Genomic DNA, 72,089 nt, shown 5'->3' on the forward strand with positions numbered 1-72,089 from the left:
AGATCACTAAAAGGCTCTGAAATTGAGGCAATAATTAACAGCCTATCAAGCAATAAAACTCCAGGACCAGACGGATTCACAGCCGAATTCTACCAGAAGGACAAGGAGGAGCTGGTACCATGCCTTCTGAAACTATTCCAATCAACAGAAAAAGAGGGAATCCTCCCTCACTCATTTCATGAGGCCGGCATCATCCTGATCCCAAAGCCTGAGAGAGACACAACCCAAAAGGAGAATTTTAGGCCTATGTCCCTGAGGAACATCGATGGGAAAATCCTCCATAAAATACTGGAAAACCGAATCCAGCAGCACATCAAAGAGCTTATCCATCATGATGCAGTGGGCTTCATCCCTGACATGCAAGGCTGGTCCAACATATGCAAAACAATAAACATAATCCAGCATATAATCAGAACCAAAGACAGAAACCGCGTGATTATCTCAACAGATGCAGAAAAGGCCTTCGACAAAATTCAACAGCCCTTCATGCCAAAAACTCTCAATAAATTAGGTATTGATGGGACATCTCCCAAAATAATACGGGCTATTTAGGGCAAACCCACAGCCAATATCATACTGAATGGGCAAAAAGTGGAAGCATTCCCTTTGCAAACTGCCACAAGACAGGGATGCCCTCTCTCACCACTCCTATTCAACATAGTGTTGGAACTTCTGCCCAGGGCAATCAGGCAGGAGAAAGAAATAAAGAGAAATCAATTAGGAAAAGAGGAAGTCAAATTGTCCCTGTTTGCAGATGACATGATTGAATATTTAGAAAACCCCATCGTCTCAGTCCAAAATCTCCTTAAGCTGATAAGCAACTTCAGCAAAGTCTCAGGATACAAAATCGAGGTGCAAAAATCACAAGCATTCTTATACACCAATAAGAGGCAAACAGAGAGCCAAATCATGAGTGAGCTCCCATTCACAATTGCTTCAAAGAGAATAAAATGCCTAGGAATCCAACTAACAAGGGATGTGAAGGACCTCTTCAAGGAGAACTACAAAGCATTGCTCCACGAACTAAAAGAGGAGACAAACAAATGGAAGAATATTCCACCATCACGGATTGGAAGAATCAATATCGTGAAAATGGCCATACTGCCCAAGGTAAATTATAGATTCAATGCCATCCCCATCAAACTACCAATGACTTTCTTCACAGAACTGGAAAAAACTGCTTTAAAGCTCATCTGGAACCACAAAACGGCCCCCACTGCCAACATAATCCTAAGCCAAAAGAACAAAGATGGAGGCATCAAGCTGTCCGACTTCAAGCTACAGTAGAAGGCTACAGTAACCAAAGAGCATGCTATCGGTTGCCGTTTTGGTTACCGTAGACCAATGGAACAGAATAGAGCCCTCAGAAATAATACGACACATCTACAACCATCTGATCTTTGACAAACCTGACAAAAACAAGAAATGGGGAAAGGATTCCCTATTTAAAAAAATGGTGCTGGGAAAACAGGCTAGCCATATGTCGAAAGCTGAAATCGGATCCCTTCCTTACACCTTGTACAAAAATTAATTCAAGACAGATGAAAGACTTAAATGTTAGATCTTAAACCATACAAACCCTAGGAGAAAACCCAGCCAATACCATTGAGGACAAAGGCATGGGCAAGGACCTCATGTCTAAAACGCCAAAAGCAATGGCAACGAAAGCCAACATTGACAAACAGCATCTAATTACACTAAAGACGTTCTGCATAGCTAAAGAAACTCCCATGAGAGTGAACAGGCATCCTGCAGAAAGGGAGAAAATTTTTGCAATCTACTCATCTGACAAAAGGCTAATATCCAGAATCTACTAAGACCTCAAACAGAGTTACAAGAAAAACCAAACAAGCCCATCAACAAGTGGGGGAAGGATATGAAGAGACACTTCTCAAAAGAAGACATTTATGCAGCCAACAGACACATGAAAAAATGCTCATCAAAACTGGCCATCAGAGAAATGCAAATCAAATCCGCAATGAGATATCATCTCACACCAGTTAGAATAGCGATCATTAAAAAGTCAGGAAACAACAGGTGCTGGAGAGGTAGTGGACAAATAGGAACACTTTTACACTGTTGGTGGGACTGTAAACTAGTTCAACGGTAGTGGAAGATAGTGTGGCAAATCCTCAAGGATCTCGAAATAGAAATACCGTTTGACCCAGCCATCCCATTGCTGGGTATATATACCCATAGGATTAGAAATCATGCTGCTAAAAGGACACACGCAGACGTATGTTTATTGCGGCACCATTCACAGTAGCAAAGACTTGGAACCAACCCAGATGTCCATCAATGATAGACTGGATTAAGAAAATGTGGCACAAATACACCATGGAATACTATGCAGCCATGAAAAAGCATGAGTTCATCCCCTTTGGAGGGACACGGATGAAGCTGGAAACCATCATTCTTAGCAAACTATCGCAAGGACAAAAAAAGCAAACACCGCATGTTCTCATTCATAGGTGGGAATTGAAGTATGAGAACGCTTGGACACAGAAAGGGGAACATCACACACCGGGGCCTGTCATGGGCGGGGGGAGGGGGAGGGATAGCATTAAGAGATATACCTAATGTAAATGACTAGTGAATGGGTGCAACACACCAACCAGGTGAATCTTGGAAGGCAAAAGCTACTGAATTTAGCGAATTTGTGGAGGCATTCCCAGAAATCAGCCAGGTGAAGTATCACACAACCGAAGACTGCACAACTCCTGTAAGGCAGCACGATGCGGCAAACCCAGACGGCCACTCTTCTCACCCCTCCTCCGTTGGCTGTTCTGGGTAACGAGGTTCAAAAGTCACCTAGGCAACTGCCAAAATAGCTGAAATGGAGTAAGGGCTTCAGGCTGGTGACTAGCAGAGGTCCACCTGACCCCCGTAAGCTGCTGAACAAGAAGGGCTGCCAGAAATGTCCCCCTAGGGAATTTGGTGGAGACGAAGACCCGCTCACTGGACAAGGGTTCCTCCCAGGAGACGCCCGAGCGGAAGAAACGGGCTGTGAGCCACGCCCTTTCACCCTCCGCTACCCCGCCCTGGGCTGGTGAAGGTGCGCGTAAGGATGAGGACTACTGAGCCCTGAAGAAATAAATCCTTCCCCTTTGACCCCAAGGAGGATTGCCTGTGAGGATCTTCAACGAGTCTACCCGTGTCTAGACACGGGAGCAGGTCTGTCCGGCACAGCACCTCCCTCAAGGAGGAGAAGAGTGAGGAGAAAGGAAACTCAAGTCTGACCATTCTGTCCTGGGAGAGAAGAGGAGGATCTCATCTCTCATCTGTCCAAGCAAGGCAAGGAGACTTTCTCTCATCTTTCCAAGCAAGGCAAGGAGACTTTGTATAATTAGGAAACAAAAAGAATTTAGAAGGAATGAAAGCAGCCCGTAAGGTGCATTCCTAAGGACTGCCCATTGAAACTGACACAATTGCCCTTGTTTGATGAGAGGAATGAGCAGAGCACTGAGGTGGTGAACAGGGATCTAGTGAGACTTTCCCAGCATGTTTCTACCAAAGCTTTCTCTAAGCTTCTCGGAACACTCTCCTAATAAGCAGATGTTTGGCCCTTCAGAAAGTCAACAAGCAAAATGCCTTGAGTGTCCCAAAACACTGATGCCATGATGTTGGCTCCTGACTGGCCTCCTTTTCCTTTGACTGGACCACTGCCACCTCTCGGTAGCCGTCGCTTTGATGATGCTTTCCCTTCGAGGTCATATTGGTAAAGCCATGTTCCAACTTCCGGTTACAATTTGTCAGAGGGATGCGTCAGGATCGTGATCCCTCCTGTTTAAAATTTCCACTGATAGCTCTCGTCGTAACTGCAGCTGATCTGGGCACAGTGGTTTTCACAGCCACTGCAGGATTCATCTCCCACATCTTCTCACCTCTTCTTGAAACAAGCTATACATTCGTAAAGAGTTCATTTCTTTGGGGTAGTGTCCTTAGAAGCTTTTGTGGAAACATCTATGATTTCTTCATTCTTCCACCCAAGCTTCACCAGAAATTTGATGTTTGCTCTTGCTGCAATTTTCGTGGAATTCATGTTGCTCTGATAGGAGTCCTTTTCAGTGGATGTCTCATCCTTCTCAGTGCCTCAAACTCGATCTAGTTCAGAGAGGTTATAAGAAGTTCGGACAAGTTTATTTGAGTGCAAACCAGTGGAAACCCATGCATAGTTTCTTCACCATGTGCATTTTCTATGAACCTTTTGAAGAACCCCTGTGTTGAACATTGCCCAAGTCGTGGGAGAGAAGTGGGTGCGGTCCACTTCCTGTCCTCAATTTGCCCGCAGCGGAGGAGTGCACAGAACAGGGAAACGCAACCCCAGAGAGACCCTGCCCTGCAGCATGCAGCAGACTGCTGGCCCAGTCCTGGCTCCATGGGGTGCTGTGTGGGCCCAAGCAAGTTGACCAAACTCCCTGACGCTGAAATGAATCCTAGGTGGCCCAATTCCAGTAGCCATTATAGGACTGCCCTGCAGGGACAGTTAATTAACTCAGGAAAAGCAACCTAGCTCCAAGGTTAGCAACCAGGAGTTCCAGTTGATTCCATTAGTGCACCCCTTGAGGCATTCCCAAGCTGGAGTCTGGTGGAAGATGAGGCTCAGTGTGATTGGATGGAAGCACCAACCAATCAAGGAGAAGTCCCACCCACTCTGCCCTGTGCGTCTATAAAGGCGACGGGTGGCGGCCGCGGCACTCATTGAAGCCGCCAGTTGGGAGAGGAGCAGAGCCAGGCCGGTGCTCCCGAAGGCAGCAAGATGTTGCGAGCCACAGCTCCCTGCTGGTTCCCACCTGGATACCCAGAAGCTAAGAAGGTGGCCGAGGAGGCGGCCCTGGAGGCAAGAAGCCGCCAGTTGGGAGCGGAGCAGAGCCAGGCCGGTGCTCCCGAAGGCAGCAAGATGTTGCGAGCCACAGCTCCCTGCTGGTTCCCACCTGGATACCCAGAAGCTAAGAAGGTGGCCGAGGAGGCGGCCCTGGAGGCAAGAAGCCGCCAGTTGGGAGCGGAGCAGAGCCAGGCCGGTGCTCCCGAAGGCAGCAAGATGTTGCGAGCCACAGCTCCCTGCTGGTTCCCACCTGGATACCCAGAAGCTAAGAAGGTGGCCGAGGAGGCGGCCCTCGAGGCTCCAGAATTCCCCCTGCCCTCTCATCAGCCTGCCCAGAGCTTCGGGCTCCGGGTGCCCCAGATGCACAACCAGGCCTCCGCATTTGTGGACATCCAGGCGGAGCCCCAGAACAGGGGTCCGGCGGTGCCCCCAGCGTGTCCCAAGGTGGTGACGGAGGCGTGCTACTTCCCTGCACAGAGGGGATCGGCCTGCTGCTTGCCAGCCGCCCCAAGGCTGACAGAGAGGCCCTCGGGAGTCCGCATCTCAGCCCCCAGGAAGAGGAAGACGATCGCCCAGTCTTCCAGCCCTTGCTTGGTCACAGGTTGCACAGATGCCAAGAGAACCCGCGTGGCCAGCAGCAGCCAACGCTCCAGTGGCTCCAAGGTCGGCAGACAGCCAGGGAAGACGCGCAACAGGTCAGGGATGGCATGCAAGACCACCACCACCATCAGCTCTAAGCGAATCGTCCGTCGTCCATCCTTACCGAGTTTGAAGAAACCTATTGTCCTCCGAAGGTCTGGGTGCCAAGTCCCCACCGTCCTCCGCCGAGGCTATCTCCAACTGTTCACCGAAGAGTGTCTCAAGTTCTGCGCCTCCAAGCAGGAGGCCGAGGAGAAGGCGCTGAACGAGGAGAAGGTGGCCTACGACTGCAGCCCCAACAAGAACAGGTACGTGAACGTGGTCCTGAACACCCTCAAGAGACTGAAGGGCCTGACCCCCAGCTCCATGCCGGGCCTCAGCAGGGCCGCCCTGTACAGCCGCCTCCAGGAGTTCCTGCTCAGCCAGGACCAGCTCGAGGAGAACGGCTACCCCTTCCCGCACCCCGAGCGGCCCGGAGGCGCCGTCCTCTTCACTGGCCAGGGGAAGGGGCCCGGCGACTCCTCCTGCAGGGTCTGCTGCCGTTGTGGCACCGAGTACCTGGTGTCCTCCTCGGGCCGCTGTGTACGCGACCAGTTGTGTTATTATCACTGGGGGCGGGTCCGCTCGAGCCAGGTGGCTGGAGGCCGGGTTAGCCAGTACACCTGCTGTGCAGCTGCTCCTGGCTCTGTGGGCTGCCAGGTGGCAAAGCAGCACGTGCGGGACGGCCGCAAGGACAGCCTCGATGGCTTCGTGGAGACCTTCAAGAAAGAGTTGTCCAGAGACGCTTATCCAGGAATCTACGCCTTGGACTGTGAGATGTGCTACACCACGCATGGCCTAGAGCTGACCCGCGTCACCGTGGTGGACGCCGACATGCGAGTGGTGTACGACACCTTCGTCAAGCCCGACAACGAGATCGTGGACTACAACACCAGGTTTTCCGGAGTCACCGAGGCCGACGTCGCCAAGACGAGCATCACCTTGCCCCAAGTGCAAGCCATCCTGCTGAGCTTTTTCAGCGCCCAAACCATCCTCATCGGGCACAGCCTGGAGAGCGATCTGCTGGCCCTGAAGCTCATCCACAGCACCGTGGTGGACACGGCCGTGCTCTTCCCGCACTACCTGGGTTTCCCCTACAAGCGTTCCCTCAGGAATCTCGCGGCCGACTACCTGGGACAGATCATCCAGGACAGCCAGGACGGCCACAACTCCAGCGAGGACGCAAACGCCTGCCTGCAGCTGGTGATGTGGAAGGTCCGACAGCGCGCCCAGATCCAGCCACGCCACCGGTCCGCCTCTCCCGCCGCCCTGGCCTGTCCTTGGCCCCAGGCCCCTTCCACAACCGCCATCAGTCCCGAGAGCTCACCCTGTCCACCTCGCCGCAAGGCCAAAGAAACCGGAGCAGTCGACGGCAGGAGAGGGCAAAAAGCCAAGAGTAACCCCAACCGGCCACTCCCAGTCCCCCGGAATCCCTGCCGCGGACCCTCGGGCCTGTCCCCATCCCTCTGCCCTTCCCAGACCTCTGTCCTTCCACTAATCGCCTCCCGCAGCCCCGAGCCGCCACTCCCAGTCCCCCGAGTCCCTGCCGCGCCCCCTCGCGCCTGTCCACATCCCTCTGCCCATCCGAGACCTCTGTCCTTACACCACTAGCCACCCCACGTGGGACTTCCATGGCCTCTGAGTACAAGGCCAGCCCCCCGGCCCACCAGCTTTCTGAATGTGTGCTTACCTGTTTTTCTCGAGAGGCACCACAGTGAGGTGGGTGAAGCACTTAGGCTCTGGAGTTAGATATCTGGGTTCAAGGCCAAATTCCACCACTTACTAGGTTTCTAATATTGCACAGATAATGTCTTTGCGCTTCTACCTTTTGATCTTTAAAGTGTGATCAAAAGAGACTTAGACTCCCACATCATAATCATGGGAAACTTTAACAGCCCTCTGTAAACATTAGACAGACCAACGAGACAGAAATCTAAAAAGGATATCCAGGAATTGAACTCAGCTCTGCACCAAGCGGACCTAGGAGACATCTACAGAACGCTCCACCCCAAATCCACAGAATATACATGCTTCTCAGCACCACATCACACTTATTTCCACATTGACCACATAGTTGGAAGTAAAGCACTCCTCAGTAAATGTAAAATAACAGAAATTACTACAAACGGTCTCTCAGACCACATTGCAATCAAAGTAGACCTGAGGATAAAGAAACTCACTCAAAACCGCTCAACTGCATGGAATCCGGACAACCTGCACCTGAATGAGTACTGGGTACATAACGAAATGAAGGCAGAAAGAAAGATATTCTCTGAAACCAATGAAAACAAAGGCACAACATACCAGAATCTCTGCGTCACATTTAAAGCAGTGTGTAGAGGGAAATTTATAGCACTAATTGCCCACGAGAGAAAGCAGGAAAAATCAAAAATGCATACCCTAACATCACCATTAAAAGAATGAGAGAAGCAAGAGCAAACACATTCAAAAACTAGCAGAAGGCAAGAAATAACTAAGATCCGAGCAGAACTGATGGAGATAGAGACACAATAAACCCTTCAACAAATCAATGAATCCAGGAGCGGGTTTTTTGCAGTGATCAACAAAATTGATAGAGCACTAGCAAGACTAAGAAAGAAGAAAAGAAAGAAGAATCAAACAGATGCAGTAAAAAATGATAAAGGGGATATCACCACCGATCCCACAGAAATACAAACTACCATCAGACAATACTATCAGCACCTCTAAGCTAATGAACTAGAAAATCTAGAAGAAATGGATAAATTCCTGGACGCATACAACCTCCCCAGAGTAAACCAGGAAGAAGTTGAATGCCTGAGTAGATCACTAAAAGGCTCTGAAATTGAGGCAATAATTAACAGCCTATCAAGCAATAAAACTCCAGGACCAGACGGATTCACAGCCGAATTCTACCAGAAGGACAAGGAGGAGCTGGTACCATGCCTTCTGAAACTATTCCAATCAACAGAAAAAGAGGGAATCCTCCCTCACTCATTTCATGAGGCCGGCATCATCCTGATCCCAAAGCCTGAGAGAGACACAACCCAAAAGGAGAATTTTAGGCCTATGTCCCTGAGGAACATCGATGGGAAAATCCTCCATAAAATACTGGAAAACCGAATCCAGCAGCACATCAAAGAGCTTATCCATCATGATGCAGTGGGCTTCATCCCTGACATGCAAGGCTGGTCCAACATATGCAAAACAATAAACATAATCCAGCATATAATCAGAACCAAAGACAGAAACCGCGTGATTATCTCAACAGATGCAGAAAAGGCCTTCGACAAAATTCAACAGCCCTTCATGCCAAAAACTCTCAATAAATTAGGTATTGATGGGACATCTCCCAAAATAATACGGGCTATTTAGGGCAAACCCACAGCCAATATCATACTGAATGGGCAAAAAGTGGAAGCATTCCCTTTGCAAACTGCCACAAGACAGGGATGCCCTCTCTCACCACTCCTATTCAACATAGTGTTGGAACTTCTGCCCAGGGCAATCAGGCAGGAGAAAGAAATAAAGAGAAATCAATTAGGAAAAGAGGAAGTCAAATTGTCCCTGTTTGCAGATGACATGATTGAATATTTAGAAAACCCCATCGTCTCAGTCCAAAATCTCCTTAAGCTGATAAGCAACTTCAGCAAAGTCTCAGGATACAAAATCGAGGTGCAAAAATCACAAGCATTCTTATACACCAATAAGAGGCAAACAGAGAGCCAAATCATGAGTGAGCTCCCATTCACAATTGCTTCAAAGAGAATAAAATGCCTAGGAATCCAACTAACAAGGGATGTGAAGGACCTCTTCAAGGAGAACTACAAAGCATTGCTCCACGAACTAAAAGAGGAGACAAACAAATGGAAGAATATTCCACCATCACGGATTGGAAGAATCAATATCGTGAAAATGGCCATACTGCCCAAGGTAAATTATAGATTCAATGCCATCCCCATCAAACTACCAATGACTTTCTTCACAGAACTGGAAAAAACTGCTTTAAAGCTCATCTGGAACCACAAAACGGCCCCCACTGCCAACATAATCCTAAGCCAAAAGAACAAAGATGGAGGCATCAAGCTGTCCGACTTCAAGCTACAGTAGAAGGCTACAGTAACCAAAGAGCATGCTATCGGTTGCCGTTTTGGTTACCGTAGACCAATGGAACAGAATAGAGCCCTCAGAAATAATACGACACATCTACAACCATCTGATCTTTGACAAACCTGACAAAAACAAGAAATGGGGAAAGGATTCCCTATTTAAAAAAATGGTGCTGGGAAAACAGGCTAGCCATATGTCGAAAGCTGAAATCGGATCCCTTCCTTACACCTTGTACAAAAATTAATTCAAGACAGATGAAAGACTTAAATGTTAGATCTTAAACCATACAAACCCTAGGAGAAAACCCAGCCAATACCATTGAGGACAAAGGCATGGGCAAGGACCTCATGTCTAAAACGCCAAAAGCAATGGCAACGAAAGCCAACATTGACAAACAGCATCTAATTACACTAAAGACGTTCTGCATAGCTAAAGAAACTCCCATGAGAGTGAACAGGCATCCTGCAGAAAGGGAGAAAATTTTTGCAATCTACTCATCTGACAAAAGGCTAATATCCAGAATCTACTAAGACCTCAAACAGAGTTACAAGAAAAACCAAACAAGCCCATCAACAAGTGGGGGAAGGATATGAAGAGACACTTCTCAAAAGAAGACATTTATGCAGCCAACAGACACATGAAAAAATGCTCATCAAAACTGGCCATCAGAGAAATGCAAATCAAATCCGCAATGAGATATCATCTCACACCAGTTAGAATAGCGATCATTAAAAAGTCAGGAAACAACTGGTGCTGGAGAGGTAGTGGACAAATAGGAACACTTTTACACTGTTGGTGGGACTGTAAACTAGTTCAACGGTAGTGGAAGATAGTGTGGCGAATCCTCAAGGATCTCGAAATAGAAATACCGTTTGACCCAGCCATCCCATTGCTGGGTATATATACCCATAGGATTAGAAATCATGCTGCTAAAAGGACACACGCAGACGTATGTTTATTGCGGCACCATTCACAGTAGCAAAGACTTGGAACCAACCCAGATGTCCATCAATGATAGACTGGATTAAGAAAATGTGGCACAAATACACCATGGAATACTATGCAGCCATGAAAAAGCATGAGTTCATCCCCTTTGGAGGGACACGGATGAAGATGGAAACCATCATTCTTAGCAAACTATCGCAAGGACAAAAAAAGCAAACACCGCATGTTCTCATTCATAGGTGGGAATTGAAGTATGAGAACGCTTGGACACAGAAAGGGGAACATCACACACCGGGGCCTGTCATGGGCGGGGGGAGGGGGAGGGATAGCATTAAGAGATATACCTAATGTAAATGACTAGTGAATGGGTGCAACACACCAACCAGGTGAATCTTGGAAGGCAAAAGCTACTGAATTTAGCGAATTTGTGGAGGCATTCCCAGAAATCAGCCAGGTGAAGTATCACACAACCGAAGACTGCACAACTCCTGTAAGGCAGCACGATGCGGCAAACCCAGACGGCCACTCTTCTCACCCCTCCTCCGTTGGCTGTTCTGGGTAACGAGGTTCAAAAGTCACCTAGGCAACTGCCAAAATAGCTGAAATGGAGTAAGGGCTTCAGGCTGGTGACTAGCAGAGGTCCACCTGACCCCCGTAAGCTGCTGAACAAGAAGGGCTGCCAGAAATGTCCCCCTAGGGAATTTGGTGGAGACGAAGACCCGCTCACTGGACAAGGGTTCCTCCCAGGAGACGCCCGAGCGGAAGAAACGGGCTGTGAGCCACGCCCTTTCACCCTCCGCTACCCCGCCCTGGGCTGGTGAAGGTGCGCGTAAGGATGAGGACTACTGAGCCCTGAAGAAATAAATCCTTCCCCTTTGACCCCAAGGAGGATTGCCTGTGAGGATCTTCAACGAGTCTACCCGTGTCTAGACACGGGAGCAGGTCTGTCCGGCACAGCACCTCCCTCAAGGAGGAGAAGAGTGAGGAGAAAGGAAACTCAAGTCTGACCATTCTGTCCTGGGAGAGAAGAGGAGGATCTCATCTCTCATCTGTCCAAGCAAGGCAAGGAGACTTTCTCTCATCTTTCCAAGCAAGGCAAGGAGACTTTGTATAATTAGGAAACAAAAAGAATTTAGAAGGAATGAAAGCAGCCCGTAAGGTGCATTCCTAAGGACTGCCCATTGAAACTGACACAATTGCCCTTGTTTGATGAGAGGAATGAGCAGAGCACTGAGGTGGTGAACAGGGATCTAGTGAGACTTTCCCAGCATGTTTCTACCAAAGCTTTCTCTAAGCTTCTCGGAACACTCTCCTAATAAGCAGATGTTTGGCCCTTCAGAAAGTCAACAAGCAAAATGCCTTGAGTGTCCCAAAACACTGATGCCATGATGTTGGCTCCTGACTGGCCTCCTTTTCCTTTGACTGGACCACTGCCACCTCTCGGTAGCCGTCGCGTTGATGATGCTTTGCCTTCGAGGTCATATTGGTAAAGCCATGTTCCAACTTCCGGTTACAATTTGTCAGAGGGATGCGTCAGGATCGTGATCCCTCCTGTTTAAAATTTCCACTGATAGCTCTCGTCGTAACTGCAGCTGATCTGGGCACAGTGGTTTTCACAGCCACTGCAGGATTCATCTCCCACATCTTCTCACCTCTTCTTGAAACAAGCTATACATTCGTAAAGAGTTCATTTCTTTGGGGTAGTGTCCTTAGAAGCTTTTGTGAAAACATCAATGATTTCTTCATTCTTCCACCCAAGCTTCACCAGAAATTTGATGTTTGCTCTTGCTGCAATTTTCGTGGAATTCATGTTGCTCTGATAGGAGTCCTTTTCAGTGGATGTCTCATCCTTCTCAGTGCCTCAAACTCGATCTAGTTCAGAAAGGTTATAAGAAGTTCGGACAAGTTTATTTGAGTGCAAACCAGTGGAAACCCATGCATAGTTTCTTCACCATGTGCATTTTCTATGAACCTTTTGAAGAACCCCTGTGTTGAACATTGCCCAAGTCGTGGGAGAGAAGTGGGTGCGGTCCACTTCCTGTCCTCAATTTGCCCGCAGCGGAGGAGTGCAGAGAGCAGGGAAACGCAACCCCAGAGAGATCCTGCCCTGCAGCATGCAGCAGACTGCTGGCCCAGTCCTGGCTCCATGGGGTGCTGTGTGGGCCCAAGCAAGTTGACCAAACTCCCTGACGCTGAAATGAATCCTAGGTGGCCCAATTCCAGTAGCCATTATAGGACTGCCCTGCAGGGACAGTTAATTAACTCAGGAAAAGCAACCTAGCTCCAAGGTTAGCAACCAGGAGTTCCAGTTGATTCCATTAGTGCACCCCTTGAGGCATTCCCAAGCTGGAGTCTGGTGGAAGATGAGGCTCAGTGTGATTGGATGGAAGCACCAACCAATCAAGGAGAAGTCCCACCCACTCTGCCCTGTGCGTCTATAAAGGCGACGGGTGGCGGCCGCGGCACTCATTGAAGCCGCCAGTTGGGAGAGGAGCAGAGCCAGGCCGGTGCTCCCGAAGGCAGCAAGATGTTGCGAGCCACAGCTCCCTGCTGGTTCCCACCTGGATACCCAGAAGCTAAGAAGGTGGCCGAGGAGGCGGCCCTGGAGGCAAGAAGCCGCCAGTTGGGAGCGGAGCAGAGCCAGGCCGGCGCTCCCGAAGGCAGCAAGATGTTGCGAGCCACAGCTCCCTGCTGGTTCCCACCTGGATACCCAGAAGCTAAGAAGGTGGCCGAGGAGGCGGCCCTGGAGTCAAGAAGCCGCCAGTTGGGAGCGGAGCAGAGCCAGGCCGGTGCTCCCGAAGGCAGCAAGATGTTGCGAGCCACAGCTCCCTGCTGGTTCCCACCTGGATACCCAGAAGCTAAGAAGGTGGCCGAGGAGGCGGCCCTCGAGGCTCCAGAATTCCCCCTGCCCTCTCATCAGCCTGCCCAGAGCTTCGGGCTCCGGGTGCCCCAGATGCACAACCAGGCCTCCGCATTTGTGGACATCCAGGCGGAGCCCCAGAACAGGGGTCCGGCGGTGCCCCCAGCGTGTCCCAAGGTGGTGACGGAGGCGTGCTACTTCCCTGCACAGAGGGGATCGGCCTGCTGCTTGCCAGCCGCCCCAAGGCTGACAGAGAGGCCCTCGGGAGTCCGCATCTCAGCCCCCAGGAAGAGGAAGACGATCGCCCAGTCTTCCAGCCCTTGCTTGGTCACAGGTTGCACAGATGCCAAGAGAACCCGCGTGGCCAGCAGCAGCCAACGCTCCAGTGGCTCCAAGGTCGGCAGACAGCCAGGGAAGACGCGCAACAGGTCAGGGATGGCATGCAAGACCACCACCACCATCAGCTCTAAGCGAATCGTCCGTCGTCCATCCTTACCGAGTTTGAAGAAACCTATTGTCCTCCGAAGGTCTGGGTGCCAAGTCCCCACCGTCCTCCGCCGAGGCTATCTCCAACTGTTCACCGAAGAGTGTCTCAAGTTCTGCGCCTCCAAGCAGGAGGCCGAGGAGAAGGCGCTGAACGAGGAGAAGGTGGCCTACGACTGCAGCCCCAACAAGAACAGGTACCTGAACGTGGTCCTGAACACCCTCAAGAGACTGAAGGGCCTGACCCCCAGCTCCATGCCGGGCCTCAGCAGGGCCGCCCTGTACAGCCGCCTCCAGGAGTTCCTGCTCAGCCAGGACCAGCTCGAGGAGAACGGCTACCCCTTCCCGCACCCCGAGCGGCCCGGAGGCGCCGTCCTCTTCACTGGCCAGGGGAAGGGGCCCGGCGACTCCTCCTGCAGGGTCTGCTGCCGTTGTGGCACCGAGTACCTGGTGTCCTCCTCGGGCCGCTGTGTACGCGACCAGTTGTGTTATTATCACTGGGGGCGGGTCCGCTCGAGCCAGGTGGCTGGAGGCCGGGTTAGCCAGTACACCTGCTGTGCAGCTGCTCCTGGCTCTGTGGGCTGCCAGGTGGCAAAGCAGCACGTGCGGGACGGCCGCAAGGACAGCCTCGATGGCTTCGTGGAGACCTTCAAGAAAGAGTTGTCCAGAGACGCTTATCCAGGAATCTACGCCTTGGACTGTGAGATGTGCTACACCACGCATGGCCTAGAGCTGACCCGCGTCACCGTGGTGGACGCCGACATGCGAGTGGTGTACGACACCTTCGTCAAGCCCGACAACGAGATCGTGGACTACAACACCAGGTTTTCCGGAGTCACCGAGGCCGACGTCGCCAAGACGAGCATCACCTTGCCCCAAGTGCAAGCCATCCTGCTGAGCTTTTTCAGCGCCCAAACCATCCTCATCGGGCACAGCCTGGAGAGCGATCTGCTGGCCCTGAAGCTCATCCACAGCACCGTGGTGGACACGGCCGTGCTCTTCCCGCACTACCTGGGTTTCCCCTACAAGCGTTCCCTCAGGAATCTCGCGGCCGACTACCTGGGACAGATCATCCAGGACAGCCAGGACGGCCACAACTCCAGCGAGGACGCAAACGCCTGCCTGCAGCTGGTGATGTGGAAGGTCCGACAGCGCGCCCAGATCCAGCCACGCCACCGGTCCGCCTCTCCCGCCGCCCTGGCCTGTCCTTGGCCCCAGGCCCCTTCCACAACCGCCATCAGTCCCGAGAGCTCACCCTGTCCACCTCGCCGCAAGGCCAAAGAAACCGGAGCAGTCGACGGCAGGAGAGGGCAAAAAGCCAAGAGTAACCCCAACCGGCCACTCCCAGTCCCCCGGAATCCCTGCCGCGGACCCTCGGGCCTGTCCCCATCCCTCTGCCCTTCCCAGACCTCTGTCCTTCCACTAATCGCCTCCCGCAGCACCGAGCCGCCACTCCCAGTCCCCCGAGTCCCTGCCGCGCCCCCTCGCGCCTGTCCACATCCCTCTGCCCATCCGAGACCTCTGTCCTTACACCACTAGCCACCCCACGTGGGACTTCCATGGCCTCTGAGTACAAGGCCAGCCCCCCGGCCCACCAGCTTTCTGAATGTGTGCTTACCTGTTTTTCTCGAGAGGCACCACAGTGAGGTGGGTGAAGCACTTAGGCTCTGGAGTTAGATATCTGGGTTCAAGGCCAAATTCCACCACTTACTAGGTTTCTAATATTGCACAGATAATGTCTTTGCGCTTCTACCTTTTGATCTTTAAAGTGTGATCAAAAGAGACTTAGACTCCCACATCATAATCATGGGAAACTTTAACAGCCCTCTGTAAACATTAGACAGACCAACGAGACAGAAATCTAAAAAGGATATCCAGGAATTGAACTCAGCTCTGCACCAAGCGGACCTAGGAGACATCTACAGAACGCTCCACCCCAAATCCACAGAATATACATGCTTCTCAGCACCACATCACACTTATTTCCACATTGACCACATAGTTGGAAGTAAAGCACTCCTCAGTAAATGTAAAATAACAGAAATTACTACAAACGGTCTCTCAGACCACATTGCAATCAAAGTAGACCTGAGGATAAAGAAACTCACTCAAAACCGCTCAACTGCATGGAATCCGGACAACCTGCACCTGAATGAGTACTGGGTACATAACGAAATGAAGGCAGAAAGAAAGATATTCTCTGAAACCAATGAAAACAAAGGCACAACATACCAGAATCTCTGCGTCACATTTAAAGCAGTGTGTAGAGGGAAATTTATAGCACTAATTGCCCACGAGAGAAAGCAGGAAAAATCAAAAATGCATACCCTAACATCACCATTAAAAGAATGAGAGAAGCAAGAGCAAACACATTCAAAAACTAGCAGAAGGCAAGAAATAACTAAGATCCGAGCAGAACTGATGGAGATAGAGACACAATAAACCCTTCAACAAATCAATGAATCCAGGAGCGGGTTTTTTGCAGTGATCAACAAAATTGATAGAGCACTAGCAAGACTAAGAAAGAAGAAAAGAAAGAAGAATCAAACAGATGCAGTAAAAAATGATAAAGGGGATATCACCACCGATCCCACAGAAATACAAACTACCATCAGACAATACTATCAGCACCTCTAAGCTAATGAACTAGAAAATCTAGAAGAAATGGATAAATTCCTGGACGCATACAACCTCCCCAGAGTAAACCAGGAAGAAGTTGAATGCCTGAGTAGATCACTAAAAGGCTCTGAAATTGAGGCAATAATTAACAGCCTATCAAGCAATAAAACTCCAGGACCAGACGGATTCACAGCCGAATTCTACCAGAAGGACAAGGAGGAGCTGGTACCATGCCTTCTGAAACTATTCCAATCAACAGAAAAAGAGGGAATCCTCCCTCACTCATTTCATGAGGCCGGCATCATCCTGATCCCAAAGCCTGAGAGAGACACAACCCAAAAGGAGAATTTTAGGCCTATGTCCCTGAGGAACATCGATGGGAAAATCCTCCATAAAATACTGGAAAACCGAATCCAGCAGCACATCAAAGAGCTTATCCATCATGATGCAGTGGGCTTCATCCCTGACATGCAAGGCTGGTCCAACATATGCAAAACAATAAACATAATCCAGCATATAATCAGAACCAAAGACAGAAACCGCGTGATTATCTCAACAGATGCAGAAAAGGCCTTCGACAAAATTCAACAGCCCTTCATGCCAAAAACTCTCAATAAATTAGGTATTGATGGGACATCTCCCAAAATAATACGGGCTATTTAGGGCAAACCCACAGCCAATATCATACTGAATGGGCAAAAAGTGGAAGCATTCCCTTTGCAAACTGCCACAAGACAGGGATGCCCTCTCTCACCACTCCTATTCAACATAGTGTTGGAACTTCTGCCCAGGGCAATCAGGCAGGAGAAAGAAATAAAGAGAAATCAATTAGGAAAAGAGGAAGTCAAATTGTCCCTGTTTGCAGATGACATGATTGAATATTTAGAAAACCCCATCGTCTCAGTCCAAAATCTCCTTAAGCTGATAAGCAACTTCAGCAAAGTCTCAGGATACAAAATCGAGGTGCAAAAATCACAAGCATTCTTATACACCAATAAGAGGCAAACAGAGAGCCAAATCATGAGTGAGCTCCCATTCACAATTGCTTCAAAGAGAATAAAATGCCTAGGAATCCAACTAACAAGGGATGTGAAGGACCTCTTCAAGGAGAACTACAAAGCATTGCTCCACGAACTAAAAGAGGAGACAAACAAATGGAAGAATATTCCACCATCACGGATTGGAAGAATCAATATCGTGAAAATGGCCATACTGCCCAAGGTAAATTATAGATTCAATGCCATCCCCATCAAACTACCAATGACTTTCTTCACAGAACTGGAAAAAACTGCTTTAAAGCTCATCTGGAACCACAAAACGGCCCCCACTGCCAACATAATCCTAAGCCAAAAGAACAAAGATGGAGGCATCAAGCTGTCCGACTTCAAGCTACAGTAGAAGGCTACAGTAACCAAAGAGCATGCTATCGGTTGCCGTTTTGGTTACCGTAGACCAATGGAACAGAATAGAGCCCTCAGAAATAATACGACACATCTACAACCATCTGATCTTTGACAAACCTGACAAAAACAAGAAATGGGGAAAGGATTCCCTATTTAAAAAAATGGTGCTGGGAAAACAGGCTAGCCATATGTCGAAAGCTGAAATCGGATCCCTTCCTTACACCTTGTACAAAAATTAATTCAAGACAGATGAAAGACTTAAATGTTAGATCTTAAACCATACAAACCCTAGGAGAAAACCCAGCCAATACCATTGAGGACAAAGGCATGGGCAAGGACCTCATGTCTAAAACGCCAAAAGCAATGGCAACGAAAGCCAACATTGACAAACAGCATCTAATTACACTAAAGACGTTCTGCATAGCTAAAGAAACTCCCATGAGAGTGAACAGGCATCCTGCAGAAAGGGAGAAAATTTTTGCAATCTACTCATCTGAAAAAAGGCTAATATCCAGAATCTACTAAGACCTCAAACAGAGTTACAAGAAAAACCAAACAAGCCCATCAACAAGTGGGGGAAGGATATGAAGAGACACTTCTCAAAAGAAGACATTTATGCAGCCAACAGACACATGAAAAAATGCTCATCAAAACTGGCCATCAGAGAAATGCAAATCAAATCCGCAATGAGATATCATCTCACACCAGTTAGAATAGCGATCATTAAAAAGTCAGGAAACAACAGGTGCTGGAGAGGTAGTGGACAAATAGGAACACTTTTACACTGTTGGTGGGACTGTAAACTAGTTCAACGGTAGTGGAAGATAGTGTGGCAAATCCTCAAGGATCTCGAAATAGAAATACCGTTTGACCCAGCCATCCCATTGCTGGGTATATATACCCATAGGATTAGAAATCATGCTGCTAAAAGGACACACGCAGACGTATGTTTATTGCGGCACCATTCACAGTAGCAAAGACTTGGAACCAACCCAGATGTCCATCAATGATAGACTGGATTAAGAAAATGTGGCACAAATACACCATGGAATACTATGCAGCCATGAAAAAGCATGAGTTCATCCCCTTTGGAGGGACACGGATGAAGCTGGAAACCATCATTCTTAGCAAACTATCGCAAGGACAAAAAAAGCAAACACCGCATGTTCTCATTCATAGGTGGGAATTGAAGTATGAGAACGCTTGGACACAGAAAGGGGAACATCACACACCGGGGCCTGTCATGGGCGGGGGGAGGGGGAGGGATAGCATTAAGAGATATACCTAATGTAAATGACTAGTGAATGGGTGCAACACACCAACCAGGTGAATCTTGGAAGGCAAAAGCTACTGAATTTAGCGAATTTGTGGAGGCATTCCCAGAAATCAGCCAGGTGAAGTATCACACAACCGAAGACTGCACAACTCCTGTAAGGCAGCACGATGCGGCAAACCCAGACGGCCACTCTTCTCACCCCTCCTCCGTTGGCTGTTCTGGGTAACGAGGTTCAAAAGTCACCTAGGCAACTGCCAAAATAGCTGAAATGGAGTAAGGGCTTCAGGCTGGTGACTAGCAGAGGTCCACCTGACCCCCGTAAGCTGCTGAACAAGAAGGGCTGCCAGAAATGTCCCCCTAGGGAATTTGGTGGAGACGAAGACCCGCTCACTGGACAAGGGTTCCTCCCAGGAGACGCCCGAGCGGAAGAAACGGGCTGTGAGCCACGCCCTTTCACCCTCCGCTACCCCGCCCTGGGCTGGTGAAGGTGCGCGTAAGGATGAGGACTACTGAGCCCTGAAGAAATAAATCCTTCCCCTTTGACCCCAAGGAGGATTGCCTGTGAGGATCTTCAACGAGTCTACCCGTGTCTAGACACGGGAGCAGGTCTGTCCGGCACAGCACCTCCCTCAAGGAGGAGAAGAGTGAGGAGAAAGGAAACTCAAGTCTGACCATTCTGTCCTGGGAGAGAAGAGGAGGATCTCATCTCTCATCTGTCCAAGCAAGGCAAGGAGACTTTCTCTCATCTTTCCAAGCAAGGCAAGGAGACTTTGTATAATTAGGAAACAAAAAGAATTTAGAAGGAATGAAAGCAGCCCGTAAGGTGCATTCCTAAGGACTGCCCATTGAAACTGACACAATTGCCCTTGTTTGATGAGAGGAATGAGCAGAGCACTGAGGTGGTGAACAGGGATCTAGTGAGACTTTCCCAGCATGTTTCTACCAAAGCTTTCTCTAAGCTTCTCGGAACACTCTCCTAATAAGCAGATGTTTGGCCCTTCAGAAAGTCAACAAGCAAAATGCCTTGAGTGTCCCAAAACACTGATGCCATGATGTTGGCTCCTGACTGGCCTCCTTTTCCTTTGACTGGACCACTGCCACCTCTCGGTAGCCGTCGCTTTGATGATGCTTTGCCTTCGAGGTCATATTGGTAAAGCCATGTTCCAACTTCCGGTTACAATTTGTCAGAGGGATGCGTCAGGATCGTGATCCCTCCTGTTTAAAATTTCCACTGATAGCTCTCGTCGTAACTGCAGCTGATCTGGGCACAGTGGTTTTCACAGCCACTGCAGGATTCATCTCCCACATCTTCTCACCTCTTCTTGAAACAAGCTATACATTCGTAAAGAGTTCATTTCTTTGGGGTAGTGTCCTTAGAAGCTTTTGTGGAAACATCTATGATTTCTTCATTCTTCCACCCAAGCTTCACCAGAAATTTGATGTTTGCTCTTGCTGCAATTTTCGTGGAATTCATGTTGCTCTGATAGGAGTCCTTTTCAGTGGATGTCTCATCCTTCTCAGTGCCTCAAACTCGATCTAGTTCAGAGAGGTTATAAGAAGTTCGGACAAGTTTATTTGAGTGCAAACCAGTGGAAACCCATGCATAGTTTCTTCACCATGTGCATTTTCTATGAACCTTTTGAAGAACCCCTGTGTTGAACATTGCCCAAGTCGTGGGAGAGAAGTGGGTGCGGTCCACTTCCTGTCCTCAATTTGCCCGCAGCGGAGGAGTGCACAGAACAGGGAAACGCAACCCCAGAGAGACCATGCCCTGCAGCATGCAGCAGACTGCTGGCCCAGTCCTGGCTCCATGGGGTGCTGTGTGGGCCCAAGCAAGTTGACCAAACTCCCTGACGCTGAAATGAATCCTAGGTGGCCCAATTCCAGTAGCCATTATAGGACTGCCCTGCAGGGACAGTTAATTAACTCAGGAAAAGCAACCTAGCTCCAAGGTTAGCAACCAGGAGTTCCAGTTGATTCCATTAGTGCACCCCTTGAGGCATTCCCAAGCTGGAGTCTGGTGGAAGATGAGGCTCAGTGTGATTGGATGGAAGCACCAACCAATCAAGGAGAAGTCCCACCCACTCTGCCCTGTGCGTCTATAAAGGCGACGGGTGGCGGCCGCGGCACTCATTGAAGCCGCCAGTTGGGAGAGGAGCAGAGCCAGGCCGGTGCTCCCGAAGGCAGCAAGATGTTGCGAGCCACAGCTCCCTGCTGGTTCCCACCTGGATACCCAGAAGCTAAGAAGGTGGCCGAGGAGGCGGCCCTGGAGGCAAGAAGCCGCCAGTTGGGAGCGGAGCAGAGCCAGGCCGGTGCTCCCGAAGGCAGCAAGATGTTGCGAGCCACAGCTCCCTGCTGGTTCCCACCTGGATACCCAGAAGCTAAGAAGGTGGCCGAGGAGGCGGCCCTGGAGGCAAGAAGCCGCCAGTTGGGAGCGGAGCAGAGCCAGGCCGGTGCTCCCGAAGGCAGCAAGATGTTGCGAGCCACAGCTCCCTGCTGGTTCCCACCTGGATACCCAGAAGCTAAGAAGGTGGCCGAGGAGGCGGCCCTCGAGGCTCCAGAATTCCCCCTGCCCTCTCATCAGCCTGCCCAGAGCTTCGGGCTCCGGGTGCCCCAGATGCACAACCAGGCCTCCGCATTTGTGGACATCCAGGCGGAGCCCCAGAACAGGGGTCCGGCGGTGCCCCCAGCGTGTCCCAAGGTGGTGACGGAGGCGTGCTACTTCCCTGCACAGAGGGGATCGGCCTGCTGCTTGCCAGCCGCCCCAAGGCTGACAGAGAGGCCCTCGGGAGTCCGCATCTCAGCCCCCAGGAAGAGGAAGACGATCGCCCAGTCTTCCAGCCCTTGCTTGGTCACAGGTTGCACAGATGCCAAGAGAACCCGCGTGGCCAGCAGCAGCCAACGCTCCAGTGGCTCCAAGGTCGGCAGACAGCCAGGGAAGACGCGCAACAGGTCAGGGATGGCATGCAAGACCACCACCACCATCAGCTCTAAGCGAATCGTCCGTCGTCCATCCTTACCGAGTTTGAAGAAACCTATTGTCCTCCGAAGGTCTGGGTGCCAAGTCCCCACCGTCCTCCGCCGAGGCTATCTCCAACTGTTCACCGAAGAGTGTCTCAAGTTCTGCGCCTCCAAGCAGGAGGCCGAGGAGAAGGCGCTGAACGAGGAGAAGGTGGCCTACGACTGCAGCCCCAACAAGAACAGGTACCTGAACGTGGTCCTGAACACCCTCAAGAGACTGAAGGGCCTGACCCCCAGCTCCATGCCGGGCCTCAGCAGGGCCGCCCTGTACAGCCGCCTCCAGGAGTTCCTGCTCAGCCAGGACCAGCTCGAGGAGAACGGCTACCCCTTCCCGCACCCCGAGCGGCCCGGAGGCGCCGTCCTCTTCACTGGCCAGGGGAAGGGGCCCGGCGACTCCTCCTGCAGGGTCTGCTGCCGTTGTGGCACCGAGTACCTGGTGTCCTCCTCGGGCCGCTGTGTACGCGACCAGTTGTGTTATTATCACTGGGGGCGGGTCCGCTCGAGCCAGGTGGCTGGAGGCCGGGTTAGCCAGTACACCTGCTGTGCAGCTGCTCCTGGCTCTGTGGGCTGCCAGGTGGCAAAGCAGCACGTGCGGGACGGCCGCAAGGACAGCCTCGATGGCTTCGTGGAGACCTTCAAGAAAGAGTTGTCCAGAGACGCTTATCCAGGAATCTACGCCTTGGACTGTGAGATGTGCTACACCACGCATGGCCTAGAGCTGACCCGCGTCACCGTGGTGGACGCCGACATGCGAGTGGTGTACGACACCTTCGTCAAGCCCGACAACGAGATCGTGGACTACAACACCAGGTTTTCCGGAGTCACCGAGGCCGACGTCGCCAAGACGAGCATCACCTTGCCCCAAGTGCAAGCCATCCTGCTGAGCTTTTTCAGCGCCCAAACCATCCTCATCGGGCACAGCCTGGAGAGCGATCTGCTGGCCCTGAAGCTCATCCACAGCACCGTGGTGGACACGGCCGTGCTCTTCCCGCACTACCTGGGTTTCCCCTACAAGCGTTCCCTCAGGAATCTCGCGGCCGACTACCTGGGACAGATCATCCAGGACAGCCAGGACGGCCACAACTCCAGCGAGGACGCAAACGCCTGCCTGCAGCTGGTGATGTGGAAGGTCCGACAGCGCGCCCAGATCCAGCCACGCCACCGGTCCGCCTCTCCCGCCGCCCTGGCCTGTCCTTGGCCCCAGGCCCCTTCCACAACCGCCATCAGTCCCGAGAGCTCACCCTGTCCACCTCGCCGCAAGGCCAAAGAAACCGGAGCAGTCGACGGCAGGAGAGGGCAAAAAGCCAAGAGTAACCCCAACCGGCCACTCCCAGTCCCCCGGAATCCCTGCCGCGGACCCTCGGGCCTGTCCCCATCCCTCTGCCCTTCCCAGACCTCTGTCCTTCCACTAATCGCCTCCCGCAGCCCCGAGCCGCCACTCCCAGTCCCCCGAGTCCCTGCCGCGCCCCCTCGCGCCTGTCCACATCCCTCTGCCCATCCGAGACCTCTGTCCTTACACCACTAGCCACCCCACGTGGGACTTCCATGGCCTCTGAGTACAAGGCCAGCCCCCCGGCCCACCAGCTTTCTGAATGTGTGCTTACCTGTTTTTCTCGAGAGGCACCACAGTGAGGTGGGTGAAGCACTTAGGCTCTGGAGTTAGATATCTGGGTTCAAGGCCAAATTCCACCACTTACTAGGTTTCTAATATTGCACAGATAATGTCTTTGCGCTTCTACCTTTTGATCTTTAAAGTGTGATCAAAAGAGACTTAGACTCCCACATCATAATCATGGGAAACTTTAACAGCCCTCTGTAAACATTAGACAGACCAACGAGACAGAAATCTAAAAAGGATATCCAGGAATTGAACTCAGCTCTGCACCAAGCGGACCTAGGAGACATCTACAGAACGCTCCACCCCAAATCCACAGAATATACATGCTTCTCAGCACCACATCACACTTATTTCCACATTGACCACATAGTTGGAAGTAAAGCACTCCTCAGTAAATGTAAAATAACAGAAATTACTACAAACGGTCTCTCAGACCACATTGCAATCAAAGTAGACCTGAGGATAAAGAAACTCACTCAAAACCGCTCAACTGCATGGAATCCGGACAACCTGCACCTGAATGAGTACTGGGTACATAACGAAATGAAGGCAGAAAGAAAGATATTCTCTGAAACCAATGAAAACAAAGGCACAACATACCAGAATCTCTGCGTCACATTTAAAGCAGTGTGTAGAGGGAAATTTATAGCACTAATTGCCCACGAGAGAAAGCAGGAAAAATCAAAAATGCATACCCTAACATCACCATTAAAAGAATGAGAGAAGCAAGAGCAAACACATTCAAAAACTAGCAGAAGGCAAGAAATAACTAAGATCCGAGCAGAACTGATGGAGATAGAGACACAATAAACCCTTCAACAAATCAATGAATCCAGGAGCGGGTTTTTTGCAGTGATCAACAAAATTGATAGAGCACTAGCAAGACTAAGAAAGAAGAAAAGAAAGAAGAATCAAACAGATGCAGTAAAAAATGATAAAGGGGATATCACCACCGATCCCACAGAAATACAAACTACCATCAGACAATACTATCAGCACCTCTAAGCTAATGAACTAGAAAATCTAGAAGAAATGGATAAATTCCTGGACGCATACAACCTCCCCAGAGTAAACCAGGAAGAAGTTGAATGCCTGAGTAGATCACTAAAAGGCTCTGAAATTGAGGCAATAATTAACAGCCTATCAAGCAATAAAACTCCAGGACCAGACGGATTCACAGCCGAATTCTACCAGAAGGACAAGGAGGAGCTGGTACCATGCCTTCTGAAACTATTCCAATCAACAGAAAAAGAGGGAATCCTCCCTCACTCATTTCATGAGGCCGGCATCATCCTGATCCCAAAGCCTGAGAGAGACACAACCCAAAAGGAGAATTTTAGGCCTATGTCCCTGAGGAACATCGATGGGAAAATCCTCCATAAAATACTGGAAAACCGAATCCAGCAGCACATCAAAGAGCTTATCCATCATGATGCAGTGGGCTTCATCCCTGACATGCAAGGCTGGTCCAACATATGCAAAACAATAAACATAATCCAGCATATAATCAGAACCAAAGACAGAAACCGCGTGATTATCTCAACAGATGCAGAAAAGGCCTTCGACAAAATTCAACAGCCCTTCATGCCAAAAACTCTCAATAAATTAGGTATTGATGGGACATCTCCCAAAATAATACGGGCTATTTAGGGCAAACCCACAGCCAATATCATACTGAATGGGCAAAAAGTGGAAGCATTCCCTTTGCAAACTGCCACAAGACAGGGATGCCCTCTCTCACCACTCCTATTCAACATAGTGTTGGAACTTCTGCCCAGGGCAATCAGGCAGGAGAAAGAAATAAAGAGAAATCAATTAGGAAAAGAGGAAGTCAAATTGTCCCTGTTTGCAGATGACATGATTGAATATTTAGAAAACCCCATCGTCTCAGTCCAAAATCTCCTTAAGCTGATAAGCAACTTCAGCAAAGTCTCAGGATACAAAATCGAGGTGCAAAAATCACAAGCATTCTTATACACCAATAAGAGGCAAACAGAGAGCCAAATCATGAGTGAGCTCCCATTCACAATTGCTTCAAAGAGAATAAAATGCCTAGGAATCCAACTAACAAGGGATGTGAAGGACCTCTTCAAGGAGAACTACAAAGCATTGCTCCACGAACTAAAAGAGGAGACAAACAAATGGAAGAATATTCCACCATCACGGATTGGAAGAATCAATATCGTGAAAATGGCCATACTGCCCAAGGTAAATTATAGATTCAATGCCATCCCCATCAAACTACCAATGACTTTCTTCACAGAACTGGAAAAAACTGCTTTAAAGCTCATATGGAACCACAAAACGGCCCCCACTGCCAACATAATCCTAAGCCAAAAGAACAAAGATGGAGGCATCAAGCTGTCCGACTTCAAGCTACAGTAGAAGGCTACAGTAACCAAAGAGCATGCTATCGGTTGCCGTTTTGGTTACCGTAGACCAATGGAACAGAATAGAGCCCTCAGAAATAATACGACACATCTACAACCATCTGATCTTTGACAAACCTGACAAAAACAAGAAATGGGGAAAGGATTCCCTATTTAAAAAAAATGGTGCTGGGAAAACAGGCTAGCCATATGTCGAAAGCTGAAATCGGATCCCTTCCTTACACCTTGTACAAAAATTAATTCAAGACAGATGAAAGACTTAAATGTTAGATCTTAAACCATACAAACCCTAGGAGAAAACCCAGCCAATACCATTGAGGACAAAGGCATGGGCAAGGACCTCATGTCTAAAACGCCAAAAGCAATGGCAACGAAAGCCAACATTGACAAACAGCATCTAATTACACTAAAGACGTTCTGCATAGCTAAAGAAACTCCCATGAGAGTGAACAGGCATCCTGCAGAAAGGGAGAAAATTTTTGCAATCTACTCATCTGACAAAAGGCTAATATCCAGAATCTACTAAGACCTCAAACAGAGTTACAAGAAAAACCAAACAAGCCCATCAACAAGTGGGGGAAGGATATGAAGAGACACTTCTCAAAAGAAGACATTTATGCAGCCAACAGACACATGAAAAAATGCTCATCAAAACTGGCCATCAGAGAAATGCAAATCAAATCCGCAATGAGATATCATCTCACACCAGTTAGAATAGCGATCATTAAAAAGTCAGGAAACAACAGGTGCTGGAGAGGTAGTGGACAAATAGGAACACTTTTACACTGTTGGTGGGACTGTAAACTAGTTCAACGGTAGTGGAAGATAGTGTGGCGAATCCTCAAGGATCTCGAAATAGAAATACCGTTTGACCCAGCCATCCCATTGCTGGGTATATATACCCATAGGATTAGAAATCATGCTGCTAAAAGGACACACGCAGACGTATGTTTATTGCGGCACCATTCACAGTAGCAAAGACTTGGAACCAACCCAGATGTCCATCAATGATAGACTGGATTAAGAAAATGTGGCACAAATACACCATGGAATACTATGCAGCCATGAAAAAGCATGAGTTCATCCCCTTTGGAGGGACACGGATGAAGCTGGAAACCATCATTCTTAGCAAACTATCGCAAGGACAAAAAAAGCAAACACCGCATGTTCTCATTCATAGGTGGGAATTGAAGTATGAGAACGCTTGGACACAGAAAGGGGAACATCACACACCGGGGCCTGTCATGGGCGGGGGGAGGGGGAGGGATAGCATTAAGAGATATACCTAATGTAAATGACTAGTGAATGGGTGCAACACACCAACCAGGTGAATCTTGGAAGGCAAAAGCTACTGAATTTAGCGAATTTGTGGAGGCATTCCCAGAAATCAGCCAGGTGAAGTATCACACAACCGAAGACTGCACAACTCCTGTAAGGCAGCACGATGCGGCAAACCCAGACGGCCACTCTTCTCACCCCTCCTCCGTTGGCTGTTCTGGGTAACGAGGTTCAAAAGTCACCTAGGCAACTGCCAAAATAGCTGAAATGGAGTAAGGGCTTCAGGCTGGTGACTAGCAGAGGTCCACCTGACCCCCGTAAGCTGCTGAACAAGAAGGGCTGCCAGAAATGTCCCCCTAGGGAATTTGGTGGAGACGAAGACCCGCTCACTGGACAAGGGTTCCTCCCAGGAGACGCCCGAGCGGAAGAAACGGGCTGTGAGCCACGCCCTTTCACCCTCCGCTACCCCGCCCTGGGCTGGTGAAGGTGCGCGTAAGGATGAGGACTACTGAGCCCTGAAGAAATAAATCCTTCCCCTTTGACCCCAAGGAGGATTGCCTGTGAGGATCTTCAACGAGTCTACCCGTGTCTAGACACGGGAGCAGGTCTGTCCGGCACAGCACCTCCCTCAAGGAGGAGAAGAGTGAGGAGAAAGGAAACTCAAGTCTGACCATTCTGTCCTGGGAGAGAAGAGGAGGATCTCATCTCTCATCTGTCCAAGCAAGGCAAGGAGACTTTCTCTCATCTTTCCAAGCAAGGCAAGGAGACTTTGTATAATTAGGAAACAAAAAGAATTTAGAAGGAATGAAAGCAGCCCGTAAGGTGCATTCCTAAGGACTGCCCATTGAAACTGACACAATTGCCCTTGTTTGATGAGAGGAATGAGCAGAGCACTGAGGTGGTGAACAGGGATCTAGTGAGACTTTCCCAGCATGTTTCTACCAAAGCTTTCTCTAAGCTTCTCGGAACACTCTCCTAATAAGCAGATGTTTGGCCCTTCAGAAAGTCAACAAGCAAAATGCCTTGAGTGTCCCAAAACACTGATGCCATGATGTTGGCTCCTGACTGGCCTCCTTTTCCTTTGACTGGACCACTGCCACCTCTCGGTAGCCGTCGCGTTGATGATGCTTTGCCTTCGAGGTCATATTGGTAAAGACATGTTCCAACTTCCGGTTACAATTTGTCAGAGGGATGCGTCAGGATCGTGATCCCTCCTGTTTAAAATTTCCACTGATAGCTCTCGTCGTAACTGCAGCTGATCTGGGCACAGTGGTTTTCACAGCCACTGCAGGATTCATCTCCCACATCTTCTCACCTCTTCTTGAAACAAGCTATACATTCGTAAAGAGTTCATTTCTTTGGGGTAGTGTCCTTAGAAGCTTTTGTGAAAACATCAATGATTTCTTCATTCTTCCACCCAAGCTTCACCAGAAATTTGATGTTTGCTCTTGCTGCAATTTTCGTGGAATTCATGTTGCTCTGATAGGAGTCCTTTTCAGTGGATGTCTCATCCTTCTCAGTGCCTCAAACTCGATCTAGTTCAGAAAGGTTATAAGAAGTTCGGACAAGTTTATTTGAGTGCAAACCAGTGGAAACCCATGCATAGTTTCTTCACCATGTGCATTTTCTATGAACCTTTTGAAGAACCCCTGTGTTGAACATTGCCCAAGTCGTGGGAGAGAAGTGGGTGCGGTCCACTTCCTGTCCTCAATTTGCCCGCAGCGGAGGAGTGCAGAGAGCAGGGAAACGCAACCCCAGAGAGATCCTGCCCTGCAGCATGCAGCAGAGTGCTGGCCCAGTCCTGGCTCCATGGGGTGCTGTGTGGGCCCAAGCAAGTTGACCAAACTCCCTGACGCTGAAATGAATCCTAGGTGGCCCAATTCCAGTAGCCATTATAGGACTGCCCTGCAGGGACAGTTAATTAACTCAGGAAAAGCAACCTAGCTCCAAGGTTAGCAACCAGGAGTTCCAGTTGATTCCATTAGTGCACCCCTTGAGGCATTCCCAAGCTGGAGTCTGGTGGAAGATGAGGCTCAGTGTGATTGGATGGAAGCACCAACCAATCAAGGAGAAGTCCCACCCACTCTGCCCTGTGCGTCTATAAAGGCGACGGGTGGCGGCCGCGGCACTCATTGAAGCCGCCAGTTGGGAGAGGAGCAGAGCCAGGCCGGTGCTCCCGAAGGCAGCAAGATGTTGCGAGCCACAGCTCCCTGCTGGTTCCCACCTGGATACCCAGAAGCTAAGAAGGTGGCCGAGGAGGCGGCCCTGGAGGCAAGAAGCCGCCAGTTGGGAGCGGAGCAGAGCCAGGCCGGTGCTCCCGAAGGCAGCAAGATGTTGCGAGCCACAGCTCCCTGCTGGTTCCCACCTGGATACCCAGAAGCTAAGAAGGTGGCCGAGGAGGCGGCCCTGGAGGCAAGAAGCCGCCAGTTGGGAGCGGAGCAGAGCCAGGCCGGTGCTCCCGAAGGCAGCAAGATGTTGCGAGCCACAGCTCCCTGCTGGTTCCCACCTGGATACCCAGAAGCTAAGAAGGTGGCCGAGGAGGCGGCCCTCGAGGCTCCAGAATTCCCCCTGCCCTCTCATCAGCCTGCCCAGAGCTTCGGGCTCCGGGTGCCCCAGATGCACAACCAGGCCTCCGCATTTGTGGACATCCAGGCGGAGCCCCAGAACAGGGGTCCGGCGGTGCCCCCAGCGTGTCCCAAGGTGGTGACGGAGGCGTGCTACTTCCCTGCACAGAGGGGATCGGCCTGCTGCTTGCCAGCCGCCCCAAGGCTGACAGAGAGGCCCTCGGGAGTCCGCATCTCAGCCCCCAGGAAGAGGAAGACGATCGCCCAGTCTTCCAGCCCTTGCTTGGTCACAGGTTGCACAGATGCCAAGAGAACCCGCGTGGCCAGCAGCAGCCAACGCTCCAGTGGCTCCAAGGTCGGCAGACAGCCAGGGAAGACGCGCAACAGGTCAGGGATGGCATGCAAGACCACCACCACCATCAGCTCTAAGCGAATCGTCCGTCGTCCATCCTTACCGAGTTTGAAGAAACCTATTGTCCTCCGAAGGTCTGGGTGCCAAGTCCCCACCGTCCTCCGCCGAGGCTATCTCCAACTGTTCACCGAAGAGTGTCTCAAGTTCTGCGCCTCCAAGCAGGAGGCCGAGGAGAAGGCGCTGAACGAGGAGAAGGTGGCCTACGACTGCAGCCCCAACAAGAACAGGTACCTGAACGTGGTCCTGAACACCCTCAAGAGACTGAAGGGCCTGACCCCCAGCTCCATGCCGGGCCTCAGCAGGGCCGCCCTGTACAGCCGCCTCCAGGAGTTCCTGCTCAGCCAGGACCAGCTCGAGGAGAACGGCTACCCCTTCCCGCACCCCGAGCGGCCCGGAGGCGCCGTCCTCTTCACTGGCCAGGGGAAGGGGCCCGGCGACTCCTCCTGCAGGGTCTGCTGCCGTTGTGGCACCGAGTACCTGGTGTCCTCCTCGGGCCGCTGTGTACGCGACCAGTTGTGTTATTATCACTGGGGGCGGGTCCGCTCGAGCCAGGTGGCTGGAGGCCGGGTTAGCCAGTACACCTGCTGTGCAGCTGCTCCTGGCTCTGTGGGCTGCCAGGTGGCAAAGCAGCACGTGCGGGACGGCCGCAAGGACAGCCTCGATGGCTTCGTGGAGACCTTCAAGAAAGAGTTGTCCAGAGACGCTTATCCAGGAATCTACGCCTTGGACTGTGAGATGTGCTACACCACGCATGGCCTAGAGCTGACCCGCGTCACCGTGGTGGACGCCGACATGCGAGTGGTGTACGACACCTTCGTCAAGCCCGACAACGAGATCGTGGACTACAACACCAGGTTTTCCGGAGTCACCGAGGCCGACGTCGCCAAGACGAGCATCACCTTGCCCCAAGTGCAAGCCATCCTGCTGAGCTTTTTCAGCGCCCAAACCATCCTCATCGGGCACAGCCTGGAGAGCGATCTGCTGGCCCTGAAGCTCATCCACAGCACCGTGGTGGACACGGCCGTGCTCTTCCCGCACTACCTGGGTTTCCCCTACAAGCGTTCCCTCAGGAATCTCGCGGCCGACTACCTGGGACAGATCATCCAGGACAGCCAGGACGGCCACAACTCCAGCGAGGACGCAAACGCCTGCCTGCAGCTGGTGATGTGGAAGGTCCGACAGCGCGCCCAGATCCAGCCACGCCACCGGTCCGCCTCTCCCGCCGCCCTGGCCTGTCCTTGGCCCCAGGCCCCTTCCACAACCGCCATCAGTCCTGAGAGCTCACCCTGTCCACCTCGCCGCAAGGCCAAAGAAACCGGAGCAGTCGACGGCAGGAGAGGGCAAAAAGCCAAGAGTAACCCCAACCGGCCACTCCCAGTCCCCCGGAATCCCTGCCGCGGACCCTCGGGCCTGTCCCCATCCCTCTGCCCTTCCCAGACCTCTGTCCTTCCACTAATCGCCTCCCGCAGCACCGAGCCGCCACTCCCAGTCCCCCGAGTCCCTGCCGCGCCCCCTCGCGCCTGTCCACATCCCTCTGCCCATCCGAGACCTCTGTCCTTACACCACTAGCCACCCCACGTGGGACTTCCATGGCCTCTGAGTACAAGGCCAGCCCCCCGGCCCACCAGCTTTCTGAATGTGTGCTTACCTGTTTTTCTCGAGAGGCACCACAGTGAGGTGGGTGAAGCACTTAGGCTCTGGAGTTAGATATCTGGGTTCAAGGCCAAATTCCACCACTTACTAGGTTTCTAATATTGCACAGATAATGTCTTTGCGCTTCTACCTTTTGATCTTTAAAGTGTGATCAAAAGAGACTTAGACTCCCACATCATAATCATGGGAAACTTTAACAGCCCTCTGTAAACATTAGACAGACCAACGAGACAGAAATCTAAAAAGGATATCCAGGAATTGAACTCAGCTCTGCACCAAGCGGACCTAGGAGACATCTACAGAACGCTCCACCCCAAATCCACAGAATATACATGCTTCTCAGCACCACATCACACTTATTTCCACATTGACCACATAGTTGGAAGTAAAGCACTCCTCAGTAAATGTAAAATAACAGAAATTACTACAAACGGTCTCTCAGACCACATTGCAATCAAAGTAGACCTCAGGATAAAGAAACTCACTCAAAACCGCTCAACTGCATGGAAACCGGACACCCTGCTCCTTAATGAGTACTGGGTACATAACGAAATGAAGGGAGAAAGAAAGATATTCTCTGAAACCAATGAAAACAAAGGCACAACATACCAGAATCTCTGCGTCACATTTAAAGCAGTGTGTAGAGGGAAATTTATAGCACTAATTGCCCACGAGAGAAAGCAGGAAAAATCAAAAATGCATACCCTAACATCACCATTAAAAGAATGAGAGAAGCAAGAGCAAACACATTCAAAAACTAGCAGAAGGCAAGAAATAACTAAGATCCGAGCAGAACTGATGGAGATAGAGACACAATAAACCCTTCAACAAATCAATGAATCCAGGAGCGGGTTTTTTGCAGTGATCAACAAAATTGATAGAGCACTAGCAAGACTAAGAAAGAAGAAAAGAAAGAAGAATCAAACAGATGCAGTAAAAAATGATAAAGGGGATATCACCACCGATCCCACAGAAATACAAACTACCATCAGACAATACTATCAGCACCTCTAAGCTAATGAACTAGAAAATCTAGAAGAAATGGATAAATTCCTGGACGCATACAACCTCCCCAGAGTAAACCAGGAAGAAGTTGAATGCCTGAGTAGACCACTAACAGGCTCTGAAATTGAGGCAATAATTAACAGCCTATCAAGCAATAAAACTCCAGGACCAGACGGATTCACAGCCGAATTCTACCAGAAGGACAAGGAGGAGCTGGTACCATGCCTTCTGAAACTATTCCAATCAACAGAAAAAGAGGGAATCCTCCCTCACTCATTTCATGAGGCCGGCATCATCCTGATCCCAAAGCCTGAGAGAGACACAACCCAAAAAGAGAATTTTAGGCCTATGTCCCTGAGGAACATCGATGGGAAAATCCTCCATAAAATACTGGAAAACCGAATCCAGCAGCACATCAAAGAGCTTATCCATCATGATGAAGTGGGCTTCATCCCTGACATGCAAGGCTGGTCCAACATATGCAAAACAATAAACATAATCCAGCGTATAATCAGGACCAAAGACAGAAACCACGTGATTATCTCAACAGATGCAGAAAAGGCCTTCGACAAAATTCAACAGCCCTTCATGCCAAAAACTCTCAATAAATTAGGTATTGATGGGACATCTCCCAAAATAATACGGGCTATTTAGGGCAAACCCACAGCCAATATCATACTGAATGGGCAAAAAGTGGAAGCATTCCCTTTGCAAACTGCCACAAGACAGGGATGCCCTCTCTCACCACTCCTATTCAACATAGTGTTGGAACTTCTGCCCAGGGCAATCAGGCAGGAGAAAGAAATAAAGAGAAATCAATTAGGAAAAGAGGAAGTCAAATTGTCCCTGTTTGCAGATGACATGATTGAATATTTAGAAAACCCCATCGTCTCAGTCCAAAATCTCCTTAAGCTGATAAGCAACTTCAGCAAAGTCTCAGGATACAAAATCGAGGTGCAAAAATCACAAGCATTCTTATACACCAATAAGAGGCAAACAGAGAGCCAAATCATGAGTGAGCTCCCATTCACAATTGCTTCAAAGAGAATAAAATGCCTAGGAATCCAACTAACAAGGGATGTGAAGGACCTCTTCAAGGAGAACTACAAAGCATTGCTCCACGAACTAAAAGAGGAGACAAACAAATGGAAGAATATTCCACCATCACGGATTGGAAGAATCAATATCGTGAAAATGGCCATACTGCCCAAGGTAAATTATAGATTCAATGCCATCCCCATCAAACTACCAATGACTTTCTTCACAGAACTGGAAAAAACTGCTTTAAAGCTCATATGGAACCACAAAACGGCCCCCACTGCCAACATAATCCTAAGCCAAAAGAACAAAGATGGAGGCATCAAGCTGTCCGACTTCAAGCTACAGTAGAAGGCTACAGTAACCAAAGAGCATGCTATCGGTTGCCGTTTTGGTTACCGTAGACCAATGGAACAGAATAGAGCCCTCAGAAATAATACGACACATCTACAACCATCTGATCTTTGACAAACCTGACAAAAACAAGAAATGGGGAAAGGATTCCCTATTTAAAAAAATGGTGCTGGGAAAACAGGCTAGCCATATGTCGAAAGCTGAAATCGGATCCCTTCCTTACACCTTGTACAAAAATTAATTCAAGACAGATGAAAGACTTAAATGTTAGATCTTAAACCATACAAACCCTAGGAGAAAACCCAGCCAATACCATTGAGGACAAAGGCATGGGCAAGGACCTCATGTCTAAAACGCCAAAAGCAATGGCAACGAAAGCCAACATTGACAAACAGCATCTAATTACACTAAAGACGTTCTGCATAGCTAAAGAAACTCCCATGAGAGTGAACAGGCATCCTGCAGAAAGGGAGAAAATTTTTGCAATCTACTCATCTGACAAAAGGCTAATATCCAGAATCTACTAAGACCTCAAACAGAGTTACAAGAAAAACCAAACAAGCCCATCAACAAGTGGGGGAAGGATATGAAGAGACACTTCTCAAAAGAAGACATTTATGCAGCCAACAGACACATGAAAAAATGCTCATCAAAACTGGCCATCAGAGAAATGCAAATCAAATCCGCAATGAGATATCATCTCACACCAGTTAGAATAGCGATCATTAAAAAGTCAGGAAACAACTGGTGCTGGAGAGGTAGTGGACAAATAGGAACACTTTTACACTGTTGGTGGGACTGTAAACTAGTTCAACGGTAGTGGAAGATAGTGTGGCGAATCCTCAAGGATCTCGAAATAGAAATACCGTTTGACCCAGCCATCCCATTGCTGGGTATATATACCCATAGGATTAGAAATCATGCTGCTAAAAGGACACACGCAGACGTATGTTTATTGCGGCACCATTCACAGTAGCAAAGACTTGGAACCAACCCAGATGTCCATCAATGATAGACTGGATTAAGAAAATGTGGCACAAATACACCATGGAATACTATGCAGCCATGAAAAAGCATGAGTTCATCCCCTTTGGAGGGACACGGATGAAGATGGAAACCATCATTCTTAGCAAACTATCGCAAGGACAAAAAAAGCAAACACCGCATGTTCTCATTCATAGGTGGGAATTGAAGTATGAGAACGCTTGGACACAGAAAGGGGAACATCACACACCGGGGCCTGTCATGGGCGGGGGGAGGGGGAGGGATAGCATTAAGAGATATACCTAATGTAAATGACTAGTGAATGGGTGCAACACACCAACCAGGTGAATCTTGGAAGGCAAAAGCTACTGAATTTAGCGAATTTGTGGAGGCATTCCCAGAAATCAGCCAGGTGAAGTATCACACAACCGAAGACTGCACAACTCCTGTAAGGCAGCACGATGCGGCAAACCCAGACGGCCACTCTTCTCACCCCTCCTCCGTTGGCTGTTCTGGGTAACGAGGTTCAAAAGTCACCTAGGCAACTGCCAAAATAGCTGAAATGGAGTAAGGGCTTCAGGCTGGTGACTAGCAGAGGTCCACCTGACCCCCGTAAGCTGCTGAACAAGAAGGGCTGCCAGAAATGTCCCCCTAGGGAATTTGGTGGAGACGAAGACCCGCTCACTGGACAAGGGTTCCTCCCAGGAGACGCCCGAGCGGAAGAAACGGGCTGTGAGCCACGCCCTTTCACCCTCCGCTACCCCGCCCTGGGCTGGTGAAGGTGCGCGTAAGGATGAGGACTACTGAGCCCTGAAGAAATAAATCCTTCCCCTTTGACCCCAAGGAGGATTGCCTGTGAGGATCTTCAACGAGTCTACCCGTGTCTAGACACGGGAGCAGGTCTGTCCGGCACAGCACCTCCCTCAAGGAGGAGAAGAGTGAGGAGAAAGGAAACTCAAGTCTGACCATTCTGTCCTGGGAGAGAAGAGGAGGATCTCATCTCTCATCTGTCCAAGCAAGGCAAGGAGACTTTCTCTCATCTTTCCAAGCAAGGCAAGGAGACTTTGTATAATTAGGAAACAAAAAGAATTTAGAAGGAATGAAAGCAGCCCGTAAGGTGCATTCCTAAGGACTGCCCATTGAAACTGACACAATTGCCCTTGTTTGATGAGAGGAATGAGCAGAGCACTGAGGTGGTGAACAGGGATCTAGTGAGACTTTCCCAGCATGTTTCTACCAAAGCTTTCTCTAAGCTTCTCGGAACACTCTCCTAATAAGCAGATGTTTGGCCCTTCAGAAAGTCAACAAGCAAAATGCCTTGAGTGTCCCAAAACACTGATGCCATGATGTTGGCTCCTGACTGGCCTCCTTTTCCTTTGACTGGACCACTGCCACCTCTCGGTAGCCGTCGCTTTGATGATGCTTTGCCTTCGAGGTCATATTGGTAAAGCCATGTTCCAACTTCCGGTTACAATTTGTCAGAGGGATGCGTCAGGATCGTGATCCCTCCTGTTTAAAATTTCCACTGATAGCTCTCGTCGTAACTGCAGCTGATCTGGGCACAGTGGTTTTCACAGCCACTGCAGGATTCATCTCCCACATCTTCTCACCTCTTCTTGAAACAAGCTATACATTCGTAAAGAGTTCATTTCTTTGGGGTAGTGTCCTTAGAAGCTTTTGTGGAAACATCTATGATTTCTTCATTCTTCCACCCAAGCTTCACCAGAAATTTGATGTTTGCTCTTGCTGCAATTTTCGTGGAATTCATGTTGCTCTGATAGGAGTCCTTTTCAGTGGATGTCTCATCCTTCTCAGTGCCTCAAACTCGATCTAGTTCAGAAAGGTTATAAGAAGTTCGGACAAGTTTATTTGAGTGCAAACCAGTGGAAACCCATGCATAGTTTCTTCACCATGTGCATTTTCTATGAACCTTTTGAAGAACCCCTGTGTTGAACATTGCCCAAGTCGTGGGAGAGAAGTGGGTGCGGTCCACTTCCTGTCCTCAATTTGCCCGCAGCGGAGGAGTGCACAGAACAGGGAAACGCAACCCCAGAGAGACCCTGCCCTGCAGCATGCAGCAGACTGCTGGCCCAGTCCTGGCTCCATGGGGTGCTGTGTGGGCCCAAGCAAGTTGACCAAACTCCCTGACGCTGAAATGAATCCTAGGTGGCCCAATTCCAGTAGCCATTATAGGACTGCCCTGCAGGGACAGTTAATTAACTCAGGAAAAGCAACCTAGCTCCAAGGTTAGCAACCAGGAGTTCCAGTTGATTCCATTAGTGCACCCCTTGAGGCATTCCCAAGCTGGAGTCTGGTGGAAGATGAGGCTCAGTGTGATTGGATGGAAGCACCAACCAATCAAGGAGAAGTCCCACCCACTCTGCCCTGTGCGTCTATAAAGGCGACGGGTGGCGGCCGCGGCACTCATTGAAGCCGCCAGTTGGGAGAGGAGCAGAGCCAGGCCGGTGCTCCCGAAGGCAGCAAGATGTTGCGAGCCACAGCTCCCTGCTGGTTCCCACCTGGATACCCAGAAGCTAAGAAGGTGGCCGAGGAGGCGGCCCTGGAGGCAAGAAGCCGCCAGTTGGGAGCGGAGCAGAGCCAGGCCGGTGCTCCCGAAGGCAGCAAGATGTTGCGAGCCACAGCTCCCTGCTGGTTCCCACCTGGATACCCAGAAGCTAAGAAGGTGGCCGAGGAGGCGGCCCTGGAGGCAAGAAGCCGCCAGTTCGGAGCGGAGCAGAGCCAGGCCGGTGCTCCCGAAGGCAGCAAGATGTTGCGAGCCACAGCTCCCTGCTGGTTCCCACCTGGATACCCAGAAGCTAAGAAGGTGGCCGAGGAGGCGGCCCTCGAGGCTCCAGAATTCCCCCTGCCCTCTCATCAGCCTGCCCAGAGCTTCGGGCTCCGGGTGCCCCAGATGCACAACCAGGCCTCCGCATTTGTGGACATCCAGGCGGAGCCCCAGAACAGGGGTCCGGCGGTGCCCCCAGCGTGTCCCAAGGTGGTGACGGAGGCGTGCTACTTCCCTGCACAGAGGGGATCGGCCTGCTGCTTGCCAGCCGCCCCAAGGCTGACAGAGAGGCCCTCGGGAGTCCGCATCTCAGCCCCCAGGAAGAGGAAGACGATCGCCCAGTCTTCCAGCCCTTGCTTGGTCACAGGTTGCACAGATGCCAAGAGAACCCGCGTGGCCAGCAGCAGCCAACGCTCCAGTGGCTCCAAGGTCGGCAGACAGCCAGGGAAGACGCGCAACAGGTCAGGGATGGCATGCAAGACCACCACCACCATCAGCTCTAAGCGAATCGTCCGTCGTCCATCCTTACCGAGTTTGAAGAAACCTATTGTCCTCCGAAGGTCTGGGTGCCAAGTCCCCACCGTCCTCCGCCGAGGCTATCTCCAACTGTTCACCGAAGAGTGTCTCAAGTTCTGCGCCTCCAAGCAGGAGGCCGAGGAGAAGGCGCTGAACGAGGAGAAGGTGGCCTACGACTGCAGCCCCAACAAGAACAGGTACCTGAACGTGGTCCTGAACACCCTCAAGAGACTGAAGGGCCTGACCCCCAGCTCCATGCCGGGCCTCAGCAGGGCCGCCCTGTACAGCCGCCTCCAGGAGTTCCTGCTCAGCCAGGACCAGCTCGAGGAGAACGGCTACCCCTTCCCGCACCCCGAGCGGCCCGGAGGCGCCGTCCTCTTCACTGGCCAGGGGAAGGGGCCCGGCGACTCCTCCTGCAGGGTCTGCTGCCGTTGTGGCACCGAGTACCTGGTGTCCTCCTCGGGCCGCTGTGTACGCGACCAGTTGTGTTATTATCACTGGGGGCGGGTCCGCTCGAGCCAGGTGGCTGGAGGCCGGGTTAGCCAGTACACCTGCTGTGCAGCTGCTCCTGGCTCTGTGGGCTGCCAGGTGGCAAAGCAGCACGTGCGGGACGGCCGCAAGGACAGCCTCGATGGCTTCGTGGAGACCTTCAAGAAAGAGTTGTCCAGAGACGCTTATCCAGGAATCTACGCCTTGGACTGTGAGATGTGCTACACCACGCATGGCCTAGAGCTGACCCGCGTCACCGTGGTGGACGCCGACATGCGAGTGGTGTACGACACCTTCGTCAAGCCCGACAACGAGATCGTGGACTACAACACCAGGTTTTCCGGAGTCACCGAGGCCGACGTCGCCAAGACGAGCATCACCTTGCCCCAAGTGCAAGCCATCCTGCTGAGCTTTTTCAGCGCCCAAACCATCCTCATCGGGCACAGCCTGGAGAGCGATCTGCTGGCCCTGAAGCTCATCCACAGCACCGTGGTGGACACGGCCGTGCTCTTCCCGCACTACCTGGGTTTCCCCTACAAGCGTTCCCTCAGGAATCTCGCGGCCGACTACCTGGGACAGATCATCCAGGACAGCCAGGACGGCCACAACTCCAGCGAGGACGCAAACGCCTGCCTGCAGCTGGTGATGTGGAAGGTCCGACAGCGCGCCCAGATCCAGCCACGCCACCGGTCCGCCTCTCCCGCCGCCCTGGCCTGTCCTTGGCCCCAGGCCCCTTCCACAACCGCCATCAGTCCCGAGAGCTCACCCTGTCCACCTCGCCGCAAGGCCAAAGAAACCGGAGCAGTCGACGGCAGGAGAGGGCAAAAAGCCAAGAGTAACCCCAACCGGCCACTCCCAGTCCCCCGGAATCCCTGCCGCGGACCCTCGGGCCTGTCCCCATCCCTCTGCCCTTCCCAGACCTCTGGCCTTCCACTAATCGCCTCCCGCAGCACCGAGCCGCCACTCCCAGTCCCCCGAGTCCCTGCCGCGCCCCCTCGCGCCTGTCCACATCCCTCTGCCCATCCGAGACCTCTGTCCTTACACCACTAGCCACCCCACGTGGGACTTCCATGGCCTCTGAGTACAAGGCCAGCCCCCCGGCCCACCAGCTTTCTGAATGTGTGCTTACCTGTTTTTCTCGAGAGGCACCACAGTGAGGTGGGTGAAGCACTTAGGCTCTGGAGTTAGATATCTGGGTTCAAGGCCAAATTCCACCACTTACTAGGTTTCTAATATTGCACAGATAATGTCTTTGCGCTTCTACCTTTTGATCTTTAAAGTGTGATCAAAAGAGACTTAGACTCCCACATCATAATCATGGGAAACTTTAACAGCCCTCTGTAAACATTAGACAGACCAACGAGACAGAAATCTAAAAAGGATATCCAGGAATTGAACTCAGCTCTGCACCAAGCGGACCTAGGAGACATCTACAGAACGCTCCACCCCAAATCCACAGAATATACATGCTTCTCAGCACCACATCACACTTATTTCCACATTGACCACATAGTTGGAAGTAAAGCACTCCTCAGTAAATGTAAAATAACAGAAATTACTACAAACGGTCTCTCAGACCACATTGCAATCAAAGTAGACCTCAGGATAAAGAAACTCACTCAAAACCGCTCAACTGCATGGAAACCGGACACCCTGCTCCTTAATGAGTACTGGGTACATAACGAAATGAAGGGAGAAAGAAAGATATTCTCTGAAACCAATGAAAACAAAGGCACAACATACCAGAATCTCTGCGTCACATTTAAAGCAGTGTGTAGAGGGAAATTTATAGCACTAATTGCCCACGAGAGAAAGCAGGAAAAATCAAAAATGCATACCCTAACATCACCATTAAAAGAATGAGAGAAGCAAGAGCAAACACATTCAAAAACTAGCAGAAGGCAAGAAATAACTAAGATCCGAGCAGAACTGATGGAGATAGAGACACAATAAACCCTTCAACAAATCAATGAATCCAGGAGCGGGTTTTTTGCAGTGATCAACAAAATTGATAGAGCACTAGCAAGACTAAGAAAGAAGAAAAGAAAGAAGAATCAAACAGATGCAGTAAAAAATGATAAAGGGGATATCACCACCGATCCCACAGAAATACAAACTACCATCAGACAATACTATCAGCACCTCTAAGCTAATGAACTAGAAAATCTAGAAGAAATGGATAAATTCCTGGACGCATACAACCTCCCCAGAGTAAACCAGGAAGAAGTTGAATGCCTGAGTAGACCACTAACAGGCTCTGAAATTGAGGCAATAATTAACAGCCTATCAAGCAATAAAACTCCAGGACCAGACGGATTCACAGCCGAATTCTACCAGAAGGACAAGGAGGAGCTGGTACCATGCCTTCTGAAACTATTCCAATCAACAGAAAAAGAGGGAATCCTCCCTCACTCATTTCATGAGGCCGGCATCATCCTGATCCCAAAGCCTGAGAGAGACACAACCCAAAAAGAGAATTTTAGGCCTATGTCCCTGAGGAACATCGATGGGAAAATCCTCCATAAAATACTGGAAAACCGAATCCAGCAGCACATCAAAGAGCTTATCCATCATGATGAAGTGGGCTTCATCCCTGACATGCAAGGCTGGTCCAACATATGCAAAACAATAAACATAATCCAGCGTATAATCAGGACCAAAGACAGAAACCACGTGATTATCTCAACAGATGCAGAAAAGGCCTTCGACAAAATTCAACAGCCCTTCATGCCAAAAACTCTCAATAAATTAGGTATTGATGGGACATCTCCCAAAATAATACGGGCTATTTAGGGCAAACCCACAGCCAATATCATACTGAATGGGCAAAAAGTGGAAGCATTCCCTTTGCAAACTGCCACAAGACAGGGATGCCCTCTCTCACCACTCCTATTCAACATAGTGTTGGAACTTCTGCCCAGGGCAATCAGGCAGGAGAAAGAAATAAAGAGAAATCAATTAGGAAAAGAGGAAGTCAAATTGTCCCTGTTTGCAGATGACATGATTGAATATTTAGAAAACCCCATCGTCTCAGTCCAAAATCTCCTTAAGCTGATAAGCAACTTCAGCAAAGTCTCAGGATACAAAATCGAGGTGCAAAAATCACAAGCATTCTTATACACCAATAAGAGGCAAACAGAGAGCCAAATCATGAGTGAGCTCCCATTCACAATTGCTTCAAAGAGAATAAAATGCCTAGGAATCCAACTAACAAGGGATGTGAAGGACCTCTTCAAGGAGAACTACAAAGCATTGCTCCACGAACTAAAAGAGGAGACAAACAAATGGAAGAATATTCCACCATCACGGATTGGAAGAATCAATATCGTGAAAATGGCCATACTGCCCAAGGTAAATTATAGATTCAATGCCATCCCCATCAAACTACCAATGACTTTCTTCACAGAACTGGAAAAAACTGCTTTAAAGCTCATATGGAACCACAAAACGGCCCCCACTGCCAACATAATCCTAAGCCAAAAGAACAAAGATGGAGGCATCAAGCTGTCCGACTTCAAGCTACAGTAGAAGGCTACAGTAACCAAAGAGCATGCTATCGGTTGCCGTTTTGGTTACCGTAGACCAATGGAACAGAATAGAGCCCTCAGAAATAATACGACACATCTACAACCATCTGATCTTTGACAAACCTGACAAAAACAAGAAATGGGGAAAGGATTCCCTATTTAAAAAAATGGTGCTGGGAAAACAGGCTAGCCATATGTCGAAAGCTGAAATCGGATCCCTTCCTTACACCTTGTACAAAAATTAATTCAAGACAGATGAAAGACTTAAATGTTAGATCTTAAACCATACAAACCCTAGGAGAAAACCCAGCCAATACCATTGAGGACAAAGGCATGGGCAAGGACCTCATGTCTAAAACGCCAAAAGCAATGGCAACGAAAGCCAACATTGACAAACAGCATCTAATTACACTAAAGACGTTCTGCATAGCTAAAGAAACTCCCATGAGAGTGAACAGGCATCCTGCAGAAAGGGAGAAAATTTTTGCAATCTACTCATCTGACAAAAGGCTAATATCCAGAATCTACTAAGACCTCAAACAGAGTTACAAGAAAAACCAAACAAGCCCATCAACAAGTGGGGGAAGGATATGAAGAGACACTTCTCAAAAGAAGACATTTATGCAGCCAACAGACACATGAAAAAATGCTCATCAAAACTGGCCATCAGAGAAATGCAAATCAAATCCGCAATGAGATATCATCTCACACCAGTTAGAATAGCGATCATTAAAAAGTCAGGAAACAACTGGTGCTGGAGAGGTAGTGGACAAATAGGAACACTTTTACACTGTTGGTGGGACTGTAAACTAGTTCAACGGTAGTGGAAGATAGTGTGGCGAATCCTCAAGGATCTCGAAATAGAAATACCGTTTGACCCAGCCATCCCATTGCTGGGTATATATACCCATAGGATTAGAAATCATGCTGCTAAAAGGACACACGCAGACGTATGTTTATTGCGGCACCATTCACAGTAGCAAAGACTTGGAACCAACCCAGATGTCCATCAATGATAGACTGGATTAAGAAAATGTGGCACAAATACACCATGGAATACTATGCAGCCATGAAAAAGCATGAGTTCATCCCCTTTGGAGGGACACGGATGAAGCTGGAAACCATCATTCTTAGCAAACTATCGCAAGGACAAAAAAAGCAAACACCGCATGTTCTCATTCATAGGTGGGAATTGAAGTATGAGAACGCTTGGACACAGAAAGGGGAACATCACACACCGGGGCCTGTCATGGGCGGGGGGAGGGGGAGGGATAGCATTAAGAGATATACCTAATGTAAATGACTAGTGAATGGGTGCAACACACCAACCAGGTGAATCTTGGAAGGCAAAAGCTACTGAATTTAGCGAATTTGTGGAGGCATTCCCAGAAATCAGCCAGGTGAAGTATCACACAACCGAAGACTGCACAACTCCTCTAAGGCAGCACGATGCGGCAAACCCAGACGGCCACTCTTCTCACCCCTCCTCCGTTGGCTGTTCTGGGTAACGAGGTTCAAAAGTCACCTAGGCAACTGCCAAAATAGCTGAAATGGAGTAAGGGCTTCAGGCTGGTGACTAGCAGAGGTCCACCTGACCCCCGTAAGCTGCTGAACAAGAAGGGCTGCCAGAAATGTCCCCCTAGGGAATTTGGTGGAGACGAAGACCCGCTCACTGGACAAGGGTTCCTCCCAGGAGACGCCCGAGCGGAAGAAACGGGCTGTGAGCCACGCCCTTTCACCCTCCGCTACCCCGCCCTGGGCTGGTGAAGGTGCGCGTAAGGATGAGGACTACTGAGCCCTGAAGAAATAAATCCTTCCCCTTTGACCCCAAGGAGGATTGCCTGTGAGGATCTTCAACGAGTCTACCCGTGTCTAGACACGGGAGCAGGTCTGTCCGGCACAGCACCTCCCTCAAGGAGGAGAAGAGTGAGGAGAAAGGAAACTCAAGTCTGACCATTCTGTCCTGGGAGAGAAGAGGAGGATCTCATCTCTCATCTGTCCAAGCAAGGCAAGGAGACTTTCTCTCATCTTTCCAAGCAAGGCAAGGAGACTTTGTATAATTAGGAAACAAAAAGAATTTAGAAGGAATGAAAGCAGCCCGTAAGGTGCATTCCTAAGGACTGCCCATTGAAACTGACACAATTGCCCTTGTTTGATGAGAGGAATGAGCAGAGCACTGAGGTGGTGAACAGGGATCTAGTGAGACTTTCCCAGCATGTTTCTACCAAAGCTTTCTCTAAGCTTCTCGGAACACTCTCCTAATAAGCAGATGTTTGGCCCTTCAGAAAGTCAACAAGCAAAATGCCTTGAGTGTCCCAAAACACTGATGCCATGATGTTGGCTCCTGACTGGCCTCCTTTTCCTTTGACTGGACCACTGCCACCTCTCGGTAGCCGTCGCTTTGATGATGCTTTGCCTTCGAGGTCATATTGGTAAAGCCATGTTCCAACTTCCGGTTACAATTTGTCAGAGGGATGCGTCAGGATCGTGATCCCTCCTGTTTAAAATTTCCACTGATAGCTCTCGTCGTAACTGCAGCTGATCTGGGCACAGTGGTTTTCACAGCCACTGCAGGATTCATCTCCCACATCTTCTCACCTCTTCTTGAAACAAGCTATACATTCGTAAAGAGTTCATTTCTTTGGGGTAGTGTCCTTAGAAGCTTTTGTGGAAACATCTATGATTTCTTCATTCTTCCACCCAAGCTTCACCAGAAATTTGATGTTTGCTCTTGCTGCAATTTTCGTGGAATTCATGTTGCTCTGATAGGAGTCCTTTTCAGTGGATGTCTCATCCTTCTCAGTGCCTCAAACTCGATCTAGTTCAGAAAGGTTATAAGAAGTTCGGACAAGTTTATTTGAGTGCAAACCAGTGGAAACCCATGCATAGTTTCTTCACCATGTGCATTTTCTATGAACCTTTTGAAGAACCCCTGTGTTGAACATTGCCCAAGTCGTGGGAGAGAAGTGGGTGCGGTCCACTTCCTGTCCTCAATTTGCCCGCAGCGGAGGAGTGCACAGAACAGGGAAACGCAACCCCAGAGAGATCCTGCCCTGCAGCATGCAGCAGACTGCTGGCCCAGTCCTGGCTCCATGGGGTGCTGTGTGGGCCCAAGCAAGTTGACCAAACTCCCTGACGCTGAAATGAATCCTAGGTGGCCCAATTCCAGTAGCCATTATAGGACTGCCCTGCAGGGACAGTTAATTAACTCAGGAAAAGCAACCTAGCTCCAAGGTTAGCAACCAGGAGTTCCAGTTGATTCCATTAGTGCACCCCTTGAGGCATTCCCAAGCTGGAGTCTGGTGGAAGATGAGGCTCAGTGTGATTGGATGGAAGCAGCAACCAATCAAGGAGAAGTCCCACCCACTCTGCCCTGTGCGTCTATAAAGGCGACGGGTGGCGGCCGCGGCACTCATTGAAGCCGCCAGTTGGGAGAGGAGCAGAGCCAGGCCGGTGCTCCCGAAGGCAGCAAGATGTTGCGAGCCACAGCTCCCTGCTGGTTCCCACCTGGATACCCAGAAGCTAAGAAGGTGGCCGAGGAGGCGGCCCTGGAGGCAAGAAGCCGCCAGTTGGGAGCGGAGCAGAGCCAGGCCGGTGCTCCCGAAGGCAGCAAGATGTTGCGAGCCACAGCTCCCTGCTGGTTCCCACCTGGATACCCAGAAGCTAAGAAGGTGGCCGAGGAGGCGGCCCTGGAGGCAAGAAGCCGCCAGTTGGGAGCGGAGCAGAGCCAGGCCGGTGCTCCCGAAGGCAGCAAGATGTTGCGAGCCACAGCTCCCTGCTGGTTCCCACCTGGATACCCAGAAGCTAAGAAGGTGGCCGAGGAGGCGGCCCTGGAGGCAAGAAGCCGCCAGTTCGGAGCGGAGCAGAGCCAGGCCGGTGCTCCCGAAGGCAGCAAGATGTTGCGAGCCACAGCTCCCTGCTGGTTCCCACCTGGATACCCAGAAGCTAAGAAGGTGGCCGAGGAGGCGGCCCTCGAGGCTCCAGAATTCCCCCTGCCCTCTCATCAGCCTGCCCAGAGCTTCGGGCTCCGGGTGCCCCAGATGCACAACCAGGCCTCCGCATTTGTGGACATCCAGGCGGAGCCCCAGAACAGGGGTCCGGCGGTGCCCCCAGCGTGTCCCAAGGTGGTGACGGAGGCGTGCTACTTCCCTGCACAGAGGGGATCGGCCTGCTGCTTGCCAGCCGCCCCAAGGCTGACAGAGAGGCCCTCGGGAGTCCGCATCTCAGCCCCCAGGAAGAGGAAGACGATCGCCCAGTCTTCCAGCCCTTGCTTGGTCACAGGTTGCACAGATGCCAAGAGAACCCGCGTGGCCAGCAGCAGCCAACGCTCCAGTGGCTCCAAGGTCGGCAGACAGCCAGGGAAGACGCGCAACAGGTCAGGGATGGCATGCAAGACCACCACCACCATCAGCTCTAAGCGAATCGTCCGTCGTCCATCCTTACCGAGTTTGAAGAAACCTATTGTCCTCCGAAGGTCTGGGTGCCAAGTCCCCACCGTCCTCCGCCGAGGCTATCTCCAACTGTTCACCGAAGAGTGTCTCAAGTTCTGCGCCTCCAAGCAGGAGGCCGAGGAGAAGGCGCTGAACGAGGAGAAGGTGGCCTACGACTGCAGCCCCAACAAGAACAGGTACCTGAACGTGGTCCTGAACACCCTCAAGAGACTGAAGGGCCTGACCCCCAGCTCCATGCCGGGCCTCAGCAGGGCCGCCCTGTACAGCCGCCTCCAGGAGTTCCTGCTCAGCCAGGACCAGCTCGAGGAGAACGGCTACCCCTTCCCGCACCCCGAGCGGCCCGGAGGCGCCGTCCTCTTCACTGGCCAGGGGAAGGGGCCCGGCGACTCCTCCTGCAGGGTCTGCTGCCGTTGTGGCACCGAGTACCTGGTGTCCTCCTCGGGCCGCTGTGTACGCGACCAGTTGTGTTATTATCACTGGGGGCGGGTCCGCTCGAGCCAGGTGGCTGGAGGCCGGGTTAGCCAGTACACCTGCTGTGCAGCTGCTCCTGGCTCTGTGGGCTGCCAGGTGGCAAAGCAGCACGTGCGGGACGGCCGCAAGGACAGCCTCGATGGCTTCGTGGAGACCTTCAAGAAAGAGTTGTCCAGAGACGCTTATCCAGGAATCTACGCCTTGGACTGTGAGATGTGCTACACCACGCATGGCCTAGAGCTGACCCGCGTCACCGTGGTGGACGCCGACATGCGAGTGGTGTACGACACCTTCGTCAAGCCCGACAACGAGATCGTGGACTACAACACCAGGTTTTCCGGAGTCACCGAGGCCGACGTCGCCAAGACGAGCATCACCTTGCCCCAAGTGCAAGCCATCCTGCTGAGCTTTTTCAGCGCCCAAACCATCCTCATCGGGCACAGCCTGGAGAGCGATCTGCTGGCCCTGAAGCTCATCCACAGCACCGTGGTGGACACGGCCGTGCTCTTCCCGCACTACCTGGGTTTCCCCTACAAGCGTTCCCTGAGGAATCTCGCGGCCGACTACCTGGGACAGATCATCCAGGACAGCCAGGACGGCCACAACTCCAGCGAGGACGCAAACGCCTGCCTGCAGCTGGTGATGTGGAAGGTCCGACAGCGCGCCCAGATCCAGCCACGCCACCGGTCCGCCTCTCCCGCCGCCCTGGCCTGTCCTTGGCCCCAGGCCCCTTCCACAACCGCCATCAGTCCCGAGAGCTCACCCTGTCCACCTCGCCGCAAGGCCAAAGAAACCGGAGCAGTCGACGGCAGGAGAGGGCAAAAAGCCAAGAGTAACCCCAACCGGCCACTCCCAGTCCCCCGGAATCCCTGCCGCGGACCCTCGGGCCTGTCCCCATCCCTCTGCCCTTCCCAGACCTCTGGCCTTCCACTAATCGCCTCCCGCAGCACCGAGCCGCCACTCCCAGTCCCCCGAGTCCCTGCCGCGCCCCCTCGCGCCTGTCCACATCCCTCTGCCCATCCGAGACCTCTGTCCTTACACCACTAGCCACCCCACGTGGGACTTCCATGGCCTCTGAGTACAAGGCCAGCCCCCCGGCCCACCAGCTTTCTGAATGTGTGCTTACCTGTTTTTCTCGAGAGGCACCACAGTGAGGTGGGTGAAGCACTTAGGCTCTGGAGTTAGATATCTGGGTTCAAGGCCAAATTCCACCACTTACTAGGTTTCTAATATTGCACAGATAATGTCTTTGCGCTTCTACCTTTTGATCTTTAAAGTGTGATCAAAAGAGACTTAGACTCCCACATCATAATCATGGGAAACTTTAACAGCCCTCTGTAAACATTAGACAGACCAACGAGACAGAAATCTAAAAAGGATATCCAGGAATTGAACTCAGCTCTGCACCAAGCGGACCTAGGAGACATCTACAGAACGCTCCACCCCAAATCCACAGAATATACATGCTTCTCAGCACCACATCACACTTATTTCCACATTGACCACATAGTTGGAAGTAAAGCACTCCTCAGTAAATGTAAAATAACAGAAATTACTACAAACGGTCTCTCAGACCACATTGCAATCAAAGTAGACCTCAGGATAAAGAAACTCACTCAAAACCGCTCAACTGCATGGAAACCGGACACCCTGCTCCTTAATGAGTACTGGGTACATAACGAAATGAAGGGAGAAAGAAAGATATTCTCTGAAACCAATGAAAACAAAGGCACAACATACCAGAATCTCTGCGTCACATTTAAAGCAGTGTGTAGAGGGAAATTTATAGCACTAATTGCCCACGAGAGAAAGCAGGAAAAATCAAAAATGCATACCCTAACATCACCATTAAAAGAATGAGAGAAGCAAGAGCAAACACATTCAAAAACTAGCAGAAGGCAAGAAATAACTAAGATCCGAGCAGAACTGATGGAGATAGAGACACAATAAACCCTTCAACAAATCAATGAATCCAGGAGCGGGTTTTTTGCAGTGATCAACAAAATTGATAGAGCACTAGCAAGACTAAGAAAGAAGAAAAGAAAGAAGAATCAAACAGATGCAGTAAAAAATGATAAAGGGGATATCACCACCGATCCCACAGAAATACAAACTACCATCAGACAATACTATCAGCACCTCTAAGCTAATGAACTAGAAAATCTAGAAGAAATGGATAAATTCCTGGACGCATACAACCTCCCCAGAGTAAACCAGGAAGAAGTTGAATGCCTGAGTAGACCACTAACAGGCTCTGAAATTGAGGCAATAATTAACAGCCTATCAAGCAATAAAACTCCAGGACCAGACGGATTCACAGCCGAATTCTACCAGAAGGACAAGGAGGAGCTGGTACCATGCCTTCTGAAACTATTCCAATCAACAGAAAAAGAGGGAATCCTCCCTCACTCATTTCATGAGGCCGGCATCATCCTGATCCCAAAGCCTGAGAGAGACACAACCCAAAAAGAGAATTTTAGGCCTATGTCCCTGAGGAACATCGATGGGAAAATCCTCCATAAAATACTGGAAAACCGAATCCAGCAGCACATCAAAGAGCTTATCCATCATGATGCAGTGGGCTTCATCCCTGACATGCAAGGCTGGTCCAACATATGCAAAACAATAAACATAATCCAGCGTATAATCAGGACCAAAGACAGAAACCACGTGATTATCTCAACAGATGCAGAAAAGGCCTTCGACAAAATTCAACAGCCCTTCATGCCAAAAACTCTCAATAAATTAGGTATTGATGGGACATCTCCCAAAATAATACGGGCTATTTAGGGCAAACCCACAGCCAATATCATACTGAATGGGCAAAAAGTGGAAGCATTCCCTTTGCAAACTGCCACAAGACAGGGATGCCCTCTCTCACCACTCCTATTCAACATAGTGTTGGAACTTCTGCCCAGGGCAATCAGGCAGGAGAAAGAAATAAAGAGAAATCAATTAGGAAAAGAGGAAGTCAAATTGTCCCTGTTTGCAGATGACATGATTGAATATTTAGAAAACCCCATCGTCTCAGTCCAAAATCTCCTTAAGCTGATAAGCAACTTCAGCAAAGTCTCAGGATACAAAATCGAGGTGCAAAAATCACAAGCATTCTTATACACCAATAAGAGGCAAACAGAGAGCCAAATCATGAGTGAGCTCCCATTCACAATTGCTTCAAAGAGAATAAAATGCCTAGGAATCCAACTAACAAGGGATGTGAAGGACCTCTTCAAGGAGAACTACAAAGCATTGCTCCACGAACTAAAAGAGGAGACAAACAAATGGAAGAATATTCCACCATCACGGATTGGAAGAATCAATATCGTGAAAATGGCCATACTGCCCAAGGTAAATTATAGATTCAATGCCATCCCCATCAAACTACCAATGACTTTCTTCACAGAACTGGAAAAAACTGCTTTAAAGCTCATATGGAACCACAAAACGGCCCCCACTGCCAACATAATCCTAAGCCAAAAGGACAAAGATGGAGGCATCAAGCTGTCCGACTTCAAGCTACAGTAGAAGGCTACAGTAACCAAAGAGCATGCTATCGGTTGCCGTTTTGGTTACCGTAGACCAATGGAACAGAATAGAGCCCTCAGAAATAATACGACACATCTACAACCATCTGATCTTTGACAAACCTGACAAAAACAAGAAATGGGGAAAGGATTCCCTATTTAAAAAAATGGTGCTGGGAAAACAGGCTAGCCATATGTCGAAAGCTGAAATCGGATCCCTTCCTTACACCTTGTACAAAAATTAATTCAAGACAGATGAAAGACTTAAATGTTAGATCTTAAACCATACAAACCCTAGGAGAAAACCCAGCCAATACCATTGAGGACAAAGGCATGGGCAAGGACCTCATGTCTAAAACGCCAAAAGCAATGGCAACGAAAGCCAACATTGACAAACAGCATCTAATTACACTAAAGACGTTCTGCATAGCTAAAGAAACTCCCATGAGAGTGAACAGGCATCCTGCAGAAAGGGAGAAAATTTTTGCAATCTACTCATCTGAAAAAAGGCTAATATCCAGAATCTACTAAGACCTCAAACAGAGTTACAAGAAAAACCAAACAAGCCCATCAACAAGTGGGGGAAGGATATGAAGAGACACTTCTCAAAAGAAGACATTTATGCAGCCAACAGACACATGAAAAAATGCTCATCAAAACTGGCCATCAGAGAAATGCAAATCAAATCCGCAATGAGATATCATCTCACACCAGTTAGAATAGCGATCATTAAAAAGTCAGGAAACAACAGGTGCTGGAGAGGTAGTGGACAAATAGGAACACTTTTACACTGTTGGTGGGACTGTAAACTAGTTCAACGGTAGTGGAAGATAGTGTGGCGAATCCTCAAGGATCTCGAAATAGAAATACCGTTTGACCCAGCCATCCCATTGCTGGGTATATATACCCATAGGATTAGAAATCATGCTGCTAAAAGGACACACGCAGACGTATGTTTATTGCGGCACCATTCACAGTAGCAAAGACTTGGAACCAACCCAGATGTCCATCAATGATAGACTGGATTAAGAAAATGTGGCACAAATACACCATGGAATACTATGCAGCCATGAAAAAGCATGAGTTCATCCCCTTTGGAGGGACACGGATGAAGCTGGAAACCATCATTCTTAGCAAACTATCGCAAGGACAAAAAAAGCAAACACCGCATGTTCTCATTCATAGGTGGGAATTGAAGTATGAGAACGCTTGGACACAGAAAGGGGAACATCACACACCGGGGCCTGTCATGGGCGGGGGGAGGGGGAGGGATAGCATTAAGAGATATACCTAATGTAAATGACTAGTGAATGGGTGCAACACACCAACCAGGTGAATCTTGGAAGGCAAAAGCTACTGAATTTAGCGAATTTGTGGAGGCATTCCCAGAAATCAGCCAGGTGAAGTATCACACAACCGAAGACTGCACAACTCCTGTAAGGCAGCACGATGCGGCAAACCCAGACGGCCACTCTTCTCACCCCTCCTCCGTTGGCTGTTCTGGGTAACGAGGTTCAAAAGTCACCTAGGCAACTGCCAAAATAGCTGAAATGGAGTAAGGGCTTCAGGCTGGTGACTAGCAGAGGTCCACCTGACCCCCGTAAGCTGCTGAACAAGAAGGGCTGCCAGAAATGTCCCCCTAGGGAATTTGGTGGAGACGAAGACCCGCTCACTGGACAAGGGTTCCTCCCAGGAGACGCCCGAGCGGAAGAAACGGGCTGTGAGCCACGCCCTTTCACCCTCCGCTACCCCGCCCTGGGCTGGTGAAGGTGCGCGTAAGGATGAGGACTACTGAGCCCTGAAGAAATAAATCCTTCCCCTTTGACCCCAAGGAGGATTGCCTGTGAGGATCTTCAACGAGTCTACCCGTGTCTAGACACGGGAGCAGGTCTGTCCGGCACAGCACCTCCCTCAAGGAGGAGAAGAGTGAGGAGAAAGGAAACTCAAGTCTGACCATTCTGTCCTGGGAGAGAAGAGGAGGATCTCATCTCTCATCTGTCCAAGCAAGGCAAGGAGACTTTCTCTCATCTTTCCAAGCAAGGCAAGGAGACTTTGTATAATTAGGAAACAAAAAGAATTTAGAAGGAATGAAAGCAGCCCGTAAGGTGCATTCCTAAGGACTGCCCATTGAAACTGACACAATTGCCCTTGTTTGATGAGAGGAATGAGCAGAGCACTGAGGTGGTGAACAGGGATCTAGTGAGACTTTCCCAGCATGTTTCTACCAAAGCTTTCTCTAAGCTTCTCGGAACACTCTCCTAATAAGCAGATGTTTGGCCCTTCAGAAAGTCAACAAGCAAAATGCCTTGAGTGTCCCAAAACACTGATGCCATGATGTTGGCTCCTGACTGGCCTCCTTTTCCTTTGACTGGACCACTGCCACCTCTCGGTAGCCGTCGCTTTGATGATGCTTTGCCTTCGAGGTCATATTGGTAAAGCCATGTTCCAACTTCCGGTTACAATTTGTCAGAGGGATGCGTCAGGATCGTGATCCCTCCTGTTTAAAATTTCCACTGATAGCTCTCGTCGTAACTGCAGCTGATCTGGGCACAGTGGTTTTCACAGCCACTGCAGGATTCATCTCCCACATCTTCTCACCTCTTCTTGAAACAAGCTATACATTCGTAAAGAGTTCATTTCTTTGGGGTAGTGTCCTTAGAAGCTTTTGTGAAAACATCAATGATTTCTTCATTCTTCCACCCAAGCTTCACCAGAAATTTGATGTTTGCTCTTGCTGCAATTTTCGTGGAATTCATGTTGCTCTGATAGGAGTCCTTTTCAGTGGATGTCTCATCCTTCTCAGTGCCTCAAACTCGATCTAGTTCAGGAAGGTTATAAGAAGTTCGGACAAGTTTATTTGAGTGCAAACCAGTGGAAACCCATGCATAGTTTCTTCACCATGTGCATTTTCTATGAACCTTTTGAAGAACCCCTGTGTTGAACATTGCCCAAGTCGTGGGAGAGAAGTGGGTGCGGTCCACTTCCTGTCCTCAATTTGCCCGCAGCGGAGGAGTGCAGAGAGCAGGGAAACGCAACCCCAGAGAGATCCTGCCCTGCAGCATGCAGCAGACTGCTGGCCCAGTCCTGGCTCCATGGGGTGCTGTGTGGGCCCAAGCAAGTTGACCAAACTCCCTGACGCTGAAATGAATCCTAGGTGGCCCAATTCCAGTAGCCATTATAGGACTGCCCTGCAGGGACAGTTAATTAACTCAGGAAAAGCAACCTAGCTCCAAGGTTAGCAACCAGGAGTTCCAGTTGATTCCATTAGTGCACCCCTCGAGGCATTCCCAAGCTGGAGTCTGGTGGAAGATGAGGCTCAGTGTGATTGGATGGAAGCAGCAACCTATCAAGGAGAAGTCCCACCCACTCTGCCCTGTGCGTCTATAAAGGCGACGGGTGGCGGCCGCGGCACTCATTGAAGCCGCCAGTTGGGAGAGGAGCAGAGCCAGGCCGGTGCTCCCGAAGGCAGCAAGATGTTGCGAGCCACAGCTCCCTGCTGGTTCCCACCTGGATACCCAGAAGCTAAGAAGGTGGCCGAGGAGGCGGCCCTGGAGGCAAGAAGCCGCCAGTTGGGAGCGGAGCAGAGCCAGGCCGGTGCTCCCGAAGGCAGCAAGATGTTGCGAGCCACAGCTCCCTGCTGGTTCCCACCTGGATACCCAGAAGCTAAGAAGGTGGCCGAGGAGGCGGCCCTGGAGGCAAGAAGCCGCCAGTTGGGAGCGGAGCAGAGCCAGGCCGGTGCTCCCGAAGGCAGCAAGATGTTGCGAGCCACAGCTCCCTGCTGGTTCCCAGCTGGATACCCAGAAGCTAAGAAGGTGGCCGAGGAGGCGGCCCTCGAGGCTCCAGAATTCCCCCTGCCCTCTCATCAGCCTGCCCAGAGCTTCGGGCTCCGGGTGCCCCAGATGCACAACCAGGCCTCCGCATTTGTGGACATCCAGGCGGAGCCCCAGAACAGGGGTCCGGCGGTGCCCCCAGCGTGTCCCAAGGTGGTGACGGAGGCGTGCTACTTCCCTGCACAGAGGGGATCGGCCTGCTGCTTGCCAGCCGCCCCAAGGCTGACAGAGAGGCCCTCGGGAGTCCGCATCTCAGCCCCCAGGAAGAGGAAGACGATCGCCCAGTCTTCCAGCCCTTGCTTGGTCACAGGTTGCACAGATGCCAAGAGAACCCGCGTGGCCAGCAGCAGCCAACGCTCCAGTGGCTCCAAGGTCGGCAGACAGCCAGGGAAGACGCGCAACAGGTCAGGGATGGCATGCAAGACCACCACCACCATCAGCTCTAAGCGAATCGTCCGTCGTCCATCCTTACCGAGTTTGAAGAAACCTATTGTCCTCCGAAGGTCTGGGTGCCAAGTCCCCACCGTCCTCCGCCGAGGCTATCTCCAACTGTTCACCGAAGAGTGTCTCAAGTTCTGCGCCTCCAAGCAGGAGGCCGAGGAGAAGGCGCTGAACGAGGAGAAGGTGGCCTACGACTGCAGCCCCAACAAGAACAGGTACCTGAACGTGGTCCTGAACACCCTCAAGAGACTGAAGGGCCTGACCCCCAGCTCCATGCCGGGCCTCAGCAGGGCCGCCCTGTACAGCCGCCTCCAGGAGTTCCTGCTCAGCCAGGACCAGCTCGAGGAGAACGGCTACCCCTTCCCGCACCCCGAGCGGCCCGGAGGCGCCGTCCTCTTCACTGGCCAGGGGAAGGGGCCCGGCGACTCCTCCTGCAGGGTCTGCTGCCGTTGTGGCACCGAGTACCTGGTGTCCTCCTCGGGCCGCTGTGTACGCGACCAGTTGTGTTATTATCACTGGGGGCGGGTCCGCTCGAGCCAGGTGGCTGGAGGCCGGGTTAGCCAGTACACCTGCTGTGCAGCTGCTCCTGGCTCTGTGGGCTGCCAGGTGGCAAAGCAGCACGTGCGGGACGGCCGCAAGGACAGCCTCGATGGCTTCGTGGAGACCTTCAAGAAAGAGTTGTCCAGAGACGCTTATCCAGGAATCTACGCCTTGGACTGTGAGATGTGCTACACCACGCATGGCCTAGAGCTGACCCGCGTCACCGTGGTGGACGCCGACATGCGAGTGGTGTACGACACCTTCGTCAAGCCCGACAACGAGATCGTGGACTACAACACCAGGTTTTCCGGAGTCACCGAGGCCGACGTCGCCAAGACGAGCATCACCTTGCCCCAAGTGCAAGCCATCCTGCTGAGCTTTTTCAGCGCCCAAACCATCCTCATCGGGCACAGCCTGGAGAGCGATCTGCTGGCCCTGAAGCTCATCCACAGCACCGTGGTGGACACGGCCGTGCTCTTCCCGCACTACCTGGGTTTCCCCTACAAGCGTTCCCTCAGGAATCTCGCGGCCGACTACCTGGGACAGATCATCCAGGACAGCCAGGACGGCCACAACTCCAGCGAGGACGCAAACGCCTGCCTGCAGCTGGTGATGTGGAAGGTCCGACAGCGCGCCCAGATCCAGCCACGCCACCGGTCCGCCTCTCCCGCCGCCCTGGCCTGTCCTTGGCCCCAGGCCCCTTCCACAACCGCCATCAGTCCCGAGAGCTCACCCTGTCCACCTCGCCGCAAGGCCAAAGAAACCGGAGCAGTCGACGGCAGGAGAGGGCAAAAAGCCAAGAGTAACCCCAACCGGCCACTCCCAGTCCCCCGGAATCCCTGCCGCGGACCCTCGGGCCTGTCCCCATCCCTCTGCCCTTCCCAGACCTCTGTCCTTCCACTAATCGCCTCCCGCAGCACCGAGCCGCCACTCCCAGTCCCCCGAGTCCCTGCCGCGCCCCCTCGCGCCTGTCCACATCCCTCTGCCCATCCGAGACCTCTGTCCTTACACCACTAGCCACCCCACGTGGGACTTCCATGGCCTCTGAGTACAAGGCCAGCCCCCCGGCCCACCAGCTTTCTGAATGTGTGCTTACCTGTTTTTCTCGAGAGGCACCACAGTGAGGTGGGTGAAGCACTTAGGCTCTGGAGTTAGATATCTGGGTTCAAGGCCAAATTCCACCACTTACTAGGTTTCTAATATTGCACAGATAATGTCTTTGCGCTTCTACCTTTTGATCTTTAAAGTGTGATCAAAAGAGACTTAGACTCCCACATCATAATCATGGGAAACTTTAACAGCCCTCTGTAAACATTAGACAGACCAACGAGACAGAAATCTAAAAAGGATATCCAGGAATTGAACTCAGCTCTGCACCAAGCGGACCTAGGAGACATCTACAGAACGCTCCACCCCAAATCCACAGAATATACATGCTTCTCAGCACCACATCACACTTATTTCCACATTGACCACATAGTTGGAAGTAAAGCACTCCTCAGTAAATGTAAAATAACAGAAATTACTACAAACGGTCTCTCAGACCACATTGCAATCAAAGTAGACCTCAGGATAAAGAAACTCACTCAAAACCGCTCAACTGCATGGAAACCGGACACCCTGCTCCTTAATGAGTACTGGGTACATAACGAAATGAAGGGAGAAAGAAAGATATTCTCTGAAACCAATGAAAACAAAGGCACAACATACCAGAATCTCTGCGTCACATTTAAAGCAGTGTGTAGAGGGAAATTTATAGCACTAATTGCCCACGAGAGAAAGCAGGAAAAATCAAAAATGCATACCCTAACATCACCATTAAAAGAATGAGAGAAGCAAGAGCAAACACATTCAAAAACTAGCAGAAGGCAAGAAATAACTAAGATCCGAGCAGAACTGATGGAGATAGAGACACAATAAACCCTTCAACAAATCAATGAATCCAGGAGCGGGTTTTTTGCAGTGATCAACAAAATTGATAGAGCACTAGCAAGACTAAGAAAGAAGAAAAGAAAGAAGAATCAAACAGATGCAGTAAAAAATGATAAAGGGGATATCACCACCGATCCCACAGAAATACAAACTACCATCAGACAATACTATCAGCACCTCTAAGCTAATGAACTAGAAAATCTAGAAGAAATGGATAAATTCCTGGACGCATACAACCTCCCCAGAGTAAACCAGGAAGAAGTTGAATGCCTGAGTAGACCACTAACAGGCTCTGAAATTGAGGCAATAATTAACAGCCTATCAAGCAATAAAACTCCAGGACCAGACGGATTCACAGCCGAATTCTACCAGAAGGACAAGGAGGAGCTGGTACCATGCCTTCTGAAACTATTCCAATCAACAGAAAAAGAGGGAATCCTCCCTCACTCATTTCATGAGGCCGGCATCATCCTGATCCCAAAGCCTGAGAGAGACACAACCCAAAAAGAGAATTTTAGGCCTATGTCCCTGAGGAACATCGATGGGAAAATCCTCCATAAAATACTGGAAAACCGAATCCAGCAGCACATCAAAGAGCTTATCCATCATGATGCAGTGGGCTTCATCCCTGACATGCAAGGCTGGTCCAACATATGCAAAACAATAAACATAATCCAGCGTATAATCAGGACCAAAGACAGAAACCACGTGATTATCTCAACAGATGCAGAAAAGGCCTTCGACAAAATTCAACAGCCCTTCATGCCAAAAACTCTCAATAAATTAGGTATTGATGGGACATCTCCCAAAATAATACGGGCTATTTAGGGCAAACCCACAGCCAATATCATACTGAATGGGCAAAAAGTGGAAGCATTCCCTTTGCAAACTGCCACAAGACAGGGATGCCCTCTCTCACCACTCCTATTCAACATAGTGTTGGAACTTCTGCCCAGGGCAATCAGGCAGGAGAAAGAAATAAAGAGAAATCAATTAGGAAAAGAGGAAGTCAAATTGTCCCTGTTTGCAGATGACATGATTGAATATTTAGAAAACCCCATTGTCTCAGTCCAAAATCTCCTTAAGCTGATAAGCAACTTCAGCAAAGTCTCAGGATACAAAATCGAGGTGCAAAAATCACAAGCATTCTTATACACCAATAAGAGGCAAACAGAGAGCCAAATCATGAGTGAGCTCCCATTCACAATTGCTTCAAAGAGAATAAAATGCCTAGGAATCCAACTAACAAGGGATGTGAAGGACCTCTTCAAGGAGAACTACAAAGCATTGCTCCACGAACTAAAAGAGGAGACAAACAAATGGAAGAATATTCCACCATCACGGATTGGAAGAATCAATATCGTGAAAATGGCCATACTGCCCAAGGTAAATTATAGATTCAATGCCATCCCCATCAAACTACCAATGACTTTCTTCACAGAACTGGAAAAAACTGCTTTAAAGCTCATATGGAACCACAAAACGGCCCCCACTGCCAACATAATCCTAAGCGAAAAGGACAAAGATGGAGGCATCAAGCTGTCCGACTTCAAGCTACAGTAGAAGGCTACAGTAACCAAAGAGCATGCTATCGGTTGCCGTTTTGGTTACCGTAGACCAATGGAACAGAATAGAGCCCTCAGAAATAATACGACACATCTACAACCATCTGATCTTTGACAAACCTGACAAAAACAAGAAATGGGGAAAGGATTCCCTATTTAAAAAAATGGTGCTGGGAAAACAGGCTAGCCATATGTCGAAAGCTGAAATCGGATCCCTTCCTTACACCTTGTACAAAAATTAATTCAAGACAGATGAAAGACTTAAATGTTAGATCTTAAACCATACAAACCCTAGGAGAAAACCCAGCCAATACCATTGAGGACAAAGGCATGGGCAAGGACCTCATGTCTAAAACGCCAAAAGCAATGGCAACGAAAGCCAACATTGACAAACAGCATCTAATTACACTAAAGACGTTCTGCATAGCTAAAGAAACTCCCATGAGAGTGAACAGGCATCCTGCAGAAAGGGAGAAAATTTTTGCAATCTACTCATCTGAAAAAAGGCTAATATCCAGAATCTACTAAGACCTCAAACAGAGTTACAAGAAAAACCAAACAAGCCCATCAACAAGTGGGGGAAGGATATGAAGAGACACTTCTCAAAAGAAGACATTTATGCAGCCAACAGACACATGAAAAAATGCTCATCAAAACTGGCCATCAGAGAAATGCAAATCAAATCCGCAATGAGATATCATCTCACACCAGTTAGAATAGCGATCATTAAAAAGTCAGGAAACAACAGGTGCTGGAGAGGTAGTGGACAAATAGGAACACTTTTACACTGTTGGTGGGACTGTAAACTAGTTCAACGGTAGTGGAAGATAGTGTGGCGAATCCTCAAGGATCTCGAAATAGAAATACCGTTTGACCCAGCCATCCCATTGCTGGGTATATATACCCATAGGATTAGAAATCATGCTGCTAAAAGGACACACGCAGACGTATGTTTATTGCGGCACCATTCACAGTAGCAAAGACTTGGAACCAACCCAGATGTCCATCAATGATAGACTGGATTAAGAAAATGTGGCACAAATACACCATGGAATACTATGCAGCCATGAAAAAGCATGAGTTCATCCCCTTTGGAGGGACACGGATGAAGCTGGAAACCATCATTCTTAGCAAACTATCGCAAGGACAAAAAAAGCAAACACCGCATGTTCTCATTCATAGGTGGGAATTGAAGTATGAGAACGCTTGGACACAGAAAGGGGAACATCACACACCGGGGCCTGTCATGGGCGGGGGGAGGGGGAGGGATAGCATTAAGAGATATACCTAATGTAAATGACTAGTGAATGGGTGCAACACACCAACCAGGTGAATCTTGGAAGGCAAAAGCTACTGAATTTAGCGAATTTGTGGAGGCATTCCCAGAAATCAGCCAGGTGAAGTATCACACAACCGAAGACTGCACAACTCCTCTAAGGCAGCACGATGCGGCAAACCCAGACGGCCACTCTTCTCACCCCTCCTCCGTTGGCTGTTCTGGGTAACGAGGTTCAAAAGTCACCTAGGCAACTGCCAAAATAGCTGAAATGGAGTAAGGGCTTCAGGCTGGTGACTAGCAGAGGTCCACCTGACCCCCGTAAGCTGCTGAACAAGAAGGGCTGCCAGAAATGTCCCCCTAGGGAATTTGGTGGAGACGAAGACCCGCTCACTGGACAAGGGTTCCTCCCAGGAGACGCCCGAGCGGAAGAAACGGGCTGTGAGCCACGCCCTTTCACCCTCCGCTACCCCGCCCTGGGCTGGTGAAGGTGCGCGTAAGGATGAGGACTACTGAGCCCTGAAGAAATAAATCCTTCCCCTTTGACCCCAAGGAGGATTGCCTGTGAGGATCTTCAACGAGTCTACCCGTGTCTAGACACGGGAGCAGGTCTGTCCGGCACAGCACCTCCCTCAAGGAGGAGAAGAGTGAGGAGAAAGGAAACTCAAGTCTGACCATTCTGTCCTGGGAGAGAAGAGGAGGATCTCATCTCTCATCTGTCCAAGCAAGGCAAGGAGACTTTCTCTCATCTTTCCAAGCAAGGCAAGGAGACTTTGTATAATTAGGAAACAAAAAGAATTTAGAAGGAATGAAAGCAGCCCGTAAGGTGCATTCCTAAGGACTGCCCATTGAAACTGACACAATTGCCCTTGTTTGATGAGAGGAATGAGCAGAGCACTGAGGTGGTGAACAGGGATCTAGTGAGACTTTCCCAGCATGTTTCTACCAAAGCTTTCTCTAAGCTTCTCGGAACACTCTCCTAATAAGCAGATGTTTGGCCCTTCAGAAAGTCAACAAGCAAAATGCCTTGAGTGTCCCAAAACACTGATGCCATGATGTTGGCTCCTGACTGGCCTCCTTTTCCTTTGACTGGACCACTGCCACCTCTCGGTAGCCGTCGCTTTGATGATGCTTTGCCTTCGAGGTCATATTGGTAAAGCCATGTTCCAACTTCCGGTTACAATTTGTCAGAGGGATGCGTCAGGATCGTGATCCCTCCTGTTTAAAATTTCCACTGATAGCTCTCGTCGTAACTGCAGCTGATCTGGGCACAGTGGTTTTCACAGCCACTGCAGGATTCATCTCCCACATCTTCTCACCTCTTCTTGAAACAAGCTATACATTCGTAAAGAGTTCATTTCTTTGGGGTAGTGTCCTTAGAAGCTTTTGTGAAAACATCAATGATTTCTTCATTCTTCCACCCAAGCTTCACCAGAAATTTGATGTTTGCTCTTGCTGCAATTTTCGTGGAATTCATGTTGCTCTGATAGGAGTCCTTTTCAGTGGATGTCTCATCCTTCTCAGTGCCTCAAACTCGATCTAGTTCAGGAAGGTTATAAGAAGTTCGGACAAGTTTATTTGAGTGCAAACCAGTGGAAACCCATGCATAGTTTCTTCACCATGTGCATTTTCTATGAACCTTTTGAAGAACCCCTGTGTTGAACATTGCCCAAGTCGTGGGAGAGAAGTGGGTGCGGTCCACTTCCTGTCCTCAATTTGCCCGCAGCGGAGGAGTGCAGAGAGCAGGGAAACGCAACCCCAGAGAGATCCTGCCCTGCAGCATGCAGCAGACTGCTGGCCCAGTCCTGGCTCCATGGGGTGCTGTGTGGGCCCAAGCAAGTTGACCAAACTCCCTGACGCTGAAATGAATCCTAGGTGGCCCAATTCCAGTAGCCATTATAGGACTGCCCTGCAGGGACAGTTAATTAACTCAGGAAAAGCAACCTAGCTCCAAGGTTAGCAACCAGGAGTTCCAGTTGATTCCATTAGTGCACCCCTCGAGGCTTTCCCAAGCTGGAGTCTGGTGGAAGATGAGGCTCAGTGTGATTGGATGGAAGCAGCAACCTATCAAGGAGAAGTCCCACCCACTCTGCCCTGTGCGTCTATAAAGGCGACGGGTGGCGGCCGCGGCACTCATTGAAGCCGCCAGTTGGGAGAGGAGCAGAGCCAGGCCGGTGCTCCCGAAGGCAGCAAGATGTTGCGAGCCACAGCTCCCTGCTGGTTCCCACCTGGATACCCAGAAGCTAAGAAGGTGGCCGAGGAGGCGGCCCTGGAGGCAAGAAGCCGCCAGTTGGGAGCGGAGCAGAGCCAGGCCGGTGCTCCCGAAGGCAGCAAGATGTTGCGAGCCACAGCTCCCTGCTGGTTCCCACCTGGATACCCAGAAGCTAAGAAGGTGGCCGAGGAGGCGGCCCTGGAGGCAAGAAGCCGCCAGTTGGGAGCGGAGCAGAGCCAGGCCGGTGCTCCCGAAGGCAGCAAGATGTTGCGAGCCACAGCTCCCTGCTGGTTCCCAGCTGGATACCCAGAAGCTAAGAAGGTGGCCGAGGAGGCGGCCCTCGAGGCTCCAGAATTCCCCCTGCCCTCTCATCAGCCTGCCCAGAGCTTCGGGCTCCGGGTGCCCCAGATGCACAACCAGGCCTCCGCATTTGTGGACATCCAGGCGGAGCCCCAGAACAGGGGTCCGGCGGTGCCCCCAGCGTGTCCCAAGGTGGTGACGGAGGCGTGCTACTTCCCTGCACAGAGGGGATCGGCCTGCTGCTTGCCAGCCGCCCCAAGGCTGACAGAGAGGCCCTCGGGAGTCCGCATCTCAGCCCCCAGGAAGAGGAAGACGATCGCCCAGTCTTCCAGCCCTTGCTTGGTCACAGGTTGCACAGATGCCAAGAGAACCCGCGTGGCCAGCAGCAGCCAACGCTCCAGTGGCTCCAAGGTCGGCAGACAGCCAGGGAAGACGCGCAACAGGTCAGGGATGGCATGCAAGACCACCACCACCATCAGCTCTAAGCGAATCGTCCGTCGTCCATCCTTACCGAGTTTGAAGAAACCTATTGTCCTCCGAAGGTCTGGGTGCCAAGTCCCCACCGTCCTCCGCCGAGGCTATCTCCAACTGTTCACCGAAGAGTGTCTCAAGTTCTGCGCCTCCAAGCAGGAGGCCGAGGAGAAGGCGCTGAACGAGGAGAAGGTGGCCTACGACTGCAGCCCCAACAAGAACAGGTACCTGAACGTGGTCCTGAACACCCTCAAGAGACTGAAGGGCCTGACCCCCAGCTCCATGCCGGGCCTCAGCAGGGCCGCCCTGTACAGCCGCCTCCAGGAGTTCCTGCTCAGCCAGGACCAGCTCGAGGAGAACGGCTACCCCTTCCCGCACCCCGAGCGGCCCGGAGGCGCCGTCCTCTTCACTGGCCAGGGGAAGGGGCCCGGCGACTCCTCCTGCAGGGTCTGCTGCCGTTGTGGCACCGAGTACCTGGTGTCCTCCTCGGGCCGCTGTGTACGCGACCAGTTGTGTTATTATCACTGGGGGCGGGTCCGCTCGAGCCAGGTGGCTGGAGGCCGGGTTAGCCAGTACACCTGCTGTGCAGCTGCTCCTGGCTCTGTGGGCTGCCAGGTGGCAAAGCAGCACGTGCGGGACGGCCGCAAGGACAGCCTCGATGGCTTCGTGGAGACCTTCAAGAAAGAGTTGTCCAGAGACGCTTATCCAGGAATCTACGCCTTGGACTGTGAGATGTGCTACACCACGCATGGCCTAGAGCTGACCCGCGTCACCGTGGTGGACGCCGACATGCGAGTGGTGTACGACACCTTCGTCAAGCCCGACAACGAGATCGTGGACTACAACACCAGGTTTTCCGGAGTCACCGAGGCCGACGTCGCCAAGACGAGCATCACCTTGCCCCAAGTGCAAGCCATCCTGCTGAGCTTTTTCAGCGCCCAAACCATCCTCATCGGGCACAGCCTGGAGAGCGATCTGCTGGCCCTGAAGCTCATCCACAGCACCGTGGTGGACACGGCCGTGCTCTTCCCGCACTACCTGGGTTTCCCCTACAAGCGTTCCCTCAGGAATCTCGCGGCCGACTACCTGGGACAGATCATCCAGGACAGCCAGGACGGCCACAACTCCAGCGAGGACGCAAACGCCTGCCTGCAGCTGGTGATGTGGAAGGTCCGACAGCGCGCCCAGATCCAGCCACGCCACCGGTCCGCCTCTCCCGCCGCCCTGGCCTGTCCTTGGCCCCAGGCCCCTTCCACAACCGCCATCAGTCCCGAGAGCTCACCCTGTCCACCTCGCCGCAAGGCCAAAGAAACCGGAGCAGTCGACGGCAGGAGAGGGCAAAAAGCCAAGAGTAACCCCAACCGGCCACTCCCAGTCCCCCGGAATCCCTGCCGCGGACCCTCGGGCCTGTCCCCATCCCTCTGCCCTTCCCAGACCTCTGGCCTTCCACTAATCGCCTCCCGCAGCACCGAGCCGCCACTCCCAGTCCCCCGAGTCCCTGCCGCGCCCCCTCGCGCCTGTCCACATCCCTCTGCCCATCCGAGACCTCTGTCCTTACACCACTAGCCACCCCACGTGGGACTTCCATGGCCTCTGAGTACAAGGCCAGCCCCCCGGCCCACCAGCTTTCTGAATGTGTGCTTACCTGTTTTTCTCGAGAGGCACCACAGTGAGGTGGGTGAAGCACTTAGGCTCTGGAGTTAGATATCTGGGTTCAAGGCCAAATTCCACCACTTACTAGGTTTCTAATATTGCACAGATAATGTCTTTGCGCTTCTACCTTTTGATCTTTAAAGTGTGATCAAAAGAGACTTAGACTCCCACATCATAATCATGGGAAACTTTAACAGCCCTCTGTAAACATTAGACAGACCAACGAGACAGAAATCTAAAAAGGATATCCAGGAATTGAACTCAGCTCTGCACCAAGCGGACCTAGGAGACATCTACAGAACGCTCCACCCCAAATCCACAGAATATACATGCTTCTCAGCACCACATCACACTTATTTCCACATTGACCACATAGTTGGAAGTAAAGCACTCCTCAGTAAATGTAAAATAACAGAAATTACTACAAACGGTCTCTCAGACCACATTGCAATCAAAGTAGACCTCAGGATAAAGAAACTCACTCAAAACCGCTCAACTGCATGGAAACCGGACACCCTGCTCCTTAATGAGTACTGGGTACATAACGAAATGAAGGGAGAAAGAAAGATATTCTCTGAAACCAATGAAAACAAAGGCACAACATACCAGAATCTCTGCGTCACATTTAAAGCAGTGTGTAGAGGGAAATTTATAGCACTAATTGCCCACGAGAGAAAGCAGGAAAAATCAAAAATGCATACCCTAACATCACCATTAAAAGAATGAGAGAAGCAAGAGCAAACACATTCAAAAACTAGCAGAAGGCAAGAAATAACTAAGATCCGAGCAGAACTGATGGAGATAGAGACACAATAAACCCTTCAACAAATCAATGAATCCAGGAGCGGGTTTTTTGCAGTGATCAACAAAATTGATAGAGCACTAGCAAGACTAAGAAAGAAGAAAAGAAAGAAGAATCAAACAGATGCAGTAAAAAATGATAAAGGGGATATCACCACCGATCCCACAGAAATACAAACTACCATCAGACAATACTATCAGCACCTCTAAGCTAATGAACTAGAAAATCTAGAAGAAATGGATAAATTCCTGGACGCATACAACCTCCCCAGAGTAAACCAGGAAGAAGTTGAATGCCTGAGTAGACCACTAACAGGCTCTGAAATTGAGGCAATAATTAACAGCCTATCAAGCAATAAAACTCCAGGACCAGACGGATTCACAGCCGAATTCTACCAGAAGGACAAGGAGGAGCTGGTACCATGCCTTCTGAAACTATTCCAATCAACAGAAAAAGAGGGAATCCTCCCTCACTCATTTCATGAGGCCGGCATCATCCTGATCCCAAAGCCTGAGAGAGACACAACCCAAAAAGAGAATTTTAGGCCTATGTCCCTGAGGAACATCGATGGGAAAATCCTCCATAAAATACTGGAAAACCGAATCCAGCAGCACATCAAAGAGCTTATCCATCATGATGCAGTGGGCTTCATCCCTGACATGCAAGGCTGGTCCAACATATGCAAAACAATAAACATAATCCAGCGTATAATCAGGACCAAAGACAGAAACCACGTGATTATCTCAACAGATGCAGAAAAGGCCTTCGACAAAATTCAACAGCCCTTCATGCCAAAAACTCTCAATAAATTAGGTATTGATGGGACATCTCCCAAAATAATACGGGCTATTTAGGGCAAACCCACAGCCAATATCATACTGAATGGGCAAAAAGTGGAAGCATTCCCTTTGCAAACTGCCACAAGACAGGGATGCCCTCTCTCACCACTCCTATTCAACATAGTGTTGGAACTTCTGCCCAGGGCAATCAGGCAGGAGAAAGAAATAAAGAGAAATCAATTAGGAAAAGAGGAAGTCAAATTGTCCCTGTTTGCAGATGACATGATTGAATATTTAGAAAACCCCATCGTCTCAGTCCAAAATCTCCTTAAGCTGATAAGCAACTTCAGCAAAGACTCAGGATACAAAATCGAGGTGCAAAAATCACAAGCATTCTTATACACCAATAAGAGGCAAACAGAGAGCCAAATCATGAGTGAGCTCCCATTCACAATTGCTTCAAAGAGAATAAAATGCCTAGGAATCCAACTAACAAGGGATGTGAAGGACCTCTTCAAGGAGAACTACAAAGCATTGCTCCACGAACTAAAAGAGGAGACAAACAAATGGAAGAATATTCCACCATCACGGATTGGAAGAATCAATATCGTGAAAATGGCCATACTGCCCAAGGTAAATTATAGATTCAATGCCATCCCCATCAAACTACCAATGACTTTCTTCACAGAACTGGAAAAAACTGCTTTAAAGCTCATCTGGAACCACAAAACGGCCCCCACTGCCAACATAATCCTAAGCCAAAAGAACAAAGATGGAGGCATCAAGCTGTCCGACTTCAAGCTACAGTAGAAGGCTACAGTAACCAAAGAGCATGCTATCGGTTGCCGTTTTGGTTACCGTAGACCAATGGAACAGAATAGAGCCCTCAGAAATAATACGACACATCTACAACCATCTGATCTTTGACAAACCTGACAAAAACAAGAAATGGGGAAAGGATTCCCTATTTAAAAAAATGGTGCTGGGAAAACAGGCTAGCCATATGTCGAAAGCTGAAATCGGATCCCTTCCTTACACCTTGTACAAAAATTAATTCAAGACAGATGAAAGACTTAAATGTTAGATCTTAAACCATACAAACCCTAGGAGAAAACCCAGCCAATACCATTGAGGACAAAGGCATGGGCAAGGACCTCATGTCTAAAACGCCAAAAGCAATGGCAACGAAAGCCAACATTGACAAACAGCATCTAATTACACTAAAGACGTTCTGCATAGCTAAAGAAACTCCCATGAGAGTGAACAGGCATCCTGCAGAAAGGGAGAAAATTTTTGCAATCTACTCATCTGAAAAAAGGCTAATATCCAGAATCTACTAAGACCTCAAACAGAGTTACAAGAAAAACCAAACAAGCCCATCAACAAGTGGGGGAAGGATATGAAGAGACACTTCTCAAAAGAAGACATTTATGCAGCCAACAGACACATGAAAAAATGCTCATCAAAACTGGCCATCAGAGAAATGCAAATCAAATCCGCAATGAGATATCATCTCACACCAGTTAGAATAGCGATCATTAAAAAGTCAGGAAACAACTGGTGCTGGAGAGGTAGTGGACAAATAGGAACACTTTTACACTGTTGGTGGGACTGTAAACTAGTTCAACGGTAGTGGAAGATAGTGTGGCGAATCCTCAAGGATCTCGAAATAGAAATACCGTTTGACCCAGCCATCCCATTGCTGGGTATATATACCCATAGGATTAGAAATCATGCTGCTAAAAGGACACACGCAGACGTATGTTTATTGCGGCACCATTCACAGTAGCAAAGACTTGGAACCAACCCAGATGTCCATCAATGATAGACTGGATTAAGAAAATGTGGCACAAATACACCATGGAATACTATGCAGCCATGAAAAAGCATGAGTTCATCCCCTTTGGAGGGACACGGATGAAGCTGGAAACCATCATTCTTAGCAAACTATCGCAAGGACAAAAAAAGCAAACACCGCATGTTCTCATTCATAGGTGGGAATTGAAGTATGAGAACGCTTGGACACAGAAAGGGGAACATCACACACCGGGGCCTGTCATGGGCGGGGGGAGGGGGAGGGATAGCATTAAGAGATATACCTAATGTAAATGACTAGTGAATGGGTGCAACACACCAACCAGGTGAATCTTGGAAGGCAAAAGCTACTGAATTTAGCGAATTTGTGGAGGCATTCCCAGAAATCAGCCAGGTGAAGTATCACACAACCGAAGACTGCACAACTCCTCTAAGGCAGCACGATGCGGCAAACCCAGACGGCCACTCTTCTCACCCCTCCTCCGTTGGCTGTTCTGGGTAACGAGGTTCAAAAGTCACCTAGGCAACTGCCAAAATAGCTGAAATGGAGTAAGGGCTTCAGGCTGGTGACTAGCAGAGGTCCACCTGACCCCCGTAAGCTGCTGAACAAGAAGGGCTGCCAGAAATGTCCCCCTAGGGAATTTGGTGGAGACGAAGACCCGCTCACTGGACAAGGGTTCCTCCCAGGAGACGCCCGAGCGGAAGAAACGGGCTGTGAGCCACGCCCTTTCACCCTCCGCTACCCCGCCCTGGGCTGGTGAAGGTGCGCGTAAGGATGAGGACTACTGAGCCCTGAAGAAATAAATCCTTCCCCTTTGACCCCAAGGAGGATTGCCTGTGAGGATCTTCAACGAGTCTACCCGTGTCTAGACACGGGAGCAGGTCTGTCCGGCACAGCACCTCCCTCAAGGAGGAGAAGAGTGAGGAGAAAGGAAACTCAAGTCTGACCATTCTGTCCTGGGAGAGAAGAGGAGGATCTCATCTCTCATCTGTCCAAGCAAGGCAAGGAGACTTTCTCTCATCTTTCCAAGCAAGGCAAGGAGACTTTGTATAATTAGGAAACAAAAAGAATTTAGAAGGAATGAAAGCAGCCCGTAAGGTGCATTCCTAAGGACTGCCCATTGAAACTGACACAATTGCCCTTGTTTGATGAGAGGAATGAGCAGAGCACTGAGGTGGTGAACAGGGATCTAGTGAGACTTTCCCAGCATGTTTCTACCAAAGCTTTCTCTAAGCTTCTCGGAACACTCTCCTAATAAGCAGATGTTTGGCCCTTCAGAAAGTCAACAAGCAAAATGCCTTGAGTGTCCCAAAACACTGATGCCATGATGTTGGCTCCTGACTGGCCTCCTTTTCCTTTGACTGGACCACTGCCACCTCTCGGTAGCCGTCGCTTTGATGATGCTTTGCCTTCGAGGTCATATTGGTAAAGCCATGTTCCAACTTCCGGTTACAATTTGTCAGAGGGATGCGTCAGGATCGTGATCCCTCCTGTTTAAAATTTCCACTGATAGCTCTCGTCGTAACTGCAGCTGATCTGGGCACAGTGGTTTTCACAGCCACTGCAGGATTCATCTTCCACATCTTCTCACCTCTTCTTGAAACAAGCCATACATTCGTAAAGAGTTCATTTCTTTGGGGTAGTGTCCTTAGAAGCTTTTGTGAAAACATCAATGATTTCTTCATTCTTCCACCCAAGCTTCACCAGAAATTTGATGTTTGCTCTTGCTGCAATTTTCGTGGAATTCATGTTGCTCTGATAGGAGTCCTTTTCAGTGGATGTCTCATCCTTCTCAGTGCCTCAAACTAGATCTAGTTCAGAAAGGTTATAAGAAGTTCGGACAAGTTTATTTGAGTGCAAACCAGTGGAAACCCATGCATAGTTTCTTCACCATGTGCATTTTCTATGAACCTTTTGAAGAACCCCTGTGTTGAACATTGCCCAAGTCGTGGGAGAGAAGTGGGTGTGGTCCACTTCCTGTCCTCAATTTGCCCGCAGCGGAGGAGTGCAGAGAGCAGGGAAACGCAACCCCAGAGAGATCCTCCCCTGCAGCATGCAGCAGACTGCTGGCCCAGTCCTGGCTCCATGGGGTGCTGTGTGGGCCCAAGCAAGTTGACCAAACTCCCTGACGCTGAAATGAATCCTAGGTGGCCCAATTCCAGTAGCCATTATAGGACTGCCCTGCAGGGACAGTTAATTAACTCAGGAAAAGCAACCTAGCTCCAAGGTTAGCAACCAGGGGTTCCAGTTGATTCCATTAGTGCACCCCTTGAGGCATTCCCAAGCTGGAGTCTGGTGGAAGATGAGGCTCAGTGTGATTGGATGGAAGCACCAACCAATCAAGGAGAAGTCCCACCCACTCTGCCCTGTGCGTCTATAAAGGCGACGGGTGGCGGCCGCGGCACTCATTGAAGCCGCCAGTTGGGAGAGGAGCAGAGCCAGGCCGGTGCTCCCGAAGGCAGCAAGATGTTGCGAGCCACAGCTCCCTGCTGGTTCCCACCTGGATACCCAGAAGCTAAGAAGGTGGCCGAGGAGGCGGCCCTGGAGGCAAGAAGCCGCCAGTTGGGAGCGGAGCAGAGCCAGGCCGGTGCTCCCGAAGGCAGCAAGATGTTGCGAGCCACAGCTCCCTGCTGGTTCCCACCTGGATACCCAGAAGCTAAGAAGGTGGCCGAGGAGGCGGCCCTGGAGGCAAGAAGCCGCCAGTTCGGAGCGGAGCAGAGCCAGGCCGGTGCTCCCGAAGGCAGCAAGATGTTGCGAGCCACAGCTCCCTGCTGGTTCCCACCTGGATACCCAGAAGCTAAGAAGGTGGCCGAGGAGGCGGCCCTCGAGGCTCCAGAATTCCCCCTGCCCTCTCATCAGCCTGCCCAGAGCTTCGGGCTCCGGGTGCCCCAGATGCACAACCAGGCCTCCGCATTTGTGGACATCCAGGCGGAGCCCCAGAACAGGGGTCCGGCGGTGCCCCCAGCGTGTCCCAAGGTGGTGACGGAGGCGTGCTACTTCCCTGCACAGAGGGGATCGGCCTGCTGCTTGCCAGCCGCCCCAAGGCTGACAGAGAGGCCCTCGGGAGTCCGCATCTCAGCCCCCAGGAAGAGGAAGACGATCGCCCAGTCTTCCAGCCCTTGCTTGGTCACAGGTTGCACAGATGCCAAGAGAACCCGCGTGGCCAGCAGCAGCCAACGCTCCAGTGGCTCCAAGGTCGGCAGACAGCCAGGGA

General features: G+C 50.4%; 3 protein-coding genes across 3 annotated transcripts; all 3 read left to right on the forward strand.

The window, feature by feature from the left end:
* The first annotated feature begins 13,346 nt into the window (after positions 1 to 13,346).
* LOC134730929 (exonuclease GOR) lies at positions 13,347 to 15,419 on the forward strand. The gene has a single exon (XM_063606603.1). It carries the CDS (start codon positions 13,347 to 13,349, stop codon positions 15,417 to 15,419), a length of 2,073 nt encoding a protein of 690 aa, XP_063462673.1.
* A 5,950-nt stretch (positions 15,420 to 21,369) lies between these two features.
* Positions 21,370 to 23,388, forward strand: LOC134730930 (putative exonuclease GOR; the record flags this gene model as incomplete). The annotated part of the gene is made up of 1 exon (XM_063606604.1): positions 21,370 to 23,388. A coding segment is annotated over exon 1 (2,019 nt), but the record flags the coding sequence as incomplete, so codon positions are not given.
* Positions 23,389 to 29,675: 6,287 nt separating this feature from the next.
* On the forward strand, positions 29,676 to 32,030 carry LOC134730931 (exonuclease GOR-like). Its single transcript, XM_063606605.1, has one exon. The coding sequence runs from the start codon at positions 29,676 to 29,678 to the stop codon at positions 32,028 to 32,030; it is 2,355 nt and encodes a 784-aa protein (XP_063462675.1).
* The last annotated feature ends 40,059 nt before the right edge of the window (positions 32,031 to 72,089 follow it).

The sequence above is a fragment of the Pan paniscus genome, chromosome 7 (assembly GCF_029289425.2).
Source record: "Pan paniscus chromosome 7, NHGRI_mPanPan1-v2.0_pri, whole genome shotgun sequence".
In the NCBI taxonomy this organism is placed as follows: Eukaryota; Metazoa; Chordata; class Mammalia; order Primates; family Hominidae; genus Pan; species Pan paniscus.

Excerpts from the sequence above, each read along its gene's own strand:
- LOC134730931 (XM_063606605.1), top strand. The coding sequence starts at position 29,676 with ATGTTGCGAGCCACAGCTCCCTGCTGGTTCCCACCTGGATACCCAGAA.
- LOC134730929 (XM_063606603.1), top strand. The coding sequence starts at position 13,347 with ATGTTGCGAGCCACAGCTCCCTGCTGGTTCCCACCTGGATACCCAGAA.